The 72,089-nt window shown below is 37.0% G+C and overlaps 1 protein-coding gene and 1 non-coding gene across 2 annotated transcripts; both read left to right on the forward strand.

Moving 5' to 3' along the window:
- The first annotated feature begins 23,885 nt into the window (after positions 1 to 23,885).
- Positions 23,886 to 24,922, forward strand: LOC127105806 (uncharacterized). Its single transcript, XM_051043010.1, has one exon. It carries the CDS (start codon positions 24,004 to 24,006, stop codon positions 24,712 to 24,714), a length of 711 nt encoding a protein of 236 aa, XP_050898967.1. The 5' UTR covers positions 23,886 to 24,003; the 3' UTR covers positions 24,715 to 24,922.
- A 44,826-nt stretch (positions 24,923 to 69,748) lies between these two features.
- On the forward strand, positions 69,749 to 69,855 carry LOC127108897 (small nucleolar RNA R71). Its single transcript, XR_007796397.1, has one exon. It is a non-coding gene; the product is annotated as a small nucleolar RNA R71 (small nucleolar RNA).
- Positions 69,856 to 72,089: the final 2,234 nt, after the last annotated feature.

The following is a 72,089-nucleotide window of genomic DNA, read 5'->3' on the forward strand; positions in this document are numbered from 1 at the left end:
CTCCTTTGGGATGAATAACGCACGGTGGCGACTCTTCTGTCATTCTCTTTCGCCGGTTGTTTTTTTCGCACACTGTATTTTTCAGGTTGCGACAATATTTGATCAAATTTTGAAGAAATTTGCTGAGGAAATCACACAAGATACCCAGATGAATTAGGGTTTCCAAGGCAAACTAGCTTTAAACTCTTGATAAATTCTTGATCAAAATGATAAATGGAGATCATGGGGATAAATATATGATGTCTATAACCATTTTGAACCATCTCTTAATTGATCTCCTTGCACTAAGGGTCTCAAACCCTAATTGTGAGCTTGATGAGGCATGGGTGGATGCACACACTACCTACAAAAGAAACAAAGTCATACATAGACATATTTTTGGCATTTTGGTTAGTAAACAAATAAAAATAAAGTATGATACAATCAAATATGCTTGGTGATCTCTCCCAATGTAAACCCAATGAATGAGGGGTAAGGAGGATGCCAATGTGTGATCCCAAAGCCAATGCACATGATGTGATAACATTAGGGATCTTAAGGTCAAAATTGGGGTCTTACACCTAGTTTGTGTTTTTTCTTTAGCATCCTAGGTTCTTTTTTCCATATTTCATTGCCCCCCCTTGATATAAATTTTTTCTCTATTCATGACCTCCTCTATGCTAGTGGTCGGCTTCTGCGCTAATGATTCATTAAAATGGTTGGCCTTTAGGCCATTTTGGAAAGCCCTACAGACTTCTCTTGATTTGGGTGGGAGAGTTTTATGATCTCTTCATTGAATTGTGCCATATATTCTCTGAGGGATTCGGAGGGTCCTTGGAGGATGTTGAACAAGCTGGTGTTAATCACCTTTTTATGTTTGCTGGCGGAGAAATGTTGCATTATCTTCCTAGTCAGGTCTTAGTAGTCGGTAACTGATAGTCTAAGAAGACTCATATACCAACACAATGCCATATCTTTGAATGTTCCCGCCATAAGTTTGCATTTCAGGGATTCAGAAGCCTCGATTATTACCATTTGAGTGTTAATGGATATTATGTGCTATTGAGGTTCACTTTTACCATCGAAGGACGACAAAGGTGGTGGTTTAAAGTTTTATGGGACTTGATCGCCCCAAATCATCTCTGATAGAGGTTAAGGATCAATGAGATCTTCCTTCTTATTCTCTTCCTCGGTATTTTGTTACTGTTGCAGTGTGTGGACACTTTACTATATAGTTTCATTATGCTGGCACAAGTTCTCCATAATTGATAGGAGTTGTGTCATGTCTGATGGGGTGCGAAATGTTAGACTATGGCACAGATCTAGAAGGGAGGGTTGAATAGATCCCAATTAAAATTTGAGTCGGCGCTACCAATTAAAATTGGTTTTGAAAATTTGTTTTAAGTGCGGAAGCGGCCGAGGAAAAATATAGTCTAAAACGAACCGTTATTGGAAAACCGGATATGCGTTAAGCTAATGGATTAGAGATAAAGTGAAATACGAATCACTACACTATTTGCACAATCAATGATATGTTTCACTTACTAGGATTCCTAGTTCCAATGATCCAAATACCAAATCAAACTAGATACAAACTTAAGACAACTTTGGTTTAGGCAAATTATCAAACACTTGGTGTGCATAAACACTCCAAGTGATATTTGTGTTGACTAAGTAATTCAAATTGATCTAGTACAATATACTATTGTACTTTGGATTCAAAAAACAGAGTTTTAATCTCTTACTCAATTAATATCAATGTTTGGTAAAAGTGCTTAAACTAAAATCACTTAATTTTTAAGCTGAAAAACAATTATGCAGAAAATTAAAGAAGACAGAGATTTGATGAGGCAGTTCCCCCGCCGTCCTCGCTTCGGGGTACGTCTGCCCTCAATTCTAAACTTAGAATTGAGATGATTTAATTAGATATCACCTGTAGAATTTTAACCGTTTATACAAGGATTGCAAAGCAAGTAAACAACAGAACTCTCAAGGTGTTGAATGCTGCTTCCTCTCCTTGTTCCTTGATTCAAGATGAATCAAGACCTTCGATTGTTGTTGATAGACCTCCGATTCCAGCCCCTTTGTTGAAGAACCTTCCGTTCTTCAAACCCTCGGCCCGGCTGATCTCAACCACAACGAATCGAACCCGAATCCTTCCCTTCAATATCACCGAATCCGCTACTAGACTAATGAAGACTTCCTCTTCTCAATCACCTTCGCTCAGCTGAATATTGATGAAGCAATTCGTCCAAAAACCCCCAAACACAAACCGGTCTTGGAGGACAAAACCCTAACGGTTTTATTCAAGAAAGAACCTGCCACAAGCTTCAACCCGAACCGGATTCTCCAATCTCAGCTTCGAACCTTATCACCTTTAACCGATCACGAAGCACATCAAAAAATGGTTGTCTGTAGTTGATGAGTTGTGAAATGTTGAAGATGAAGATGATGAATCTTGGACACCTATTTTACTCTTTCTTGTTTCCTTGAACACTTGAAATCAATTTGACAAATGTTAGTTGATAAAAGTGATTTGACTTCTATTTATAGTAACTAGCTAACCAACCAAAAATAACAGCTTTTCAAACAGTGGAAAATACTCAGAAAACTGAGTTTACGCACGAGCGGTCGACCATAGGTCGGCGTGCGCTGACCCGTGGGAAATGCGTTGACCCCTATGGTCGACTCAAGTGTTCCATGCGCTGACCCGTGGCCAACAGCACTATGCCATGCACCGACCTGTGGTCGACTCAAGCAAGCATGCGCTGACCAGTAACCAACTGGTCTGAGTTATGCGCTGACCCGTTATGCGCCGACCCTTATGGTCGACTCAAGGCCTTCAAATCTGCAAAAATTCGTATTTTGTGATTTTCATGCATTTCGTCATGATCACACTTTGTCCACATATGTTTTATGAATTATAACAGATTTAGATAAGCATAGGAAAGGATATGATAAGTGATGTGTTGCATTTGTTTGTAGACGTGGAATCGACAATGCCGATTCGTCCATGATGGTCATTTGTCATCATCGAAACTTGTGATTGTATGTTGTCTGACAATTTGCCTTTACATACTCCCCCTTTTTTATGATGACAACCTGTGCAAAACCAACGAGACAAACAACATGCAGTATTGACACATTATACACACTCCCCCTTTCTTTTGTAACCTAAGGCTATCTGGAAAAAAAACGACTGTTAGTTGTGGTGAACAATTTTGGCTGCCTGCTTTTGTACACTTTCTCCCCCTTTGACAACATCAAAAAGAGACAAGGAGTGATTATTCAACTTAACATAAAATTCAACAGGGAATAACACAATCAGATAATAATATCACACCAAATATCATTACTGAACGATAATCATTAATTAAAGGAAGATACACATTAAAATTAATGTTGCACAAACAAGCATGACAGAGAAATGAATACATTCAAACAACAAGCAAATTTAGATGCATAAGAAGATTTAAGGTTTTCTGCAGAAAAACAGAGTTTTTGAGCGATGCGTCGACCATTGCCCTGTTACGGTCGACTCATACAGGCAAAATTTCAGTTTTACATTTTTCTGCACATACGTTGACAAGTTTGATGCATAATTAGAATGCCATACAGCAATAAACATCCAAAGAGATACATCATGCGTATATATACAATATCATTATGTAGTATAGCTATTTTAACAATGAAACTTTGCAGATAGAGAGAGAGAAGAGAACAGTATCACCTCGATGCCGGAGTGACTCGGTGAACAATAAACTTGTGCTTGCAACAACATCAACTTGTTAGAAGTACAAGATTATAGTCTTAAATGGAATAAGGTAAAACAACAGATTATAGTGCCCGTTCCGAAATATCGAGAATACCAAGTTCTCGGCGGATATGAAAGAAAGGTTCAGTGGCTAGCGGCTTTGTGAAGATGTCCGCTAGTTGATTTTCAGTATTAACATGTTCAAATACAATGTCACCTTTCTCTACATGATCCCGAAGAAAGTGGTGTCGAATTTCGATATGTTTGGTGCGGGAATGCAACACAGGATTCTTGGTAAGGTTAATGGCACTTGTATTGTCACAGAAGATGGGAATATGTTCAAGTTTGAGGTTAAAATCCAATAGTTGTTGCTTAATCCATAGGATTTGAGCATAACAACTACCGGCGGCAACGTATTTCGCTTCGGCGGTTGACAAAGCAACTGAAATCTGTTTCTTGCTATGCCAACTGACCAAAGAATTTGAAAATAAGTGACAAGTGCCACTGGTGCTTTTCCTATCCGATTTGCAACCGGCAAAATCGGAATCGGAGAAACCTACCAATGAACAATCATTACCTTTGGAATACCATAGTCCATACTTCGGAGTACCGTATAGGTATCGAAGTATTCGTTTGACAGCTTTTAGATGGGATTCCTTGGGACATGATTGATATCTTGCGCACATGCATACGCTAAACATAATATCGGGACGAGAAGCAGTAAGATAGAGAAGTGATCCAATCATACCTCTATACCATTTTACATCTACTTCCTTACCGTCTTCATCTTTGTTCAAGTTTGTACACGTTGGCATGGGGGTGTCAATGGCCTTAGCTTTTGCCATGTCAAATCTCTTGATAAGGTCCAAACAGTACTTTGTCTGGCTCACAAAAGTTCCTTCTTTGAGTTGTTTAATTTGCAAACCGAGAAAGTATGTGAGCTCCCCCATCATACTCATCTCGAATTCGCCCTGCATAAGATCTGAAAACTCTCTCAAAAGATTCATGTTAGTAGACCCAAATATAATATCATCTACATAAATTTGCACTAATATCAAGTGCTTTCCTTGACGTTTAATGAAGAGGGTTGTGTCAACCTTTCCTCTTGAGTAACCTTGATCGAGTAAGAATTTGCTTAGTCTCTCATACCAAGCTCTAGGAGCTTGTTTGAGGCCATACAAAGCCCTTTTCAGTTTATAAACATGATCAGGATACTCATGGGATTCGAAACCCGGAGGTTGTGCGACGTAAACCTCTTCATTTATGTGACTGTTAAGGAACGCACTCTTAACATCCATTTGGAATAGTTTAAAATCTTTCGCACAAGCGAAGGCAAGGAGAAGGCGTATAGCCTCGAGTCGGGCAACCGGCGCATAAGTTTCCTCATAGTCGATGCCTTCCTCTTGGTTATACCCTTGCGCGACTAAACGCGCCTTATTACGGGTTATTACCCCGTTTTCGTCCAGCTTGTTCCTAAACACCCATCGGGTGCCGATTACTCGATGATCTCGCGGAGGAGGGACAAGGCCCCAAACCTCATTTCTGGTGAACTGATTAAGTTCCTTCTGCATTGACAAAAACCAGTGTTCATCGAGTAGGGCTTCTTTAGGGTTTTTAGGTTCCATTTGCGAAACGAAAGCGAAGTGATAACAGAAATTACTTAGCTTAGATCGAGTTGTAACACCCTTTGAGATATCTCCGAGAATGTTGTCAATTGGATGGTCTTTGGAAGACTTCCAAGCTTGAGGGAGATCATCGTTTGAAGGCGGATGAGCTACCTCGGTTTCATCATGGTGTACATCTTTATCCTCCTCAATTTTGACTTTGTCGGGTTGATCAATTCCCGGCTCGCCACCTTTGAGTATGTCTTCGGTAGATGTACCTGCACCATGAAAAACACTACCATTTCCGACGTTTCTCGGATTGGATTCATCAAAAGTGACATGTACAGACTCTTCTACAGCAAGTAATCGTTTGGTGTATATTCTATATGCTTTGCTAGATTGAGAGTATTCGAGGAAGATACCTTCGTCGGCCTTGGAATCGAATTTTCCCAAGTTTTCCTTTCCATTATTTAATACGAAACATTTGCAACCAAAAACATGTAGGTGAGAAACATTTGGCTTTCGCCCTTTTAAAAGCTCATACGGTGTTTTATTTAGAATGGGGCGAATGAGCACCCTATTCAGAACATAACAAGCCGTACTAATGGCGTCGGCCCAAAAATATTTCGGTAAGCCACTTTCGTTGATCATTGTTCTTCCCAATTCTTCCAAAATTCGATTTTTACGCTCCACAACCCCATTTTGGTTAGGAGTACGTGGAGCGGAGAAGTTATGATCAATACCATGGTTAACGCAATATTCTTCAAATAAGTGATCTTCGAACTCACCCCCATGATCGCTTCTAATTGCAACAATGTTTGTATTTAATTTATTTTGGGAAAGCTTAGCAAATCTTTCAAAGGCGGCGAACGTATCGCTCTTGCTTACTAAAAAAATAGTCCAACAAAATCGAGAAAAGTCGTCCACTATTACGAAACCGTAATAGTTTCCTCCTAGACTTTTAATCCTAGATGGCCCAAATAAATCCATGTGGAGAAGCTCGAGAGGTCTCGTTGTTGAAACGATATTTTTGGATTTAAATGAGATCCTCGTTTGCTTCCCTTTTTGACAAGCATCACAAAGGTGATCCTTGGTGAATTTTATTTTGGGGAGACCTAAGACTAGATCTTTTGAGACTACTTTATTTAGTAAGTCAAAATTAACATGTGCTAAACGCCTATGCCATAACCATGAATCTTCACTCATTGTTATTAGGCATTTGTCACTTGTTAACGAAACTCCATTTAAGTCAAGCATATAGACATTATTCACGCGTAGGCCATTAAACATACTCTTCTTATCATCATTATGTACAATTTTGCAACAATCTTTTGAGAACGATACATTGTATCCTTTGTCACATAATTGACTAATGCTAAGTAGATTGTGTTTAAGACCTTCGACAAGCAATACATCAGAAATAGTAGTGGAAGAAGGATTACCTACACTACCTTTACTAAGTATTGCTCCACGGTTGTTGTCACCATAAGTTACATATCCCTTCTTCTTAGCCACGAAGTCAATGAAGAGTGATATGTCTCCTGACATGTGCCTTGAGCATCCACTGTCGAGAACCCATCTTCTCTCGGTAGTCTCGAGGCATTGTACCTATGGCAATATAATTAACAAGAGAAGGTACCCAATGGCTTATTGGGTCCTGAATGGTGAGGAACGAAATGGTTGCATTTGGGCATCCATTGATAAATGCCTTTAGGAACTAAAAATCTCCTAAACCTACATTTAGCAATGGAGTGGCCTTTCTTGCAACAATAAAGACAAGAGAAATTTACATTTTGATTGCCTTTGCTATCTTCATCCTTTATAACATATTTATATTTTTGATATGGATTAACCATACTTTTTCGAAAGTTTGATTTGTCGATAGCAAAGGTAATCTTGGGCTCAAGAGCCTTGTCAAGTTTGGCCTTTAGGTTTCTTACCTCACCTTGCCAAATATAACAAGTATCACACCCAAAGTTAATCATCCTACTTCTAAGGTCCTCACAACTTGTTTTTGTGCTTTCCACTATAGAAGCTTTAAGTGCCTCAAGTTTCCTTTCGGATTGTTGAATTTTATGTTCCAAATGAGAAAAAAAATTCTTATTTGAGGCAAGCCTTTTAAAGGCCTCTTTCGCTTCACAGTGTAAAGTATCAAAAGCATTTTGCAATTCATGATGAGACATACTAGAGGATTTTTCATATTTAGCATGTCGTATCTGTTTCTTTTTGTTCTTTTGATGATCAGAGAGACATAGGTTTGCATTTTCATCTTCATCACTAGAACTTTCATCATCGGAAGAGCCGCTATCACTTTCCCAAGCTATGTATGCTCTCCTTGGCTTTGATGATTTCTTGTGTGATTTGTATGATTCCTTTTCCTTTGTCTTTTTGTTCATTGGACAGTCTGGTTTGTAATGACCCGGCTTTCCACACGTATAGCACGACCCTCTAGTCATTTTACCTTTTGAGTCATCACTTTTAGAGTACCTAGATTGTTTCCGGAAGTTTACCAAGTTCTTCTCGGAGTGTTGGATGTCGTTCTTTCTCACGTAACGATTGTAGCGTTTAACGAACAACCCCATATCTTCGCTCTTGTCCTCTTCTTCTTCGTCGCTTGATGAATAATCACTTTTCTCTTTTGCTTGAGACTTCGAGGAGGAAGTCTTTAGAGCTATTGACTTCTTTTCACTCATCTTTGCTTTGTCCTTCTTATCTTTCTTTTCATGTTGTTCTAGGCTCAAGAGTACTTGTTCGTGCTCTTGTAGTTTGCCAAATAATGTTGTCAAGTCTAATGTGGTAAGATCATTTGCTTCTTTGATGGCGGTCACTTTCGGCTGCCATTCCCTGTTAAGACATCTCAAGATCTTATTAGTAGCAACATCATTGGAAACAGGCCTACCAAGTGAATGTAATCGATTGATGAGATGAGTGAATCTCTTTTGCATGTCAGCAATGGTTTCCCCTTGCTCCATGAAAAAGAGATCAAACTCTTGTGTTAGTGTGTTGATTCTAGCCAACTTAACATCGTTCGTCCCCTCATGGGCAATTTGTAGTGAATCCCACATGGCCTTAGCAGTAGGACAATGGGATACACGATAATATTCATCTACACCTAATGAGGAGATTAGGATATTTTTGGCTTTCCAATCATAATTGTATTTCTTTTCATCATCATCGGTCCATTGTGCTTCGAGCTTAGGCACTAATTCATTGTTCTCATTGGTCATGGTTATTTCAATTGGACCATTGAGAATAACGTTCCATATTTTTCTATCTATGGAATTTATGTGCACCCGCATACAGTCTTTCCAATAACTATAATTTTCACCATTGAAAACGGGAGCTCTATTATAAGCCCCTTTAGGTTCGTTAGCCATTTTCTATCAAAGTTATATTTTGAAGCACGGAGTGAACCGGAGCTCTGATACCACTTGTTAGACTATGGCACAAATCTAGAAGGGAGGGTTGAATAGATCCCAATTAAAATTTGAGTCGGCGCTACCAATTAAAATTGGTTTTGAAAATTTGTTTTAAGTGCGGAAGCGGCCGAGGAAAAATATAGTCTAAAACGAACCGTTATTGGAAAACCGGATATGCGTTAAGCTAATGGATTAGAGATAAAGTGAAATACGAATCACTACACTATTTGCACAATCAATGATATGTTTCACTTACTAGAATTCCTAGTTCCAATGATCCAAATACCAAATCAAACTAGATACAAACTTAAGACAACTTTGGTTTAGGCAAATTATCAAACACTTGGTGTGCATAAACACTCCAAGTGATATTTGTGTTGACTAAGTAATTCAAATTGATCTAGTACAATATACTATTGTACTTTGGATTCAAAAAACAGAGTTTTAATCTCTTACTCAATTCATATCAATGTTTGGTAAAAGTGCTTAAACTAAAATCACTTAATTTTTAAGCTGAAAAACAATTATGCAGAAAATTAAAGAAGACAGAGATTTGATGAGGCAGTTCCCCCGCCGTCCTCGCTTCGGGGTACGTATGCCCTCAATTCTAAACTTAGAATTGAGATGATTTAATTAGATATCACCTGTAGAACTTTAACCGTTTATACAAGGATTGCAAAGCAAGTAAACAACAGAACTCTCAAGGTGTTGAATGCTGCTTCCTCTCCTTGTTCCTTGATTCAAGATGAATCAAGACCTTCGATTGTTGTTGATAGACCTCCGATTCCAGCCCCTTTGTTGAAGAACCTTCCGTTCTTCAAACCCTCGGCCCGGCTGATCTCAACCACAAGGAATCGAACCCGAATCCTTCCCTTCAATATCACCGAATCTGCTACTAGACTGATGAAGACTTCCTCTTCTCAATCACCTTCGCTGAGCTGAATATTGATGAAGCAATTCGTCCAAAAACCCCCAAACACAAATCGGTCTTGGAGGACAAAACCCTAACGGTTTTATTCAAGAAAGAACCTACCACAAGCTTCAACCCGAACCGGATTCTCCAATCTCAGCTTCGAACCTTATCACCTTTAACCGATCACGAACCACATCAAAAAATGGTTGTGTGTAGTTGATGAGTTGTGAAATGTTGAAGATGAAGATGATGAATCTTGGACACCTATTTCACTCTTTCTTGTTTCCTTGAACACTTGAAATCAATTTGACAAATGTTAGTTGATAAAAGTGATTTAACTTCTATTTATAGTAACTAGCTAACCAACCAAAAATAAGAGCTTTTCAAACAGTGGAAAATACTCAGAAAACTGAGTTTACGCACGAGCGGTCGACCATAAGTCGGCGTGCGCTGACCCGTGGGAAATGCGCCGACCCCTATGGTCGACTCAAGTGTTTCATGCGCTGACCCGTGGCCAACAGCACTATACCATGCGCCGACTTGTGGTCGACTCAAGCAAGCATGCGCTGACCAGTAACCAACTGGTCTGAGTTATGCGCTGACCCGTGGGCTATGCGCCGACCCTTATGGTCGACTCAAGGCCTTCAAATCTGCAAAAATTCGTATTTTGTGATTTTCATGCATTTCGTCATGATCACACTTTGTCCACATATGTTTTATGAATTATAACAGATTTCGATAAGCATAGGAAAGGATATGATAAGTGATGTGTTGCATTTGTTTGTAGACGTGGAATCGACAATGCCGATTCATCCATGATGGTCATTTGTCATCATCGAAACTTGTGATTGTATGTTGTTTGATAATTTGCCTTTGCACGAAATTCGATCCTGCTAGGTGATAACACCAGACATTCTATAACTATGGTAAAAATGTATTATTTTTGTGAGGCATGGGAAAGTTTTATCGAGGCCCCGCGGTGGGCGCCAAATGTTCCTAATAAATATTATTTGGATAAATCTCCCTGAGGCAAGTCAGATGAGATTGCAATCATCATGTATGTAGAATGTATCATTTGCGTCTCTTCCTAAGTCTCTTTTTATACCTGTCCACTCATCAATGGTCATTTAAGGGATGTCCCTTCAAATCCCATGTTAAAGTGATATCTGGTAACGTCAATCGTCTTCCATAACTCTCCAATAATGTCTTTTCCATCAATTTATGTAACTCACATGCAATCATGGAGATGTTTTGTAACAGTCGTATGTGACTGTTCATGTTGCCTTCTAATATCTTCAAGAGACCAGATTCGACTTGTTCATCTACCAAAATCATTATGAGATCGAATCTGACATGCTTATATCTTGTAGTAATATTGTTCTTAACTGAAATCCGACTTATTTAAGTTTATGCAGTCAGACTTATTTTCTCCTTCGTATTCGGCCTCGAAATTCGATTTAGAAATTTCGGGATGTGCGATATATATTCATCCCTTTAAAAAAATCCCAAAAGATAGTCTTGTCATGACACTTGCTTTTATATTCTATGTAGAGGATCTCTCATTGTTTAAGAGGTACTCCCTCCATCCCACAATGAGTGACCCATTTGAAATAAAATAGTATCCCAAAATAAATAATCAATTTCAATTTCCAATACATTTTTTCGAATTCTACCATCTAATTAATACTCCATCCGTACCAATTATAAGCAAAAAAACATTCATTTTTCTTGTTACAAATTATAAGCAAAAAAACATCAACTTTATTTCATTTAACCATTTTATTCTAAAAAGTTCATCTTTTCAAAGATAAAAATAAATGTAAAGTGCATTTAATTTGATTTCTCTCTCACAATCAAAATTGTTTTTACATCTTCCCAAAAAAACATATTTCAAAAAAGACACCAAATTTTAAATTTTCTTAATAAGTGTGAAATATTGGATTTTTGTTTATAAATTGGTACGGAGAAGTATCATTTTTATCATTTTCAATAAATACCTATGACACTTTAGTAAAAACATCATTCTCTTTCTTTTATTTTTTTTTAATTTGTGTAAAATAGTCAACTGGATCAGTTATTGTATCACGGAATGAATATTATAATATGAATTATTAATAAATAATTGTCGGCTCTATCTATCTTTAAAATAATATTAATATCAAAAATACATCTCATCACAAAAAAAAATTCAAAGAACATCCAGCCAGCTATATTATTATTATTGAGAGAGGGAGTCGGTTGGCTTTGTAATAAGCAATTCCATCAAGCCACGAATCGAATAAGGATTATTTTCTTTCTTCCTCTTAAAATAGAGTCGTTATTCACACTATTCTATTTATTATATTTACTTTATTTATATTTCATATACTTAATTGTTACGTATGAGTGGATATGGTTCATCCAAAAACAAACGTGGAATAGGAATACAAGTAGTATTAGTCAAATAGAGACAAAAATAAAATCAAAATAAGCAATTTACGGCCACAAATACGTGGATCTAAGATTACGACAACCCACGGTAACGTTCATTTGAAAAAGAAAAAAAACGATATTAAAAATATCACAAAGAATTTGTCAAAACAAAGAAAATATCTCGTGTCAAATCCGAACCTAAAAATAAAAATAAAAAGAATAAAAAAAGACAAGAAAGCAAAACAAAGAATCCAACAACATCGCTCCTCCACCGGTTGGACTAACGACCACTCCAAAAGAAAGAAACCATTCAAAATAAATGTTTTTTACGAAAACAACCACATGATTCCTGCAACATAGGTGGGGCCCATACTCGCTTACTTGAAACTATATTTGAATTTAGTTTAATTGCTATTATCGACATCGAAAAATCTTGCCTCGTTAACCGGCAATAATGACAAGTGGAGCCCACAGACAAAATTGTGCAGATTTTTTAATGTTGTCAATTATTTATTCTTCGGTCGTAATCACATCACTCACTTTCCATAGCGTATTTTTCGGTCATAAATATATAAACTTGTACTATTAATTTCCGTTTTAAATTGAGTGATCGAATTTTAAAATAATTAATTTAAAGAATTTTTTTTAATACTTTCCATTTTTTTAATTTTCATTACCAATTTTTTTTTTAAATCAAAGAAATTTCATTTTTTAATTTTTAATATAATTTTTTTAAATCAAAAAAATTTATTTAAAGAATCCAAACAATACACTCAAAGACGGTCTTAAAGATTTGATAAAAAAAAACATAACACTAAACTAATGCATTATAATAAATAAGTTATCTGATGCCTTAAATTAAGTTTGACCCATAATCTATTTATAATAATATTTACAACATGCTCTCCTATATTATGATTTATATCTATATTATAAAAATAGTAAGAATTTCTATAACACCAACATTCATAAACTACTTTAGTGAAGGCACATTTAAGGGTGTTCGGTCTCCATCTTTTACATTATACTTTCTCATAATCCACTGCATTTCTTCGCACCAGCCCCTGGATTGTGATGAATTTGCAACCAATTAACATATTTATCAGTATCTTTAATCTCCTCACAATCAAACATCACATGCTATAAATTTCTTGCTTGTCACAAAAACAACAAGTGTCGCTTTGAATGATGTTGAATCTCTTCAACCACTCCTTAGTGGCTAGCCTATCTTGGCACGTCATCCACATGATAAACATAACACACGGTCCAACATTATTCCCATACATCAGCCCTCTCCACGGGATAACTTACTTGATCTCTTTCAAGCCATTATACACCTTATTTGTCTTGTACATTGTCACCTGCTGTAACTTATTCCATATGTTGTCCATTTGGATCTCTTATCTTTGGTTAAGAATCGCCTTCAGCATCCAGGAACAAGAGCTTCGAATGGGAACCATCCATATATCACCATGCTTCATATAATAGGTGTGAACCCATTTGATCCAACGAATGTCCCTTTTGCCAATTGGATTCCACAACAACTTGATTAAGCAGACTTTGTTCTACTCCTTGATGGAAATAACATTTTGCCCACCTTAATTTTTTGGAGAACAAACAGTATGCCAAGCAATGAGGAATTTCCTGTACATAACCACACATAAGAAGGACCTGCAAACAATTTCAATGTTTTGGATAATTTTCTTAGGCAATGTTAATGAGCAGACTAAATATAACATCAAAGAGATCACCAAGTTCTCTAAAGACATTGGAGTGTGAGACTTCTTAATTTTGCTGGGAGACTATAACTTATTAAGAGTGTTTTGTTTGTTGTCACGAATTTCTGGATGCAATGATTTCTGTAATACAATTTTTATTTTTATTTTCAATTAATATTATTTATATTATACTATGATTAATATTTTCATTTTATTTATGTAATTATTTTTAATAAAAATAGATAGTTCAACTCATATATAATAATTGAGTTGAATAAAATAAATAAATTAATATATATAAATTAAAAGCTAAAAAATTATTGTTTATAAAATTATATATGAATCAATTAAATAACTTATTTTAATATATATAAAACCAAATTAAATCATATTTATTACTCTTTGTTCTAATATATAATATTTATTTATAAAAAGAAATTGGTTAAGTTCATATACCAAAAGATTGTGATATAATTTTTTTCTTATAAAAATATTTATTTATTTAAAATCATCTTAAAATTATAAATGATTAGTTTTCAATTTTTTATATAATATTAATTTTTTTTAAAAAAAATAAAATTTAATTAATTATTTAAATCATTTTAACTTTATATTTTTTGATTAATATTTATGATAATGACAAATAAACTAAAATTTATTATAAGAAAAAAAGTTACTTTTTATATTATTGAAAAATTAATGTATCTAGATTTAGATACATTATTTTTTAATAAAAAAAGATAATATATTAAGAATAATTTTTTTAAAAAATAATTATATAAAATATTATTATTTATATATTATTTTTAATCTATGTGAATTGTACAAATAATTCACTTATTTTAAAAAGAAAATATCTGAAAATGGGTCCTCTACACTCTCTTGTCTCTATCTCTTTGATGAGAAAGATAGAAAATAAATTCTAAAATGATAAAAGAAAAGGAAAAGGGAGAATGAGGTTATAACAATTAAGAGGATATTTGTTGCAAGATAGATGTATACTATTAATGGTTTTGTTTTTCAAATTACTTTTAAAAAAGAATACATAAACAGGTGAAATTTGCGTAAAATAAACATAATCAACATTCATGTTATATTACTAATGTTTGAGAAATTAGTTTTGGTAGAGTAATTATATTTAATTCATTTTTGAATGAAAATAAAATTACAAGGAGATGAACTCTCAAGCATAAAAGTATACATGGTTAGGTAAGAGGCACCAGAGAGTACTTTCCGACTATAAAAAATAAAACACAAACTCCACAGATTGTTAGATAATATTTTTAAATTAAAAGAATTTAAAGTGAACGGTGAATGAATCATTTTTTAAATAGTATTTTAAGTATTTTCAAATGTCTTAGAATTTATTTTGAGTTTGCACAAAATCGAGAAAAATTCGAATTTAAGAAAGATAAAATTTAAATTTTTTATTGAAGATGATGCACTTTTGTAATGTATTTTTCTGAATTTGAAATAATCAATTTATAAGCCAAATAGTATTATTTTACAAAATTGCGACCCTTTATAAACACACTATTTCAAGGACACATTTTACTAAGTGTTGCAACATTTCGCCTCCTGTAATGGTTTACAAGCGTGGTGTATTTAGTTATTGAAACACTTCACAAAGTGTTCTCTTTTTCCGAATTCAAAAGCAAATTTAAGCAACGATAATTTAAAATAGGAGCAGCGACCGCCGCCATGTGCACCGGCTTGCCGCCACAAGCCACCTGAATGAGCGCCATCATACAACACTACGAGTAGACCTATTGCCCTGATGCGCCATGCCTAACTGCTCTAGTGCTACCTACAAGTCGCCTTTATGCACATACACCCAGACCTGGTCTCGAAGCCACAATCGAGTCGGTAACGACACCAACGAGATTTGTTGAGAAGACAAGTGACATAAGATTTGGGACCCAATATTTGTTCATATGGAACTTTATCCTCTTTGGCTCTTTTGTTAAGTTAAGTAATTTAACTCTTTATAAGGGTTTTTAAAGTGTGTGATATTTTCTATGTGAAATTATTTCCTATGCATTGATTACTCATTTCCTCGCACATTTTTTCTCTTCATTTTGGAACACATTCATGTAATTATTGTTATTAATTACAATAATCATTCACTTGTTCTATTAATGACTGATCGCGTGACTTAGTATGTCTATCGAAATGGTTAACTGCAAGTGCACGGTCGCATCACGTAGTTTTAAAAAGATATCGAACCCAAAGGAACAAAAATCAAACTATCGTTATCTAAAGTTACTATGTAAAGCTAAGGCTAATGATTGCTTTGTTTTTCTTAGATTGATTAAGAGAGACAGAAAAATAAAATTTGACTGGAAGTAATAATATAATTAAAATATTCAATAAAGAGGCATCGGTATGTAAATCATATCATTCTTCGAGAATTCGGTAAACAATTAATATTAAAATAAGGTAAATCACTTTTCAGTAGAAAATATCAAATTAAAAGACTTTGCCTCACACTCTCATGCTATTGGCTCGCGCTATAGTCTTAAGCCAAATTGTTTTGCTCTCGCTCACCCACCTGAATTAAAAGTAATTTTTGAAATTGATAAATCCTAATTAATCCTAAAGTGCTCTCGCTGTGTTTAGGATTAATGCCTAGAAACCACTATCCAGTTAAAATCTCAAACTATCGCTTTGTTGATTTATAACCTTATTGACTTTTCACTCTCGTGCAAAAACCTTTTTAAATTAGAATTGAAAACCAGGGCCAAAAAAAATAACTCATAAAAATTATCGTTAATTATTACCGAATCTCGTCGGAACGACGATCCTTACATACCGATGTCGAAAGGTTTAACTGGACATGATTTTAAACTTAACCATACACATACAATTATTAAACATAAACATAATCAAAATTCAGAATTGGAAATTAAAGCGGAAAGTAAAGAATTAAGCAATTAAAAGAAACCTGATGAATAATAGCAATTGGATTAAACTTTGGAGGATTCTTCGAGTACAAATAATAAATGAAAAATTACAACGATGTCAACACGCTTAATCCAAGAAACTTGTAAACGTAAAAGCAATGGTGCAATAGCCTCCCGATGTGGAAGAACTATCACTTTTTAGACTATTTCTTCTTAAAACTAAAATCAAATTACATGGTAAAAACTTGGATGAACTTTTTTTTCTGATTCATCCTTTTTATATTGGTGAAGTAGGATTGAACTTCCCTAAATTCGCGTGGAAATAGTGGAGAGGAAATAGAGAGCATTCTTGACCATGTTCTGTGCAGTTGCTGAAAAACAGCACTGTGTGTCCGTGGCGAACGCCACAGGACCCTGGAGAACACCATGGTACTTAAACTCTGAAGTGACGTGGCAAGGGACGTGGCGAACGCCACAAGGCCAAAACTTGTATTTTCAGCATTTTCTTCTCTTCTTTCCTTTTTTCTCCATTTCTTCTCTTTTCTTTACTTCTTTCTCACACATGAGTTTTACATCAACAAATACCTGAAACAGGGCACCAACACCGACATAATACAATAAAACATACACAAAATTATATTAAAATATATGCGAATCGAGTAAAATAAATGGTATAGTTTCACGTTATCAATGACAAAACCAATTTCAGAAATAGAGACAAATAATGTTAATACAATTGAGTATATTTCAATTTGAATTTAACCTTAATAAGGACAACACAAAGTTTAATTGGAATTTTAGGTATCAACGCTTTGAACTTATTATCCCTTGTGATTAGACTGATGTTACCTTACACATACTCTTTAATAATTCTACGCCTACATCTGTCGCCTAACATTATTTATGGCCATGTGCTTTTCATGTTTCGTGAATTTTTCGTGAGAGAAACTTCAGTTCTCACTTTGAGACGACACCATCTTAAAATTCACACAGGTGAAGTTCACATTGTATCTATATTGTATTAGATACATATTCTCGATACTAGAATTCATTAAGAGTTTGAAAAAACTCAACCCTCAATATGCAATAGTCAACATTATTATATAATATTGCACAAATATCCAAATCAATGGCTTGTTGTTACCCATTGAATCTTGAGGTTAATGTTTTATTAACATAAGATTGGACTGTCTTCGTTGTTGGAACTCTTATTCAAGAAGTTTCAATCTCACATCTCTTGAGGTAGTTTTTACTAAATCTATGGCTAGTGGCTTAGTAAATAGATGAGCTAAATTATTTCACAGTTGTATATATGTGAGTGAAATAATTTCATCCTTAATCAATTTTCTCACAAAAGAATGTCTTAGTCTTATGTGCCTAGACTTTCCATTATACACTTTGTTAAATACTCTAGCTAAAGTGGCTTGACTATTGCAGTGCATGGACATCTTTGAAACATTGTCTTTTGTCGATAGAATATCCAACAGAAGGTCCGTCATCCATTCAACTTCTTGACTAGTGGAAGCAAGAGCAACGAACTCTGATTACATGGTTGAAAGAATAATATATGTTTGTTTCTTGCTCTTTCATGAAATCACACCTCTAGCAAGTGTAAATATCCATCCAATTGTAGATTTATGATCTCTAACATTCAATATCCAACTCTCGTGGGTATATCCCTCTAATATGGAAGGAAACATACCATAATGAAGGTTAGGACTTTTGGTTTTCAAAAGATAATAAAAAATCCTTGTGATGGCCTTCCAATGTTCACTATTTGGATTGCTAGTAAATCTACTCATTTTACTAACTGCAAATGTTATGTCGGGTTTGGTACATTGCATCAAATACATTAGAAAACCAATTTCACTTGTATATTCTAATTAAGACACAACTATTCCATCATTATTTTTAAGTTTGATACTAAAATCAAATGAGTGTTCACTTACTTAAATCGTAAGTGTTTGAACTTATCCAACATTTTCTCAATATAATGTGTTTGACTAAGTTCATAACCCCCGCTATTTCTCTTTACTTTGACCTCCAAAATAATTTCAACTAGTCCAAGATCTTTCGTCTTGAATGTGAAAGTTAGAAACCTTTTTGTTTCTAAAATTCCATTCATCTCGTTGCCAATAGTCAACATCTCATTAACATATAGACAAAGGAATATTACAATGTTCTCACTCACATTTGTGTACGAGGATTTGTCACAAGAGTTGGGAACATATCAATTTTGAAAGTATGACGTAATCAAATTTTTTGTGTCATTGTTTTGGTATTTGCTTTAATCCATACAAGGACTTAACGAGCTTGCACACCTTTTGTTAATTTTTAGGAAGCACATAACCTTCTGCTTGCTCCATGTAGATTTTTTCTTATCGAGATATCCATTTAGGAATAATGTTTTAACATACATTTGATGAACTATAAGGTCATTCAAAGAAGCTAATGCAAACAATATTCTAATCATCGTCTTTTCTATTGGTGCATATGTGTCAAAATAATCAACACCTTCCTTTTGTTTACAACTTTTTTCTACTAATATAGTCTTTTAGGTGTTTAATGTACCACCACTATGATAGTTATTTCTAAATATCCATTTGCATGCAATGGGTACCGATACCTTAGGTAACTCGACAAGTTCCCAAGTGTGGTTTAACATAATTGAACCATTCCGTCCTAGATAACATCCTTCCAAAAGAAAGAGTCCCTTGAAGCTACTGCTTTTTTTATAGATTTTAGGACCATCATCCACTTGAAGAATAATAGGAATATTTCAAACATAATTCTCACAATTTCTTTCAACTAGATAAAAAGAAATAAGTTGAGAATCAATTTCGTTTGGTCTTAAATCCTTAGCATTTCAGAGTCTCTTACTTATCTTAGGCTCATATTGTGATTCAACAACCTATGAAGGACTTTCAAGTTGTATTTCAACAACCCGTGAAGAATCTTCTTCATGAGATTCTTCATTTGTGGGATTCTCATATTCCTTATCCTTTGTAATAAGGTTTTCAAATAATTTCACATCTCAGGACTCGGCAATTACATTAGACTTCAAATTTAGAAGTCTATACGCTTTACTGCTAGGTGCATATCCTACAAAACCACATTTGATCCCTCGAGGACATAATTTAGTTCTTTTAGGCGTATAAGAAGAATTATAAATTTTATTGATAATATTATCATTAGTACAAAGCTTGATCATTCCCTCAATGAAATATCATTTTCGTACAAATACATCATTACGGGTCAATATTAGTTTGCTTTATTCATATTTAGATTCAATGCTCGACTTTCCTAAAAGATCCCCACTAACAAGGTTTCTATTCATGTCGGGAACATGAAGTACATCAATAAGAGTAACTTTCTTTCTGAAAGTGACGTTAAGTTTCATGGTTCCCATTCCAACGACCCTTGATAGTTCTTCATTTCCCGTTTAAACATCTTATCCATCAATGACTTCAGAATAGGTTTTGAATTTTGCAGGCTATGGGTAACTGACAAAAATATGCAATTTACAAATAAGAGGTTTAGATAATTAATGGAGGACTTACATGTGACATAGCATTTGACCTCAATGGAACACCCTCAGACTAATGACCAAGCCTAATTAGAAAACAAAGACCTCTTACGAGGCCTAAGGAGAAGGATAAATAACACAAAAGGTGATTGGGAAGGAGATCTTATACATGTCCTTTAGGCAGAGCAAACCACTCCTCATTCTTCCAATAAAGAGACTTTTTTCCGACTCACTTATGGTTTTAAAGCATTGATCCCCGTTGAAATAATGTAGTATAGTTACAAGACCTCGTACTGCACACCTAGAGAAACTAACAGAGAAAGGTGAAAATAAGAGTTAGACCTCTTAGAAGTCTGGATGGATTAGGATGTCGTAAGCAAATATATAATAAAGTAGAAAATAATGGTAAATTATAACATAAAGGTCATTTCCAAGATGTTTGCCTCGGGAAACCTTGTATTAAGAAGGGAGGATGTCGGTAGAAAAATGCCTCAAGTGGGAAGCTTGCACCCGACTAGGAAGGGTCATATAGGTTCTTCGTCACTTATGGGAAAAAAGCTTACACTTTGAAAACCATGACCTTAATGACGCAAATTCTCACACCTAAAAATTCATAAATGCGTAATATATTATACAGATAATTCATGGATATGTATTGTAAAGGTATAACATTATTAATGCAAGCTCAGCGTTTAAATATTCCTTTCCCCACATTACACCATTTAGATGACTAATCAAACCCACACAAAGATTTTTAAGGCTAGAGTATATTCCTTGAAAGAACACCACGAGAGCCTAAATGTACCACCAATATGGAAGGCATAAGAGTCTCACTCGAATCGGTTAGCCACCATCAAGATGAACTGTCTCTTTTAACAACCCACTATATCCCGAGTTTTAAACACAGAGAAAAATGTTGATCATATGATCCCTTAACCTGAAACACCTTTTCAATAAGATACACACACCATCACGGGAAAATAGAGATAAAGTATAAATATTATACAAATAAAGACACGAAGAAATTCCATGGCATGTTCTCCAAGTTATAAAAATAAAGATCATGAGTGAAATCAAGGGGAATCAGTTGGAGAAATGACCATCTCCCATTTAACTATTGACTTTTCAATAAAGATTGAGAAAAATAACTTTTCAACAACTCAATCAAAATATTATTGGGTTGTGACCATTATGTCATCAATAATGGCAAACTTTTATGCCACAAAGGTTTAATCATATTTCTCAAAGGCTTCTTATGCTCTTTAAGTTGGGAAGTCACAGTCCCTACTTTCCCCTCGGCCTCAACGAAATTTTTCTTCAAATATTTCCTTGCCCTCAATATTCTTCGTCACCCCTATCCTTGTTGAAACTTCTTTCGTTCGTTCAATTTAATCAATTTCCAACACTTCCTTGGTCCTTTCCAATTCTTTCTTGAAGGAGACCCTTGTGTTACTAGATTGCTTATAACTCATTTTCTAAAAGTTAAACTTTAGCCTAAAACTTTTCTTCTTCAGACTGAAACTCTTGGTCAATGGTAAACACATTCGCAAAAGCCTTTTGATGCCCCAAAGTACCCATTTAAGCCAATAAGCATCGATCCAAAGCAAGTATCAACGCGAAAAGCTTCTATAAGGAGTCATGAACTAAGTTGGCTAGAGCCTTTAAGGCTTTTTCCTCTTCAAAGCCAACACTACTAGAAGGTGGGTATTTTCTCTTGTTAGGTCAAAGGGGAGTTCAAGCCCTCTTAGCGACCACTATTGAAGTCTTTGATGACTCACTCGTCACACCCGCATGACTTCCACCCTCCCCGACCAAGGGAACACTTTGACTTAGAACGTCTTTTACAAAACATCTTAGGTCATCAAATGAGCCCTAAACCTCTTGTAAGTCTTGAACTTTTCCTCAATAGCCATGATTCATGCAAAATGAAAAATAAAGTTAACAATCAACATAAATCGTCCATAATTACAAAGTGTCAAAGGATTGTGAGACACACCTAATAACCATGGGGCATCGTCCCAATTAGAGGCTAAAATAAGAGACTGTGTATCTATATATCGATCTTTCATTTTTTGTTCATTTAACATTTGATCAGTGTAAGTAACCTGATCGAAACCATTGACAAAATATGAATAGAAAGAACACATCTCCTTTACACATGAGAAATATCATTATCTTGAAAACCAACTCTGATTTAGTTTGACTGGGATGTTTTGGTTCTAACATCAAGGAAACAATTGTTCACAAACAACGTCACAACCCTTTCTTCGAAACTGCACATATTTCAATGAGAAATGACATAACGAGGCTCAACCACAACATAACGAAAGTTGAAAATTTTGAGATCTTTACCTATAAAAAAATTCAAACAACTTTGGAGATTGATTAAAGTGAATAAAAACCAAATGAGGTTTTGGAACCTACCCAAGCAACAAAGGATATACATAAGAAGATTTAGAGAGACACCTCTTGGCCTAAAAATTCGCACATCAACTGAAAGTCACCAATGAAGACTTAATAGCTGGGGTAGGGGTGTACATGAGCCGATTTGGGCTGGGTTTGGTCAAACATAATACCAATCCATATATGACACTCTGATTTAGGTGAGGTAAAAGAACCATCTATTACACCAATTGACCGATTTGAACAAATTCACTAATTTTTGAATTGGATTGGGTTGGTAGTGGATTGCCAAAATAATTTTTCTATTAATATTAAATAATTAAATGATGAGTCATCATATTTTTTTTATAAAAATTACTCAACATCTATATATTTTTTTAAAAAATAAATTACTTATTTTTTTTACTATTTTTAGCATTATAAAATAATAAATAATAACGTCAACTAATAAAAATTATCATAAAATACTAGCAACAAACTAAAGTTGCATAAAATAAAATTGTATTAGTATCAAAATAACCAAAGAGTAAAACATTCAAAATTAATTAGAGTCATGATTCACTATAATAGTAAACGTTCAAGAGATTAAAATTGCACCAACTAATCAACCGTAATCAAAATCATTAGAATTATCATAATAAAGTTTGATATCTTGAGCACAAACACATAGGGAGATGATCGACTTTCTTCTAAACCTCATACACCCTACTATCACTATTATGAACAACAACAAAACTTTTTAGATTTATTGAATAAATGATGTATCTGATCATTATTATATATCAGATACATCAATTATCCAATAAACCTAAATATTTTGTTGTTACTTATAATAGTGATCAAAGAATGTATATATTTGATTTCTTTCCCTAATAATTTTTTAAAAATATTTATATTAACTATTGTGTAATTTTATTATAAATAAAAAAATTAAATAGTAGAAGTAAAAGTAAAAATATTTTTAGAACATAGTATATTTATAGTAAATATGATAATTAGTTGTATAACGGAATAGAGAGAAAACAAAATTTGAAAATTTGAAAAAAATTTAAATTGTCAAAGTCAGAGAGATTATTAATGGAGTATCTTATTATGTACAGCATGTATGCAGAATTGTAGATACCGGATGCGATTTTTTCTGCTACACGCACGCGCCTGTCTCTTTCTGCCGTTTAATTATGAATTTAACTAACCAACGTAACCCTATTTTCTATCTAACCTACTTTTTCCAACCATTATATATGCCCTTCACCCTCTCTTTCTCCCTCCACAACAACACTTTCTTTTTCTCTCTCTACACTCTCAGAAAACATCATCACCACCACTGTCCCCCCCAACACAATAACATCATCGTCATCATACCCTTAAAAAAATGGAGGATTGTAAACATGACACGAGGAAGCGAGTTCGTGATGACTCGGATCTTGCCGCCTCGAACGAGTCCAAGCGAGTTATCCGAGTTGACTCGGATTATTATGACGGTGACTCGTCCGAGTTGAGTCTTTCACGTATCAACTCGTTTGAATCGTGTGTTGACTCGGACGGGTCTGAGCCTGAAATCGTTCGGGTTGAATATGAACCTGACTCGTATGAAGTTAACGAGATGACGGATGAGATACTGAACATACTTGACGAGACAGATACTGTGATAGATCGTGAAACAACCGTCACCGCCGTTCAAGGACTTGACTCTGTTATCAAGAGCTTCGAGGATGAGATATTTGCCCCGGGTCAAGATTTGGATCCGAACCAAGCACCCGAGTCCAGCGATTTCAACCCGAACCTAGGATATTTACTGGAAGCCTCGGATGATGAACTTGGTTTGCCACCGACGGTGGTCCAAACCGAGGAAAATGCTTTACCCGAAATCAACGAATCGGGTCGGGTTGGCCCGGACGGTGTTGATTTGAGTGGGTTTTATTGGTTTGAAGAAGATATTCGAAACAATGAACCTTTTGGGTTGATGGGTTATGATAACGTTGGCGATGACAACGACGCTGGCTATGTGACGATTGATGGACTATTTGATTATGGTGAGGCTACCGATCTTTTGTGGCGGTCGGAGTCGTTGCAAGCTATATAGGACTTTCCGGCGCGGCGACATTTTGCGACTCTTCGCCGGAATGTTTGGTTAATGGTTTTTTAGATAGCACATATGACGTAGGAGGGTAGTTGTGAAAATTTCGAATTATGAAATTTGTTGAATAGGCCCCTGACTTGTTCGATAATTTTTTTTTGTTCTAAAAATGTTTATTTTATGATGTGAATGTGACTCTAGACATGTTTTTTTTTCCCTACTCTTTATTACTTTAAAAAAAGAAAACGACTTATGGTGATAAGTCGTTTGTTCTAGATTCAAACTTTATTGTTGGAAATTATGTTTATAGTTGTTAAAACAATTTTAAGTTTTTTGGAAAAATCAATTAAATATGAAAATCCATTTAGTTTGGGACTTAAGAATTATCTAATTTTTATGCGCAATGAACACGTTATTTATTTATTTTGACTATAAAAAAATGGAGTTATTTATTTTTAAAATGGAATATAAGATTAACGGAAATAAATTGTGGGTTTATTTTTGTTTTTTAATTTGATTTTTTATGTAGATCTACTTAAAAACAATTAAGATGTAAATCTTATATAAAATACACTCAATTTATACCGGTACTCATAGCTGTCATTTATCACAACATACTTCAAAAGATTTATTAATAACAAAAACTCAATTTATACCGGTACTCATAGCTGTCATTTATCACAACATACTTCAATAAAATTATTAATAACAAAAACTCGGTGACTAAATCAAATTTTTAAGGAAAGAATCTTCTCTAAATAATAGAGGAATTTTTAATGCAGGTTGGCATCATAATCCGTATTTATGGGTATCCATCCGAATCCGTCCCAAAGTTGATGGGAAATCCGTTTTAAATGAATTTAGGTTTGGATTTTTTTTATTATAGAATATAAGGACGAATCGGATAATGGATCGTCCCGAATATCTTATTATGTATATTATTATTTATTTTTGATAATTTAGAATATTAAATAATTGATTAATATTTTGATATTTTAATTTATATTAATTATTTTAAATATTTGAGACATATGTACGAAATTTTTTTAGATTGTTTTATTTTATTATTTGTAACGTAATTCGATTTTTTTAAAAGAATATTTTTATTAAAAAATTGATTTTACCTAATGGATGGTGGCAGAGCGGGGATATCTGAACCCAACCCGAATCCATTTGGGACGGGTTTGAGTTTTAATTCTCCATCCCAATTCGAGTTTGGGTTTGAGGGAGGTAAAAATCGTCTCCGACCCGCCCCGTTGTCATGTCTAAGTTTAGCCATCATATAAATTTATTTAATGCTTCATATTTTTGAAAATCCATCTTTTTTATTTATTAATAAATGTGAAATATTTTAGAAAAACATATTCAGAATTTTTTTAAATATTTAATGCATCTCATTCAAGTACCATTTATATTAAAATAGTATTAGAGATACATCTTTGAAATGTATCAGGACAATTATTTCATGCTATAAATTTTTTACATGTGTTTATATGAAGTATAATGTACTTAATTCTAGATGGATAGAAATTGTCATACAAAAATAGAATAGCAATATATATATATCAAAAATATCGTACAATCGAGATCAATAATGTAGTAAGACCGTCAAAATAAAGTACAAACCATAATACTACAACAAAATAATAAAAAACTTTTATTGTGTGTCTGACAACCTCTCATCTACCTCCTTTACCTCGTTTACCTCCTTGGCCATCAACCCCCCGTCCTTTGATGATGTCTCCGGTACGACAATGTCTCACGTGTCTCTGTCATGATGACATCTACGACTCGCCTGACATTAGATCCCTCAGGGAAGACATCATAAATATGATCTAGCTGAGCCTGCTCCTCCTCTAATATCTCCTGATGAGTTCGTATCGGAGGATCTTTTGGAGCAACATGCACCACGTATGAATGTGACACCCTAAAGAACCATTTGATGTACTCGTCTACATAACTCCAGTTGCACTCAACTATGGTAGCCCATGCCTCCTTCGGTACCAGATGACTCTCGTAATCATGAAACATCTCCTTTATCTGATTACGTGTCAAGGCAGGAGGATCGGAGACAATAAGGTGTCTGGGAATGGTCAGAACATAACTGAACTACTGCATGATACGTTCAGGCAGATGAGGAGCAGTGAGACGCGACCTGCCAACCATCCAGAGTATCGCACTATCTCGTCAAATATGAAATGCAAATAAAAAACAATCAAAAACCAATAATTATTACCGCCAGTAGTGTCACGCTGCCAGTGATATGCTTTGTCTTCTACATACAACCCTCTCTCAACTTCGAATACATGTAGATCAAGCAAGTTGCCCCCAATTGTACTCATGGATCTGCTTAAGATCCATGAAGTACTGTAGGTAGATGACGGGAATATAAGTGGCACTCTTGTCCACAAAAATAGTAGTGCCAGTCAAAAAAAGAAGGTATGCTCTCAAAGCATGTGATATGTGGACCACCACCTGCTCATGATCACCATCAACTTGCTCTGCTCTCTTGATCTCATCCACAATAATATTTTTCATGATTTAATTGATTTTGTGAATATTTTTAATTGTTTAAAAATACTTTTAAGTTTCCAAAAATTCTGAAATTTTTTCTCCAAGGTCCTTTGACCTTGTTTGACCTATGATAAATCTCATGGTCATTTCTTTGGTGTTTTGATGAGGTTTTAGGAAATTGACCAACCATAATTTAATTTAATGCATATTTTTATTATTTTTAATTGTTTAAATGTCAAACAAATTGTGTAGAGTCATTTTAATTGACTTTGTGAGTTTGCCTTGTGTTGTTGGACCTTGGTCAAGGTTGATTTGACTTTGCTAGGTTAAGATCATTGGATTTAGGGGATTGATGGAATGTACATTCCATCTCCCAAAATGAATGAATGATCTTAATTTGGTAAAAGTCCTCCTTTGTCCAATTTGAGTTTTGATTCATTCCCTTCCCTCTTCATCTAATTCCCCTTCTTTATGCATTCATTTCATTTGACCTATGATATCTCTATATCCTAAGGCTAGTTGATTGCAAAATCAACATAAGTATGGATGAGATTAGGCCACTTCTTTTGCATATTCTTTTTGTGTGAGGTATGTTTCATGAGCATAGACCATTATATTATGTCTCTAACATGCATTAACACCAAAATTCTATTGTCCGACCTCAAATAGTTGTGACTTCTGTTGGTGTAAGCCCTAGAGACCAATACTTTTGGTACTTGTATCGAATTATTTATTAATAATAAAAGGCATTTTCTTTATTATGGTTGATTAATAAAGTCCCTGGAATAGATAGTCTGTTTAATGTATTAAGTGTGACTTAATCATGAGAGCACATTAAACATAAGGACATTATTCTTAAAGTATCCGTAGTCGAGCTTTAGTGTGAAGTGGGATAACATTAAAGCATTAAGACTATTATGTTTGTAGACTGATGATCACATCTCATGGATCATGGATAAAGAGTTATCAAGTCTTAAACATAGGTATGAATATTATGAGTAATACTTATACTGGATTGACCCGCTATGAGAATACTATATAGAAAGTTATGCAAAGTGTCATAAGTTATTCTCATGGTGATAATAGTGTATACCACTCTTCGACCTGAAACCACTATGGATCCTAGATGTAGAGTCGAGTGCTTTATTGCTGATCCAACTTTGTCCGTAACTGGATAACCATAAAGACAGTTGATGGGTACTCCACAAAGCATGCTGAGGGACATGAGTGTCCTAGATGGAATTTGCCCATCCTGCGTAACAGGATAAATATCTATGGGACCAATATTGAACTGGACAAGGGTGACACGGTCTATACCTTGTGTTCAATATAGACATAAGGGCAAAGGGGTAATTATACACATAATTATCATCACATGAGGTTTTGTCAGATCACATGACATTTTCGTGACTTGGGTAGCAGTGATGTGTTGCTAGATACCGCTCACTGTTTATTATGTTAAATATGTGATTTAATATAATTGCCAACGTCGCGAAAACCTACAGGGTCACACACACAAAGGACGGATTGATGAGAAATAGAGTAACTAAGGAACACCGTAAGGTACGGTGCACTTAAGTGGGAGATGAAATATGGTAAGGTACCAAATACTTAAGTGATTTGGGCATATTATGAGATATAGGCCAAAATACACTTAAGTGGGCTTTTTAGCTTGAAGCCCACACAAGTGGTTCTATAAATAGAACCCCTTGGGTAGAAGCATTGTCACTCCACTCAGACTGAAATTCAAGTAGAGACTTGGAATTTCTTTTTCCCTCTCTCTCTCACTCAAAGCCTTCATTCGTACCAGCTAGCACTGAGATTGAAGGAACCCGTTCGTGTGGACTGATTAGAGACGTTGTCATCGTTCAGCGTTCGTGATCGCCCCGTGGATCTGTATCAAAGGTTTTGATCATTATCAGAGATCTGCACCAAAGGTTTGAATCGCCACAATAGGTAACGATTCTATCACTGATCATGCCCATTCGTAAGGATCATTAAAGGAGAAAATTTTAAATTCCACTGCGCCTTGGATGGCTATTCTCCTTCAGTGGTATCAGAGCCACTTACGAAACCATGAATTTGATATCTGTTTTTGTTCTGTATTAATATGATTAAAGACAGAATGAATCAAAGATTAAATTGAGATCGATCAAGTTACATATATGTGATATATGTAATCCTGATGCAAAATACATTATATATGATATAGTGTTCTCGTTTCGTTCATTCAAACACTCAATGATTGTTTTCCTTTGAGCGATCAATGGTCATTTGCTTCTTGATCTGACGTTAGTATGGTGAAGCAATGACGTGTTGATCAATCATACTGAATCAACAATCGAGATATGTTTGACGGTCTGAAATTGGTGCATCAGGGTTAGTGACAGCACAAGGGTTGTGTTGACAGAGAGTTATGCGATTGGGGTTTGACTGCACAAGAGTTGTGCTTTCTAAACACTTTTTGGAACAATGTTAACCGGTTAACGCATATGGTTAACCGGTTAACGCAATGCAAAATAAAAATTTTAAGGTTTTCAAATAGTGTTAACCGGTTAACGCTTTTGGTTAACCGGTTAACGCAAGACGAAATTCAATTTTTTGAGTTTTTCAAACAGTGTTAACCGGTTAACATATTTGGTTAACCGGTTAACGCAAGGCAGAAAAGAATTTTTTGAACAGATTTCAAACAGTGTTAACCGGTTAACGCATATGGTTAACCGGTTAACACAAGGCAAAATTCACCCGTTCGGCTAACTCAGTGCTTTAAAGGTATCAAGTGTTGATGCGAAAAGCGACATTGATTTTAAATAAGTTGTTCATTAAAATGTGGTGATCGGTCGTCGAGATTTAATTTGATTTTAATTAATTAAAGGAATAATAATAATAAAGTGTTTATTATTGTCTTATGGTGATCGGTTATGGCCTTAGTTTTCCTTTATTCTGCTTTGGGTTTTAAAATACTACTTGCGTGTCGTGCCTCTCTCTTTATCTCCCAAATGTAACTTCTTTTCTCATCTCACTCCCTCGTATGTAAAACGAGTTTCTTTTATGTAATGTAATGATATGAAGAAAGCAAAGAAGTCAGTGCCAAAGGAGGACAACCTTGAAGATCTTGCTTGGAGAAGCTTAGATCGTTGTAGGTTAGCTTAGGTTCTCTCATTGACTTGGGAGAACAATTGCGCTAGGGGCCATAACTGTTTTATTATGTATGTATGTATGTTGATGCATGCGAATGTATGTTGATGCATGTGAGAGGCAATTTATGTGATAAATAAGCCGGTGAGATCAGAATAATTGCAATTCCCTCAAATTAAATATTAAGTTTATGCTTTCCAAGTTTTAACACTCATCAAGACTAGTAATGGATAATGTAGGTTTCGCCTACGCGAGGTGCATGATCTATATATTAGTAAGGTGCGATGGGATAATTGTAATATCCAATTGTTAAAACAATGGGTCAAACTTAACTAAACAAATTATGAGAATATTATATATGTTTGCTTTCCAAGTTTTAGCACTCATCAAGACTGGTATCGAATAATATAGGTTTCGCCTACGCGAGGTGCATGTTTTGTATTAGTCAAGGTGCGATGGGATAATTGTAATATCCAACTGCTAAAACGATGAGTCAAACTTAATTATAATTTTCTTATATATGTTTAGAAGCAAGACTTGGGAATGATCCATATGATGGATTGGAATAAGGAGTTATTCACCCAACTGAAATTTCGAGAGTTGTATGAGATACAATTGGAAGGAGTTCCTACCTAAATAACCTAGTTTTGTGTAATCCGCCTACGCGGACTTAGAACGAAGTGAAATATGGATCTCGACCCACTAGAAAATCTTCCAACGGGATTTTCCGAATCAAGTGATGAGGGTCATTTGTTTTGAGTAAAACAGTGGGAGCATATTTAATTAAAGGCCTAATTAAATATGTCAATGATACTTATATTTTCATTAATCCTTATGTAGATTACCATGACAACAAACACCTCTAACAACATCCTGCGATCAATCTTTGATAAGGAAAAATTGTCTGGGATAAATTTTCTGGATTGGCACCGAAACCTGAGGATTGTCCTCAAACATGATAAAAAGTTGTATGTCTTGGAGACACCTGTTCCTGAAGAGGAACCTCCTAGTTCTGCACCTAAGGCAGAAAAAGATGCTTATAAGAAGCATGTCGATGATGCCAATGAAACTGCTTGTCTCATGCTAGCTACCATGAACTCAGAATTGCAAAAGCAACATGAGAACATGTCAGCGTTCGATATGATCGAACACCTGAAGCTGCTCTATCAAGAGCAAGCAAGGCATGAGAGGTTTGAAGTTTCAAAAGCCCTTTTCCAAAGCAAGTTAGCCGAGGGAGCCCCTGTAGGTCCCCATGTACTCAAGATGATTGGGTATGTGGAAAACCTTGAGAGATTGGGTTTTCCCCTCGAAAAGGAACTTGCGACTGATTTGATCTTGCAATCGTTGCCAGATAGTTTCAGTCAATTTGTCCTAAATTTCAATATGATTGATATGGACAAATCTCTTCCTGAACTGCTCTCCATGTTAAGAACTGTCGAGCAGAATCTGAAGTCAAAAGGGAAGTCCATTCTGATGATCGAAAATGGAAAGAGACAGAACAAAAGGCCCACTAAGCAGGGTGATAAAGGGAAGGGCAAGGAAGTTGCCAAACCCAAACCCACCGTTGCTGCTTTGAAGCCTAGTGGAGGAATAACAAAAGAAGGCACTTGCTTCCATTGCGGTAAGACCAGACACTGGAAGAGGAACTGCCCAAAGTACCTGGAAGATAAGAAGAATGGAGTAGAGACTTCAACTTCAGGTATTTTTGTTATTAATTTATCTACTTCTGCATCATGGGTATTAGATATTGGATGCGGTTCTCACATTTATACAAATGTGCAGGGGCTGAAAAGAAGTAGAGATTTGGCAAAAGGTGAAGTTGACCTACGAGTTGGCTATGGAGCAAAGGTTGCTGCTTTAGCCGTAGGAACTTATGTATTGACTTTACCTAGTGGTTTAATAATTCAGTTAGAGAACTGTTATTATATACCTGCAATTAGTAGGAATATTATTTCCGTTTCTTGTTTGGACAAGTTTGGTTTTTCATTCATAATAAAGAACAATTGTTGCTCAATTTATTTGAATGCTATATTCTATACTACTGCACAAATGAACAAGGGACTATATGTCCTTGATCTTGAAATGCCTATTTATAACATTAATACTAAAAGGATGAAACCTAATGAGTTAAATCCAACTTACCTTTGGCATTGTCGATTAGGCCACATAAATGAGAAACGCATTTCCAAACTCCATAAAGATGGACTGTTGGACTCTTTTGATTATGAATCATATGAGACATGCAGATCTTGTTTAATTGGAAAGATGACAAAGTCTCCATTCACAAGAAAAAGGTGAAAGAGCTAATGATCTTTTGGCCCTCATACATACTGATGTATGTGGACCACAGAACATACCAGCCAGAGGAGGTTTTCAGTACTTCATCATATTTACTGATGACTTCAGTAGATATGGATATGTGTATTTAATGAAACACAAATCAGAGTCCTTTGAAAAGTTCAAGGAATTCAAGAATGAAGTACAAAACCAACTAGGTAAGAATATTAAAACTCTTCGATCAGATCGAGGTGGTGAGTATTTAAGCCTAGGGTTTGATGACCATCTAAAAGAGTGTGGGATCCTATCCCAGCTTACTCCTCTCGGAACACCCCAAGGGAATGGTGTATCTGAGAGAAGAAATCGAACCCTGTTTGACATGGTCCGATCCATGATGAGTCACACCAATCTTCCAAACTCCTTTTGAGGACATACACTATTGACATCAGCTTACACACTTAACCGTGTTCCATCCAAAAGGTTGAAAAGACACCATATGAGATATGGAGTGGTAAGAAACCACATATGTCTTACATGAAGATTTGGGGTTGCGAAGTTTATGTGAAACGACAAATTTCAACTAAGCTTGAGCCAAAATCTGACAAATGCTTATTTGTGAGGTATCCTAAAGAAACAAGAGGGTATCACTTCTACAATCCTTCTGAGGGCAAAGTGTTTGTCGCTCAAACTGGAGTTTTCGTAGAAAAGGATTTTATTTCCAAAGGAACCAGTGGGAGGAAAGTAGAACTTGAAGAAATTCAAGAATCACAAAGCATCAACACACCTATGGAGGAATTAGAGCAGGAAACACAAGTAGTTGTGTAAGAGCAACCCGCTCAAGTAGAACAAGACCAGCGTAGGTCAGGCAGGATACGTCACCTACCTGAGATATATGGATATCTGATCAAGGTGATGTATTACTCATGGATCAAGATGAGCCCGTGACCTACTCATGGAATCTTCGTTTTGATGAAACAGTAAAACAGTATGGATTCATCAAGTACGAAGATGAGCCTTGTGTCTACAAGAAGGTTAGTGGGAGCATGATCGTATTCCTGGTATTATATGTAGATGACATATTACTCATTGGAAACGATATCTCTACCCTGCAACAAGTGTTTTGCTTAAATGGTGGCGTTGTGAGCTTGAAAAGTTCAAAGCAAGATACAGTTGCTAATTCTACAACCGAGGCCGAGTATATTGCTGCCTTAAGTGCAGCAAAGGAAGCTGTTTGGATCAGGAAGTTCATTAGTGAACTTGGCATAGTACATAGCGCTGTGGATCCCATTGGTCTCTATTGTGATAACAATGGTGCTATCACACAAGCTAAGGAGCCTAGATCTCACCAACGATCCAAACACATACTTAGGCGTTATCATCTCATTCGAGAGATAATAGATAGAGGAGATGTGAAAATATGTAAAGTACCTACACTTGACAATATTGTTGTCCCACTGACAAAGCCTCTTGCGCAGCAGAAGCATGAGGGCCATACTAGATCAATGGGCATAAGGGGTATGTCTGATTGGCTCTAGTGCTAGTGGGAGATTGTTGGTGTAAGCCCTAGAGGCCAATACTTTTGGTACTTGTATCGAATTATTTATTAATAATAAAAGACATTTTCTTTATTATGGTTGATTAATAAAGTCCCTGGAATAGATAGTCCGTTTAATGTATTAAGTGTGACTTAATCATGAGAGCACATTAAACATAAGGACATTATTCTTAAAGTATCTGTAGTCGAGCTTTAGTGTGAAGTGGGATAACATTAAAGCATTAAGACTATTATGTTTGTAGACTCATGATCACATCTCATGGATCATGGATAAAGAGTTATCAAGTCTTAAACATAGGTATGAATATTAGGAGTAATACTTATACTGGATTGACCCGCTATGAGAATACTATATAGAAAGTTATGCAAAGTGTCATAAGTTATTCTCATGGTGATAATAGTGTATACCACTCTTCGACCTGAAACCACTATGGATCCTAGGTGTAGAGTCGAGTGCTTTATTGCTGATCCAACGTTGTCCGTAACTGGATAACCATAAAGACAGTTGATGGGTACTCCACAAAGCATGCTGAGGGACATGAGTGTCCTAGATGGAATTTGCCCATCCTGCGTAACAGGATAAATGTCTATGGGCCCGATATTGAACTGGACAAGGGTGACATGGTCTATACCTTGTGTTCAATATAGACATAAGGGCAAAGGGGTAATTATACACATAGTTATTATCACAGGAGGTTTTGTCAGATCACATGACATTTTTGTGACTTGGGTAGCAGTGATGTGTTGCTAGATACCGCTCACTGTTTATTATGTTAAATATGTGATTTAATATAATTGCCAACGTCGCGAAAACCTACAGGGTCACACACACAAAGGACGGATTGATGAGAAATAGAGTAACTAAGGAACACCGTAAGGTACGGTGCACTTAAGTGGGAGATGAAATATGGTAAGGTACCAAATACTTAAGTGATTTAGGCATATTATGAGATATGGGCCAAAATACACTTAAGTGGACTTTTTAGCTTGAAGCCCACACAAGTGGTTCTATAAATAGAACCCCTTGGGTAGAAGCATTGTCACTCCACTCAGACTGAAATTCAAGTAGAGACTTGGAATTTCTTTTTCCCTCTCTCTCTCTCACTCAAAGCCTTCATTCGTACCAGCTAGCACTAAGATTGAAGGAACCCGTTCGTGTGGACTGAGTAGAGACGTTGTCATCATTCAACGTTCGTGATCGCCCCGTGGATCTGTATCAAAGGTTTTGATCATTATCAGAGATCTGCACCAAAGGTTTGAATCGCCACAAGAGGTAACGATTCTATCACTGATCATGCCCATTTGTAAGGATCATTAAAGGAGAAAATTTTAAATTCCGTTGCGCCTTGGATGGATATTCTCCTTCAACTTATACATAAGTCCAATTACGATTGCTTAACATAGCCCTAAATTTTTGACACAAAAAGGCATAGCATGCTAGTTAGTGAGATTGTAAGTCTCCCCTCTTTCAATGTATTGTATGGAAACTTGGCCTTTTTCCCTTCCTTTGGAAGATGTCTTGGTTCAAAGATCCATACTTGTGATAAGTGGGTTGAGTGTTCTCCAAAGAATGACTTAAAATAAAAAGTAAAAGCAAAAGCAATACTAACTTCTAACTCATTAACAACTAACCTTTAATTTCAAGTCATTTACCTTAATCCAATTTAATTTCAAGCTTTATTCATTTGCCATTATTCATTGATCAGTGCATTTTGGATGCACGTTCTTCCATGTTTGTACATAAGCATTTCTTCGGTTTGCTTTGATTATTTTTATGTTTTAATGTGTTTTTATAATTTATGTTATTTTTGCACTTATTTAATTCTCGTATTTAATTTTCAGCATTAGAAGCTTTCGCGAGAAAAATCATATCTTGAGCTAGGAGTATCGGATTGAGACGTGCTACCAGTCGATGGAAAGCTAAGAAAAAGATCTACAACTTTTGTTCAGAAGTCGAGAGCTGAATCAGACTGTAGCAGGGCCAGAAATTTCGTTGAAGCTGCTGCATTATTTTTATATTTTATTTGGGTTAGTTGTATTGAGCCCGGATTGTACATTTGACCCGGTTGAGTTGTGAAACGGGTTTGAGTGTTTTTACCTAGGTTAGGCAGCCAAAAACGAGGTGACGTTTTGCTGTTCATGTACGATTTTTTGAGAGCTAGCAAGATGACTATGGAGAACTAATCCCTTTTGAATCAACCTGCTGTAATTCAGAATTCGCTTTGAGGTTTTTATTAATTTCAATTTGTTTCCTTTGAATTCTTCTTATAATTACAATTATTTGCTTAATCTAATTATTGCTATAGGACAGAATCCTTAAATTCGATTGATGAATGATGATCCCGTATCAATTTCGTGTTAACATAGCTTTTTTTTTTAACGAACGATCAAGTTGCGTCTGCTTAATTCGCAATAGTTTTTAATCTGTTTGCTTAATTCGGAATTTGGGAATATTACTCGCATAATTTCCTTTACGCTTGTTAATGTTAATTGTAATCGAATAGGAGCAAACCCGTTAGGGATTTGGAATTTTATAAGAATCAATGATAAGTCGGAAGATGATGCAGTAGGTTGGTTCGTGTCAGCTTATTTTATAATCACTTTTAAAAATCACTTTTTCGAATCTAAACCAACCAACCCCCCCCCCCCTCTTTTGTTCTATCGGTAGATTAATTAAACAAGAGTCCTTGAGAACGATATTTGAGTCAATTTGTCGTTAAACTACATTTTTGAAAAACTACTCGTTTTGATCCGCGTGCGACAATGAATCAAATTTGTGCCGTTACCGGGGATTCTTGATTATATTAATCGTTTTTATAGTCATAGGTGTTGTTTTTTTGTTTGTTTTTTTTTAGCATTTTTTGCCTTAACTTTCTTGCGTTCGGGTCTTTTTGCGGTTTAGGAAAAAAATTCTGTTTTTAAGAAAATCATCTCAGATTATTCCAATTTTTTGTCGATTTATTAGGAAAAAATCAAGGATCAAAAGCCTTTATTTAGAAACTAAATAATGGACGACACCTTAAAAAAATCGAAATTCCCTATTTTTCTATTTTTTATGATTTATTTTCTGTTTTAGTAGTTTTAGAAAATTCCGCAAAAATTCTCAAATTCTTAATTGACGTTATTAGATTAATTTTCGTATTTTCGTATTTTTTTTATTTTATTTTAATCGTTTTTTCGTATTTCAATTGTTTTTACTTAATAGGGATATTGTCGGTATTTTCCTATTTGTTGCTCCATTGCTGAGTTAGTTGTGTTTTCTCATTATTTGTTAATTTTTTTTCTTTTCTATTAAGTTTAACATGTCTGACCAAAGAACTCTGAGAGAACTTGTTGTCCCTGATGTTGATTATAATGCTTTGTGTATTGAATATCCTATTGTTGCCAATTCCTTGATTGGGAACATGTCACTTAACTCCCAACAGTTCATAACAAGGGATAATTTTGTGGTCCAAGCAAAAGGTGTGAATGAGATTCAGGTTTTTTCTTCCAACAAGGCTCTAGAAACCAGAATTGATGAACTTACCTCTTTAGTGAAACAATTGATGCTACCCATTCCACCATCACCACCATACAACCCTCCACAAGTAACCACCTCTTCACCTTCTGAACCTTCACTAGAGGAACTTGTCAAACAAATGGCCGCCAACAATCTCCAATTCCAACAAAGGACCGATTCTAGCATTCATACCTTGAACACGCAAATGAGACAACTTGCTACTCAAATAAATAACATGCAAGCCCAAGGGTCGAACCAGCTTCCAGCCCAAACAGTTGCCAATCCAAAGGATTCTAATGCTAATGTAAGTGCGATTTCGTTGAGATCTGGTAAGGTTACAGAAACAGCCCCAGAAAAAAATAAAAACATTGTTAGTGTAACACTTGAAAATAAACCTGAACCTTCTATTGTTGTTGAGGTTGAAAAAAAGTATGTATCATCAATCCCTTTCCCACAAGGAGTACTGGAAAATAAGAAGATTGACGAGGAAGAGCATTCTGTTTTTCAAATAGAGTTGGTTTCTGAAGTTGTTGATAAAGTTTATTCTAATTTGTTTTCAGTTGATTTTCCAACTTTATCTGGTTTTGATGATATTTACTCATGTGATGATTGTACTAACACTAACCTTTATGCTGTTTGTGCTGAGATTGATGCTGCCTTGCAAGGTGACAGTGTAAATGAAGTTGTTTATGTAGCTGAAGCTCTTGACATTGTGGCTGCCCCAAACATACCATCCATTGAGCAATCACATTGTTTAGAACCTAAACCATTTCCTGAGGATTTATATTATTCATCAAAGCTTCAACTTAAGCAGAAACATAAGAAGGGAATTAGATGGACCTTGGCTGACACTCATGATATTAGCCCATCCATATGTATGTATAAGATCTCATTTAAAGATGAAACAAAAGTAGTGAGGCAACCCCGTAATCCTTTAATTCTTGATGTTATGAAAAAGGAGATCACTTTCACGCGCCCATTCAACACTTTTACTTATCAAAGATTCTTCTTTGATCCTGGAATACAAGGCGAATACACTAATCAAAATTTCAAGGTCAACGGACACTACCCAAAGCTACTACATGAGAACCCGACTTTGGAAGAAGATACTGCAAAAGAACTCTCTTTGGGAAAGGTTGCTTATGCAATCACTTATCCGCCTTGACTCCTCGGGTGTGTTCTTTCCTTTCTCCCACTCTTATTTTATATTTATGGTATTTCATTAAGGACAATGTATGTTTTAAGTGTGGGGGAGGGAACCATTTATTTCGTTTGTTTTCCTTGTTTTTGTTAGTGTTTTGTTTGTTCCAGTCATAAAAGTTTTCAGTCATAAAAAAATAAAAAAATGCATCTTCTTGAAAGTTTTAGGCTATAGGTTACTTTGAGTCGAGTTTGCGGAGACTTGGGAAAAATTCACAAGATCGGTATTGTTTTAACACCGTAAGTCTCCTGCATATGGAAATTGAGTTGAATTTTTATTATGTTTTAGCCTTACATTTTCATCCTCTGACAACTCTTGAGTAGTTTATTTCAGCAGTCAGCACCATCTCACACACACTTTACGCAGAGAAGCCGATGAATATAAGTGAGTGTTCCGAAAGAAAAAAAAAAGAGAAAAAAAAAGGAATGAACCTTCTAAGTTTGATGACCCTCAACCGGTCACTTAACCCAACGGTTGTGGAACCTTAAAAAAAAGTTGGAAATAAGACTCTTTTGTAGTTGGTTCAGCGGTTTCTGGTGCTGAACTTGGTATGGCGGATTACGGTCCGATCCCCCGCAACTACAATTGAGTAAGCAAAGGGTTATGCCACTTAAGTACCAGAATCCCGTGCAGAAAAGGATCAGAGTCACTAACCGGTCGCCTTGCTATGAGTGTGTGGAGATAACAGGTTTAATGTGATTGCGCCTGAATGAAAAATAGCCAAAGAAGGATGAGTAAGTTAGGCTTTAATATAATAACATTATTCGAGTTGATTTGTGTATTCAGGAGGTTTATGTCTGCATAACTGTGGATTAGTGTTCTTACAATGTCCTTAGTGTGCAAGATTAGTACCTATCGAAGCAAACTTAGCCGAAGATGACTTGTAGCCTAGAATGAGTAACCGTTGATGTGTCTGTGTTTTGTTTTGTTTTTCATTTTGCTCGGAGTGCAAAAGTTCAAGTGTGGGGGAATTTGATCAGTGCATTTTGGATGCACGTTCTTCCATGTTTATACTTAAGCATTTTTTCGGTTTGCTTTGATTATTTTTATGTTTTAATGTGTTTTCATAATTTATGTTATTTTTGCACTTATTTAATTTTCGCATTTAATTTTCAGCATTAGCAGCTTTCGCGAGAAAAATCATATCTTGAGCTAGGAGTATCGGATTGAGACGTGCTACCAGTCGATGGAAAGCTAAGAAAAAGATATACAACTTTTATTCAGAAGTCAAGAGCTGAATCAGAATATAGCAGGGCCAGAAATTTCGTTGAAGCTGCTGCATTATTTTTATATTTTGTTTGGGTTAGTTGTATTGGGCCGGGTCGTACATTTGACCCGGTTGAGTTGTGAAACGGGTTTGGGTGTTTTTACCTAGGTTAGGCAGCCAAAAACGGGGTGATGTTTTTCTGTTCATGTACGATTTTTTGAGAGTTAGCAAGATGACTATGGAGAACTAATCCCTTTTGAATCAACTTGCTGTAATTCAGAATCCGCTTTGAGGTTTTTGTTAATTCCAATTTACTCCCTTTGAATTCTTCTTATAATTCCAATTATTTACTTAATATAATTGTTGCTATAGGACAGAATCCTTAAATTCAATTGATGAATGATGATCCCGAATCAATTTCGTGTTAACATAGCTTTTATTTTATCACGAACGATCAAGTTGCGTCTGCTTAATTCGTAATAGTTTTTAATCCGTTTCCTTAATTCGGAATTTGGGAATATTACTCGCATAATTTCCTTTACGCTTGTTAATGGTAATTGTAATCGAATAGGAGCAGACCCGTTAGGGATTTGGAATTTTATAAGAATCAATGATAAGTCGGAAGATGATGCAGTAGGTTGGTTCGTGTCAGATTATTTTATAATCACTTTTAAAAATCACTTTTTCGAATCTAAACCAACCAACCAACCCCCCCCCCCCCCTTTTGTTCTATCGGTAGATTAATTAAACAAGAATCATTGAGAACGATATTTGAGTCAATTTGTCGTTAAACTACATTTTTGAAAAACTACTCGTTTTGAAAAACTAACCTTTAATTTCGAGTCATTTACCTTAATCCAATTTAATTTCAAGCTTTATTCATTTGCCATTATTCATACCATTCTAATTGTTTATATTAATGTCATTTTCACTTTGTCCACTTGGACCATATTGTGTGATATATATTGTTTGTGAATATTTTGTTTGCTTGTGTGGTCTTTGACCATTAATGTATATAATAAGAACAAAAACCCTAAAAAATATCTTGTGTGAACTGTTGGTTTGATTTGAGACAATTGGACTTAGAATTTAGGCAACATTTCCTATGCAAAGGACTTGGTCAATGCCAACTTTTATGAAACTAAGTGCTTGCAATTTGAAACTTCATTTGATACATCATTGAAGATCCCTTTGAGTTCATCTGCAACATGGTCATTGTGAAGTTGTTACTTTGAACGTGTGACTTGTGAAATTCATCTGTTACATGGGAAAACTTAAAGAAGATCATGGAGTGGCTAAGCTTGGATGTGGCTATCTTTATTTGATGCCTTGCTCTTCAAGTTGTTATATTGTGCATTATTTGATTGCTTGATTCTAGTGTCCAAGGGAATTTGGGTTTCTATATGACACTTTTGTCTATTGGATTGCAGCTCATTGCTCAGATCTTTTCAACTCTTAACTTTTAAATTTGTGCTTAGGATTAGTCTCTTCATCTCCTCCCCACTTCTTTAATTTCAAAATCTCTCCCTCCTTTTAAAAATCTTCTTTGCTTATGTCTGTTTTTCTAAACTTTGACCCTATTGCAAACTAGAAACTTTGGCCTTATGCCATTGCATTTTTAAACTTCTTTTCTTAAATAAATATGTAAATAAACTTAACTATACTTGACTTAAAATTTTCAAAAGCCAAAAAGAACTAACTCATTCAAACCGTTTTTAGGCCTTTGTGCCTTTCAAACTTAATTTTTGTTAAAATCAATGCATGCACTTTGAAATTTATACCATGAACTACGAGGTTTTGATCCCACGTTTTATGTTGGTACGTAGGCACAAGTACGAAGGTCTTGTCAAACACAAAAATATAATTAATGAATTCTTTTCTCACCCCTCCCCCATTCTATTTCTTTGTAAACATCATTTTTTACAAAATACATATGCACACAAAAAAGGGCTCCCTAGGAGTACCTAGGACACTTTGGGTGCTAACACCTTCCCTATGTGTAACCAACCCCCTAACCTATAATCCCTGGCATTTTATTAGTTTTGATTTGAAAACTTATTATTTATGGGTTTTGTTCGTACTTTTCCCTTTTCCCTTGGAAATAATAAAAGTGCGGTGGCGACTCTGGTTTTATTGATGTCTTGCTTATCCATAGCTTGATGATCATGAATTTACCGCTACAAGTTATTAGTTGATTAGAAGTTAGTATCGCTTTTGCTTTATATTGTTTAAGTCATTCTTTGGAGAACACTCAACTCACTTATCACAAGCATAGATCCTTCAACCAAGACATCTTCCAAAGGAAGGAAAAAAGGCCAAGTTTCCATACAATACCATGAAAGAGAGGAGACTTACAATCTCACTAACTAGAATGCTATGCCTTTTGTGTCACAAATTTAGCGCTAAGTTAAGCAATCGTAATTGGACTTATGTAGAAGTCACAACTATTTGAGGTCGGACAATAGAATTGTGGTGTTAATGCATGTTAGAGACATAGTATAATGGACTATGCTCATGAAACATACCACACACAAAAAGAATATGCAAAGTGGTGGACCTAATCTCATTCATACTTATGTTAATCTTGCAATCAACTAGCCTTAGGATATACAAATATCATAGGTCCATGACATGGATGAATAAAGAAGGGGAATGAGATGAAGAGGGAGGGGAAATGGATTCAACACAAATGGGTCAAAGGAGGACTTTTACCAAATTAAGATCATTCATTCATTTTGGGAGATGGAATGTACATTCCATCAATCCCCTAAATCCAATGATCTTAACCTACCAAAGTCAAATCAACCTTGACCAAGGTCCAACAACACAAGGCAAACTCACAAAGTCAATTAAAATGGCTCTACACAATTTGTTTGACATTTAAACAATTAAAAATATGCATTAAATTAAATTATGGTTGGTCAATTTCCTAAAACCTCATTAAAACACCAAAGAAATGGCCATGAGATTTATCATAGGTCAAACAAGGTCAAAGGACCTTGGAGAAAAAACTTCATCATTTTTGGAAACTTAAAAGTATTTTTAAACAATTAAAAATATTCACAAAATCAATTAAATTATGAAAAATATTAATAATGATCCAAAAAATAATTTTAATTCAGAAAATGAAAGAGGATTTTATTTTAAAAAATTTGGTGAAACTCTCATATTTTTTGGATCAATATTAAATTTAATATGAATTAATAAAAATAACACAAATAAAACGAAAATCAATTAATCAGAAAAAACGTGGACCACTTGATCTCCCTCATTAATTGAGGTGGCAGATCAAGTGGATCCAAACGCGTGTTCCACCATGTACACGAGCCAGCGCGCCACAAACGTGGTATTTAAAACTAACGCTCATGATTAAAACAAAATGGAATGATCATGTGGCTCTTGACCATGCCACTTCATCACCGGAGAAAAACGCCGGTCATCTTCTCAGGCGACCTTGGCCGGACTGGTCCACTCATCATCATCACAAAAGTTGAAAAGAAGGACATGATTTTAAAGTAGAAATGGCACTGATCACGAATCTGACCTCAATTCATCCTAACTCCAAGTATATTGACAGATACATGGAGTTGAAATTTAAGGTACATGAATTGAGTTGCTTCGATTTGACCTCAAAGCAACTCAATCTTCTTGCCTAAATTGGTAGGACTTCAGACAACCAAGGATCCAAGAGAATTGATGAGAATTAAGAGAGAATAGAAGAGAAGAAAAATTCTGGAAGATACCTTCAATGCTGTGCAGAATTCGATTGCTCTTGCTTTGATTCTTGCTTGATCTCACTCAGGAAGCTTGCAGAAGTGGATTAGGATTGAACAAAGTCTATGGATCCCTGGAGTTTTGAATCTCAAAACAGTGAGATTCAAACTCAATTTTCAAAGAAAATTCTCAGGTTTCTCCTTTGAAATGCAAAGGTTTGGGGGTATTGGAGCAAAGTTGGCGCGAAGGGGTCCTTAATTCTGATGTTATAGGTCTCTATTTATAGCTGTAGCAAGTGATATTTGCACCTTCAAATTTAACTTTCCAAATTTGGCAATGGATGATGCATGCTTGCATGGGCGTGTACAGGCCCATGAAGTCACTCAATTAGGTTCATAATCAAGTGTGAATGAGTCTGAATGCAACTTGGAATGTAAGGCAAATGTGTGCAGCTGTTTGAAGCTTGATTCTTGCCAAACGATGATGCCATTTTCAAGCCATGTGCAGACCGCTCAAACCTTGTCCAAAATGGATAAAATTGGACTCTTCTGAAAGGTTAGATCAAGAGGAAGAACTCTTATGTTGAACACTTTTCCATTTGAATCTTGTATCATGATGAATTTTGAGGTGGAAGTTTGGAAATTTTAACATACCAAAAATGTTTCTAAGTGTCACGCCATATGTTCACTTATTCCACCTTGGCTAACTTTTTATGTTAGCTTCAAATGAGAAAAGTGTCTTCACCAATGTTGTATCTCTTTTAACATACTTAAAAATGGTCACAAATTTAACATACTTCATTTTTGAAGTTGAGGAAAATCACTTGTTCAATGGTAATGGTCCAAAATGACCTATAATGTATCCTCATATCACATGCTCATAAAAGTTGAATTAGCTCTTCCTCAAAAAATCAAAGTTGAAGTAGACACCTTGAATTTAATTTTTCAACTTGGAAATCTTTCATCTTATAAAAATTGAGCAAGTTATGGCCTTGGGAAGCTGACCTCCAAATTAGGGTTTAGACAAAATGACCTATAGTCTTTCACCCTAAAAAATGACTTTCCAAGAAAAACTAGCTCTAGACTTCAACCTAAAAGTTGTTTAGAATGTCATTTAGTGTAACTTTTATCTTGGAATAATTTTCATATGATAAAAATAGTAAGAGATAGGGTCTAGGGGACCCCAATTTGATTAGATGAATTCCTCTAGTCAACCACCATCAACCAACTTGCTAACTTGCAATTCTCTTGACTTTTGATACTAATGGGAGATCATGTATGAATAAGATGATGACATTTGAAGTGTCCCTTGAAATATTTGGTCCATTGTTGATGAAGCTTGGTGAAAAAGTTACACAAGATACCCAGATGAACTAGGATTTCCACTGCAAACCAATTCCAAACTCTTGATGAATTCTTCATCAAAATATCATGTAAAGATAATAGGGACTCATATATGATGCCTAGAGCCATTGTGGATCATTTCTTGATTGAGCTCTTAGCAATGAGGGTTTTAAACCCTAGATGTGAACTTGATAGATCAAAGGTGACCATGTGCCTTACCTATAAAAGAGTTAGACAAATGCAAAGACATATTTTTGGTATTTTAGTTAGTAAAGATGATAAAATATAAAGTATGATACAATCACATGGTTCTTGGTGATCTCTCCCAATACAAACCCAATGAATGAGGGGTAAGGAGGATGCCAAGGTATGATCTCAATGTTAATGCTTATGATGAGATGGCATGAGGGATCTTAGGGTCAAAATCGGGGTCTTACAACTGCCCCTATTTAAGGACATTCTAACTGAGGAGGTGAAGGTTAAAATCTTTGTACCGACTCAGTAAAATGGGCTTAAATAACAACATATAGAAACAAATTTTGGTCCTTGAGAGACCTCATGATGCATATGAATGAAATGTTAAATAAATCTCTGTGGGGAAATGTTGCCACAAAGGAAAAGAATTCAGAGAGACCGAAGATCTGCAGGAGCGTAATGCATTCCGTAAGGAAAACTCACTGGGGTGACAGAGACTCTGGGGGATAAAGGGTTATACGTAGGCCAGGCTACGACTTGAAAACTACTGGGGGACTAGAGGAATTCCATAAAAATGGAAAGACTCAGTTGGGAAGAAGGAACATTTGCAGGGGAAACGGGTAGATCAGAACAAGGCTAAAATACTCGAACCATGCAGGAACTGCGATTTCATTAAGGAAATACGCACTCAACTCGACTAGGGAAGAAACAATCTTCAACACAGGAAGAGCGGAAATATATTATCCACTACCAGTTACTGGGTATGGAGATGATAAAAATCTGACAGGGAGGACATCCTTTACCGGTTAGGGTAAACATATCAAGGATGACTCGCTGAGGGCCACCAGGAGATGTACTCATTACCGGTTACTGGGTAAGAATAGACTTGTTGGGGAAAAGCTAAAAATAGGATTTACAACGACCGATTACTGGGCAGAAGACCAAAAAGGAGAGAATATTCGTCACTGGTTAAAGTGAACATATCAAGGATAGACTCAAAGGAAAGAAAGTATGTCATCGGTTAAGATGAACATATCAAGGATAGAATTGCCTAGGAATGTCAAGGAGGACATCCATCATCGATTAGGATGAAAATATCAAGGGTAAACCGCCTGAACAAAAAGTAGGAATTACATCTATCGAATGCTAGATAGAATACCATCAAAGAGAATATTTGTCACCGGTTAGGATGAACATATCAAGGATAGACTCCGAGGGGAAGAATAGGGATTACATCTATCAGTTACTGGATAGAAGACCACAAAGAGGATATTCGTCACCGGTTAAAGTGAACATATCAAGGATAAACTTTGCAAGGGGAGAAAAAGCAGGATTTACAACTACCGGTTACTGGGAAGAAGACCGCAAGGAAAAGGAAACTCGTCATCAATTATTATGAACATATCAAGGATTAACTCTCTGGGAAACAAATAGGGATTACAACTACCTTTTTACTGGGTAGAATACCAAAGAAGAGAATACCCATCACCGGTTAGGATGAACATATCAAGGATAAACTCAAAGCAGGGGAAGAAAATATTCGTCACCGGTTAGGATGAACATATCAAGGATATACTTCCTGGGAAACGTGAAAACGAATCTGCTGGGGAGAAAAAGGGGTTACTCTTACCGGGTATTGGGTAAGAAGTAACAAACTGCAAACTAAGAAGAATACTACAATTTACCGGGTAATAGACTCTTAGGGGACCACAAGCATCTATCTAGGTAAGATCTAGAAAGAAACGGTTAATCAAGACTCAATCCAATGGGGATATAACTCAAGGGGAGTGGTTTCATCCAGATAATCAACTAGGGAGGAAGTTGAAATAATAATCATCCACGAGGAAATAACTCAGTGGGGAAAGGAGAAAGGTTAAAGTCTTTTTGCTTAGGGGGCTGACACTCTACAGTTGAAGGAGGACAGACACACCAAACCTGGATGGGGATAAAGTACCACCATACCAGAGAATAAGTATCATAAGAATGAATCAACAGGTGTAATGATGCAATAATGAAATTATATGAGTATATATGTATATGTATATGTATATGTATATGTATATGTATATATGATGACTATGCTGACAAAACGATCACATATGATACAAAAATGTTGCAGATTTGAATCATTGATACAGATCTTAGTCAATCCGCAAAAGAGAGAAACAACTGCTGGAGAAAAGAGATCAACATCTCAAAGGTTCAACCCAAGCTGGGGAAGAAGGGAGGAGATCCGTTGAGGAAACTGCTACCAACTCTGTGGGAAATTTTAGGTCAACACCATATCAAATGGGAGACAACCCTACAGGGGAACAGACACAAATAGCTGCTCATAAACCAGGAGGAACTCTGACTGGGAGCGAATCTGATGGTGACTGGCGGGGAAACAAAGTTCTGTCGAAACCATGCAAACTGCCACAATGAAATGCCTACACTCAGCTGGAGAACAAACACAAACTCAGTTGGGGATAATGGCAAACTAATCGACTGGGGAGATCAACAAACACCGGATGCTGAACACGCTGCCGGGGATGAGAGAGGAAACACACTAACTGCTTGGGGAGAACCAATAATGCTCCATATTTAGGGCTCACTGCTTTCAAACCATTGTTGATATTCTTTTTAATGCAATCGGTTGCTTAAAGTTACTGCTTTTATATGTTTAAGAAAATATTCTTTTAATTAAAATTTTAATTTCAAAAATGATCATAATAAAATTTAAAACTATTTGGCTGAATTAAATAAGAGTAGTAACAATTGGATAAAAGCTCAACTTTATTTAATAGAATGGTAGTCTGTAAATGATAAGACTCCATGGATTTTTACAAAAGTTGAAAATGGTAATTTACATGGAAAAGGGCTACACTAAATACAATGATCACTAATCCTTCTACCAACTCTTGATATCCACTATGCTCTTAGCCGCTACCGGGGATCAGAATCCGACGATGTGCTCAAGAAAGTCTTCAAAACTGAAGATCAGCAGGGTGCAGTTACTTGCCATAATCCCTAATTTTTGCATAAATTGCCCCAAGGTGGGGTACTCAATTTATCGGGATAATTCTTTCTATTTTATGTCTCTAATTTTTTCCTGGATCGCCCTTCTTGGTTTTCAATCAACCGAGACGCTCATTTTTGCCTAAGCCGCCCTTTCGGGTTTTCAACTTAGCGAGTTGTTCTTAGCTTTTTTAGGCGAAGTATTTCTTGACTACATCTGCGTTCACAGGGCGAGTGAACTCCTCACCATCCATAGTTGTAAGAATCAAAGCACCTCCTGAAAAGGTTCTCTTAACAACATATGTGCCTTCGCAATTAGGAGTCCATTTTCCCCTAGAATCTGGTTTAAAGGATAGAATCTTCTTGAGCACAAGGTCACCTTCTCTGAACACTCAAGGTCTGACCTTCTTATCAAAAGCTTTCTTCATTCTCTGCTGGTATAACTGACCATGACACACGGCAGTCAACCTCCTATCTTCAATCAAATTCAGTTGATCATACCTGGTCTGACACCATTCAGCTTCTGCCAACTTGGCTTCCATCAAAACACGCAGTGATGGGATCTCAACCTCTACGAGGAGCATAACTTCCATGCCATATACAAGTGAGAAAGGGGTTGCCCCTGTTGAAGTGCAGATGGATGTTCGATACCCGTGCAAAGCAAATGGGAGCATCTCATGCCAATCCTTATACATCACAACCATTTTTTGAATGATCTTCTTGATGTTCTTGTTTGCAGCTTCAACAACCCCATTCATCTTAGGTTTGTAGGGAGACGAATTATGATGTGCAATCTTTAAGTCTTTACAAGGAGCTTCCACCATATTATTGTTCAAGCTTGATCCATTATCAATAAGGGTCTTACTTGGCACACCATAACGGCATATAATCTGATTCTTAATAAACCTTACAACAACTTGCTTGGTTACTTTTGCATACGATGCCGCTTCAACCCATTTTATGAAGTAGTCAATAGCCACCAAAATGAAACAATGTGCGTTCGAAGATTTGGGCTCAATCATGCCAATCATATCAATTTACCACATGGAGAAGGGCCATTGAGAGGAAATGACATTCAACAATGTCGGAGGAACATGAATCTTATCCGCATAGATTTGACACTTGTGGCATTTCTTCACAAACTTGCAACTGTCAGATTCCATTGTCAGCCAATAGTAACCTGCTCGCAACATCTTCTTTGCCATTGCATGTCCATTAGAATGAGTACCAAAGGAACCTTCATGGACTTCAGCAATCAATAAGTGTGCTTTGTGTCTATCCACGCATCTAAGCATATCCATATAGAAGTTTCTCTTGTACAATACATCACCATTCAGGTAGAAATTATCGGCTATCTTCTCAAAGTCTTCTTATCTTTCAAAGATGCCCCAGACGGGTAAATCTGACTTTGGAGGAAACACTTGATATCATAATACCATGGCTTTTCGTCTTTGATCTCTTCAACAGCAAACACATGAGCTGGCCTATCAAGACGCATCACAGTCAAATTGGGAACTTCATTCCAATATTTCACTACGATCATTAAAGCCAATTTTGCAAGAGCATCTGCTATCTAGTTTTCATCTCGAGGGATATGGTGAAACTCAACCTTTGTAAAGAAAGTTGAAATCCTCATTTCATAATCTCTATATGGTATCAAACCGGGTTGATTCGACTCCCATTCACCTTTGATCTGATTCACAACCAAAGCTAAATCTCCATAGACGTCCAAATACTTGATTCTGAGGTCAATGGCCTCTTCGAGCCCCATAATGCAAGCTTCATACTCAGCCATATTGTTTGTACACTTGAAAGTCAATCTAGTTGTAAATGGAAAATGAGTGCCTTGAGGAGTAATGATTACTGCCTCAATGCCATTACCATACTGATTAACAACTCCATCAAATACCATGCCCCAACGGGAACCAGGTTCTGGCCCTTCTTCAAGCAATGGTTCATCACAATCTTTCATTTTCAAGTATAAGATCTCTTCATCAGGAAAATCATACTACACTGACTGATAATCTTCAATAGGTTGGTGAGCCAAATGGTCAGCCAAGACACTACCTTTGATCGCTTTCTAAGATCGGTATTCGATACCATACTCTGATAACAACATCTTCCAACGGGCAATCCTCCCAGTTAAAGCAGGCTTCTCAAAAATATACTTAATTGATTCCATTTTGGATATCAACCAAGTGGTATGATGCAACATATATTGACGCAGACGCTTAGCAGCCTAAGCCAATGCGAAACAAGTCTTCTCAAGCATAGAATACCGAATCTCAGAGTCGGTGAACTTCTTACTCAGGTAGTAAATTACATATTCTTTATTTCCAGTATCATTTGGCTGACCAAGAACACAACCCATGCTCTCTTCAAGCACGGTTAAATACATGATCAACTGTCTTCCTTCAAGAGGAAGAGACAGAATCAGAGGCTCAAGCAGATATTCCTTGATACTGTTAAAAGCTTTTTGGTAGTCTTCGATCCAACCACAAGACTGATCTTTCCGAAGAAGCTTAAATATAGGAGCACATGTGGCAGTCATGTGTGAAATGAATCTTGAGATATAATTCAAGCGGCCGAGAAAACCTCTGACTTGCTTCTCAATTTTGGGTGCAGGCATCTCTTGTATTGCTTTGACCTTGGCAGGATCAACTTCAATACCCTTCTCGCTGACAATAAAGCCCAACAACTTACCAGAACGAACACCAAAAGTACACTTATTGGGATTCAAGCGGAGTTTATACTTCCTCAAACGCTGGAATAACTTCAAGAAATGCTTAACATGTTCCTCTTCATCAATAGATTTAGCAATTATATCATCAACATATACTTCGATCTCTTTATGCATCATATCATGAAAAAGAGTAGTCATTGCTCTTTGGTAAGTTGCACCAGCATTCTTTAAACCGAAAGGCATCACTCTATAATAGAATGTTCCCCAAGGCGTAATGAATGTGGTCTTCTCCATATCTTTGGGTGCCATTTTAATCTGATTATATCCGGAAAATCCGTCCATAAACAAAAAGACTTTGAACTTATCTGTATTGTCCACCAACATATCAATGTGTGGCAGAGGGAAATCGTCTTTCGGACTGGCTTTATTCAGATCTCTATAGTCAACACACATACAGACTTTTCCATCCTTCTTCAGTACAGGCACAATATTGGCCACCCATTGCGGATACTCAGCGGTCAAAAGGAAACCACCATCAATCTTCTTCTGCACTTCTTCTTTGATCTTCACTGTCATATCAGGATGAGTCCTCCTAAATTTCTGCTTGACTGGCGGGCATTCTGGCTTCAACGGCAATCTATGCTCCACAATCTCAGAATCCAAACCAGGCATGTCTCGATAGGACCAAGCAAACACATCTGAGTACTATCGGAGAAGATCAATCAACCCCTTATTAACTTCAGGACATAGTCGAGACCCAATCTTGAATTCCTTCACATCATCCTCGGAACCCAAGTTAACTAACTCAATCTGCTCTTCGAATGACTGAATTACTTTTCCTTCATGCTCAAGAAGACAAGACAATTCATCACTTACTTCTTCATCACCTTCCTCCTCGGCCTCAAACACAAGGAATTCAAAATTTGGAGAAGGAGAAGGATCATTGTATTCAATGGGGTCAGAAACCAACTTGCATAATGATTTGATATTTTGATTTTAGAGAAGTGAATAGTGACCAAATATTATGTAGATGGACAATTTATATTATTTATTTATGTTTTTTGTGATTACCATTTTTCAGAATAAAGCAAAAAGCAAAAATAAAACATCATAGATATGGATGAATAGAATTATATTTTATTAATGATCAAATTTGAAATGCCAAAACAATGTTCACTTCTCGCTTAGGCATAGGAGAAGGATTTTCAAAAACGAATAAAAGCAATTACTTTGATCGATGCATAATAACAGGAATATCAACAGCAATCCAATTATTGCAAGCTTTTCCATGCGTCACAAAATTGGTGCAATCTTCATCTTCATCATCCTCTAGCACAACAGTTAAGTGTTGTTCATTACCATGAATGAACCCTCCTCTACGAAAACTGTGTTGCGCATCCTCAAATCTAACCACTGATGAACCTCGTTGGAAACCCAAACCGGCTCTGCTCTTTTTATCGGAGACCTCTACCATATGTCCCCACTGATCAGACTGGCCATCTTCAATAATTCTTTGTGCATCTTTAAATGAGGACATGGGTGCCCCAAATATCTTTTCCTCAGCAATAGACAAGGCTTAGAATGGAGTTCCAATCTCATCCTCAGCTTCTACATAAGAGAAAGATGTCAGGTGGGTGACCAACAACGCCTTCTCCCTGCCAACAATAACAAGCTTCCCATTCTTGAAAATTTTCAGCTTTTGATGCAACGTTGAAGTAACGGCTCCTTCCTCATGAATCCATGGCCTTCCCAGTAAGCAGCTATAGGTCGGGTGGATATCCAGTACCTGAAAAGTAATTTAGAAGTCACTCAGACCTATCTTTACTGGAAGGTCCACTTCGCCAATCATAATTTTGCGAGAACCGTCAAAAGCCTTGACGGTCATGCCATTATACCTCATCGGGGCTCCTTGGTATGACAACCTTGGTAGAGTCGACTTCGGAAGCACATTCAACGAAGACCCAGTGTCTACTAACACATTTGACAGAGCGTCATCTTTACAGTTCATCGAAATATGTAGTGCCAAGTTATGATTTCTATCCTCCTCGGGGAGTTCTTCATCACAGAAACTGAGATTGTTGCAGGAAGTGATGTTAGCTACAATATGATCAAACTGATCCACCGTAACACCATGTTCCACATAAGCTTGCTCTAGAACTTTCTATAGTTCTTCTCTCTGTGCTTCTGAGTTCATTAACAAAGACAGTACTGAAATCTTTGAGGGAGTTTGGAGCAACTGCTCCACCATATTGAACTCGCCCTTCTTAATCAATCTGAGCACCTCATCATCATCGTTAGGCTTCAAGCCGTTGGACTCACCAGACTGACACGTTAGAGCGCTAACAGACTCTACCACTGGTACATCAACTTTCTTATTAACATATATATCTTCCACATTCTTCGGGAACACCGACCCAAAGACACGACCACCACGGGTCACCTTGGTAACATCATCTATGCTCACAACAGAACTGGTCATAGGCAAAGGAACCTCTTGACCATTCTCCAACATGGTAGCATTGTAATGATACGGGACAACTTTATTGGACGCATACGGGGCGAGGCCCTCTAACCGTATAACCAATGGCGACACCGATCTGTTACTGATGCTGTTACTGCTGCTGCTGTCATACTGAATTGCCACTCTTTCAAGAGTTTTGAACACAGGGACTATAACATTCACATCGTCACCTAAGTGACGGGATTGGAAGATTTGAATCATACCTTCATTCATCAACCGCTGGATGTCCCTCTTTACAATAACACAACCTCTAGGATTGACACTACATATTGCACAACCATCATAATCATGATCATAATCTCTAACCAAGCAGATATCCTTATGCATCCTCACTAAAGACCTTTTTATGAAGCGCACGTCATATATTTTGAATTCCCCGGGACAGCCGTCCACCATATTAATAGATGAATTTCCATGGGCAGGTAGTGGGTTAACTTTGACGTTCGGTGCGCGGTCCTCAAAGGACACCATTCCACTCTTAACCAGCGTTTGAACTTCAAACTTTAAGGGGTAGAAATTCTCAATATCATGACCGGGGAGCTCCTTGGTGAAAAGCACATCGGAGTTCCGATTTGTACCACCGTGGAAGTGGTTCAGGAATTTGCGGAGGATTTCTTGGTTGCAACAGGTTCTTGAGAACCAACGATGGGTACAATTCTACGTATGTTATAGGAATCGGGTCGAAAGAGACCTTCTTCCTCTCAAAATTTTGTTGTTGTTGAAGATGATTGTTGGTATTGTTGTTGTTGTAGGTGTTTGTTCATTGTTGTGGTTGTTGTTGTTGACGTTGTTGTTGTGGAATTGCTGTTGAATGATTGTTTGAAAATACCTGAATGATAGATGATACTTGATGATGGTGTTGACGTTGTGGTTGAATTCTTATTATGTGAGGCCTCCTTTGCCTCCCAACAGACACTGCATTAGCTTCACTCTCCTTCTTCTTGCTAAAACTATTACCATACCTCTTGTTGGACGACGCTTCCTCCTTAGATAACCGTCCCTCTCGGACACCTTCTTCTAGCCTCATCCCCATGTTTACCGTTTCGGAAAAATCACTGGGGGCACTGGCAATCATCCGCTCATAATAAAATGAGCTCAGGGTCTTGAGAAAAATCTTAGTCATCTCCTTTTCTTCCAAAGGAGGAGTAATCTGTGCGGCAAGCTCTCTCCATCTTTGAGCAAACTCCTTGAACGTCTCTTTGTCCTTCTGAGACAACGACCTCAACTGGTCTCTATCTGGTGCCATATCAACATTGTACTTGTACTGTTTGACAAATGCTTCGCCTAAATCATTGAACGTGCGGATGCTCGCACTATCCAACCCCATGTACCACCTCAAAGCAGCACCGATCAGACTGTCTTGAAAATAACGGATCAATAACTGATCATTATCAGTTTGAGTAGACATCTTTCTTGTGTACATCACAAGATGACTTAGTGGACAGGTATTCCCCTTGTATTTTTAAAGTCATGCACTTTGAACTTCACCGGGATTTTCACATTTGGAACCAAACAAAGTTCCGCAACACTCTTACCAAACAGATCTTTACCCCTCAAAGTTTTCAACTCCTTACCCAGCTCAAGGAATTTGTCCTTCATTTCATCCATCTTCTCATACACATCAGGGCCCTCAGACGGCTCAGAATGATAGATGGTGTATTCAACATGGGGTAGAGTATGCACAACTGGCGCCGACACAGACATGACCGGGCTAGATGTCGGCATGGAAGCAAATGTAGATGCAAAACCTTCAGGTACGAAGTTAGGCGGAATTCCCCACGGGAATCCAGCAAGCATGTTGGGTGCAAAATGAGCAGCAGTTGCAAGAATGGTAGAGGTAGCCACCTCTGAAATAATAGTCCTCTAAGGAGGAGGAGTTGCAGGCGTTGGAGAAGACTAGCTCTGAGCGGCTAGCAATGACTCCATCATGGCAATCAGACGGGCAATCTCGCCCTTCAAATCTATGTTCTCTTGCTCTAGATGCTCCATAATCTTTGAGTGATTGGCGCGGGTATTGTATCGATGAGTCAGCTTGGCTGAAGCACAGAAGAAATATCAATAAGACATATGGCAAAAGAGAAACCTGCTATGCAAATGATGCATGAAATGAAATGCTTGAATATTTTTTTTTCAAGAAACTTACTATATTATTTGCAGCAATTTGATATGACCATAAAAATCTCCTTTATTTATATAATTGGAAGGATTACGCTAAGTACAATTTCAGAAACCAAATGAAAATACAAGAGAAAAGGAGACTAGTCATCCTAAGGATCCCTAACAACGATGTCAGAAGCTCTGGCTATAGGCATGTACTTTCTTCGGATGCGTCGATTCTTGGTCTCAAAAGAAGTCTTCATCTGAGTCTTCTCGAGGACTAGTCGATCAACAATCTTCTTCCAAGCGAAGGAAGGCTGAGGCATATGATATGTCTCATGACTGTATATAAAATATAGTCTATCGGGTACTTGACTGCAAGTGCACAGTCCAGTCGTTTTAGTTTTAAAAGATATCGAACCCACAAGGACCGATGGTCAAACTAATGCTACCGACGTTACTATGTTTAGCTAAGGAAATGATTTTTAGAAGTTTGGTTGAAGAAAATTAAATCTAAGGGAAGTTAAGTTTTAAGAAAGTATTAATAGAAGGATATCAGTATGCAACACATTAATCATCAGGGATTCGATAAGTCACCGGTGTATAATTTAAGTACCAAATACCTTTCAGTAGAAAATACTTATTTAAAAGGCTTTATCTCACACTTTCGTGATTGTTGATTCAGACTATACCTTTAAGTCAGAATATACGCTCTCGCTGTCCCATTTGAAGTTAAAAATACTTTTTGAAAATAAATAAGTTCTAATTGCTTTTAAAGTGCTCTCGCTGTTTTTAAAATCAATGCCTAGTTTTTACTATCCAGTTTGACCCTCACGCTCTCGCGATTGTTGGTTCTCACCTTAGTTAATTTCCCACTCTCGTGGCAAAATCGTATTAAATAGCTTCTCACTTTTATGACAAAGTTAATTAAATTTAAATTAAAAACCACAGCCAAAAAGATTGTTTGAGGAAAGAAGTTTTACACCGATTATTATTAAATCTTGTCTAATTAAATTGTTACATACCGATACCGGTAGTTTAGCCGGACATGTTAAACAACGCAGACACAGACGAACATAAACAGATCAACAATAAAACAGACATGGTTAAAATAATAATAAAGCAATAACAATTGAATAAAAACCTGGAAATTGTATTAATAGAATACGCCGAATCTTGAAGTACTTGAGCAGTCCTCCATAGGTCGGTAGGATTCTGCCTCTTCTTAATAATAGCTTAAACTAAATTAAATAAATTGTAGTAGTTCCCCAATGCAGGAAACTACTACTTTGGCTAAATGAAAGGCGGAAAGGAAAAGGGGAAAGTCAAAGCTCTGAACGGTAAAAAAAAATTAATGTTGTTGAAGAAAAGTAAAAGACAAAATAGAATTGTTGTGGAAAAAAATGCCGAGAGAAAAAGGTCTTCAAAGATGGCTTCCAAGAGAGAAATTAAGCGTCCCCGTAGCTTTCCAACTTCCGTCTTTTTATATCCCTCATTAGGTCTTGGCAATTGAGAGAAACAAGGATGACTTGGTTGAGTGAGGAAATCACAGGCAAGTGGCTGAACAACGAGAATTTAGGCCTGTTGGATCACTCTTGTTGACTGTTTCAAGGCGCTGATTTTGGCCGCGTGACGTTCGTGATGGGCCTATGACGGTTGTCACAGGCTGGGTGTGTCGGTCGTGATATGCTTTGTGACGGTTGTCACATCCACAAAGTTTGTATTCTCTGTTTTTTTGTTTTTCTGCTGCTTTCTCTTCTATTTCTTCTTCTTTTCTTTCCTTTTCTATACTTTGCTCATTTAAGCATGGGGATTGAAATACCTGCAAAAATAACTCGAACACTTGCGGAATAATCGAAATATAAATGAAAGTGTAACGATTTTTTAGTGTAAATCAAGGCAAATATACGATGTATTTTCGCGTTATCAAACTCCCCTAAACTTGAATCTTTGCTTGTCCTCAAGAAAATAAAATTTGAAAACACTAGTTAAACGCGAATACATTTCCAATTCGTACGTGGTTGCTAGGTACTTTGTTAAGATGAGAGATACTCAAGTAAAACACTAAATATACAGCGATGACACAAACAATAAGCATTGACGTAGATCTCTCCTTTGTACAAGCCAGTTCGAATCATGCTATTATAGCTCAACCTAGTGCTTCTCGTTCCTATTTCACCCGGTTTCATTCTAGCGCAATCACATTAAGCCCTTTGCCTTCACACGCACTTAGTGAAGTAGCCGGTTAGTGACTTTGATCCTTTTTTTAGCACGGGGTTTGGTACACTAGTGTGGTACCCATTTATATATCCCATTTGAAGGTTTTGGGGGATCGAACCGTAGTTCGCCCTGCAGAGTCCAGTACCAGGTGCCTCTGAGCCAACCAGCCGGGTTTTTCTGTTCCTTCCTTTTGTATCTTGCAACCGTTTGTATGGTGCATTTTTCAATTTCTCTGGAAGAAGTATGAATGATTTTTTTAATTCGTAGGCATCAATCACTTATATTCACAGGCTCATCACATGGTTTGTGCTTAAGATGGTGTTGACTGCTAGTACAAACTACTAGGGGTTAATCTAGAATGTAGACTTTAGGTATTGGTATAATGGGTATTCAAACTGATCTCGTAAAAGTGAGAGATCTAAGGTGTCAGGACGGTATCAATCTTGTTAGATTTTTCTCAGTTTCCTAACAGAACCTCTCTAAGGCAACCTATATACTCGTAGGGTATGCATTTAACTTAAAAACAAAATTTTTGTTATGGCAAATTAGATATGAATGAACGATTAGATAAAGACAATTTTTTTTTGTTATGGCTAAAAATAGAAATAAGTAAAGGAAAGATAAGGATTTCCTCCCACATTTAAACAAAGCATTGTCCTCAATGCGACAATATAAAGAAAGAGGGAAGAAACACGAAGATCATTACTCGTCGTTACGACGTTGGCCTCTGCGCACTCTGGCACTTGCTCGTGCACGCCCACTTCTTCCTCGCTGGGTAGGATCCAACCCCACATGCTGAGTGTACTCCTGGATGGCATCAACGCGATGTGTCAGGGCATTCATTTCTTCGAAAAGCTCCGTCATCCCCTGGTCGTGCCAGTTTGCATAGTCGTGTTGATCCCTCTGTATCTGCTGGATCGTTTGCATCATTTCTGTCTGGCGTTCCTCCATCCTCTAGTTGTATCGCAACATCTCAGCGTAGATGTCTTCCATGGTGGCGGGTCATCGCTCATTTCTTCGCTGGCCTCGGGAAGATGTCTCCGCAACATACTCAGGAGGTGGTTATGGCATTTCTCCGTCAAGTTCCTCTTCGACTTCATCTGCTCAATTATTAGGATCTCCTTCATTTGGCTCAGGGGCGTTCAGATCAAAAATCCAATTCGCCATATTCTGCGGATCTGTACGGTTCTTATTGGGCATGATGATGCTTCGGACTATCTTGTTTCTAACCACATGATGGTATTTCCCGCCGTCTCTGGCCTTGATGAGGTGTGAGGAACGACAATAGTCAATGTTGAGGAACTCGGCTGGCAAGGCGTGTAAGTCGGCGAGCATATGTCCCAGATTCAGGCCTAGTATTATAGAGGTGATGATTCCTCAACATGGATAGGGTCATCTAAATACTCATATATAGGCGGTGTCTCGGAAGGTGAAGGTGGATCAATTGGGTGTTCATCTAAATCATAAAGCCAGTTATTTCGGTTATGAACACTTGTTCTCTCATGGTTAGGTAGGGTAAACAGCTGGACAACTTCATTATTAATTAGGTAATCAAAAGTATCTGACCCAAGGTTTCCTATGATTCTACGGTCAAAGCAAAATTCAATGTCCATGGGTCGGATGTGCCCAAACGGTACATGCTCGTAAAGTGGGCGTCTAAGTCCAATGGCATCACCTATCATGGTTACTAGGCCGCCTATAATGATTGGGGTGTGATTGTTCTTTGCAAGGTGAATGAATCTCAACATCATAAATGTCACAACATTGACATGTCGACCTTGGTCGACATAGAGTAAGATGAAAAGTTCATCTCGTGACATTATGGTGTTGTTCGCTTCCTTTCCAAATAGGGTGTGGGCTAGTATTTTATGGAAGTAGCGGATAGCAGGGTTGTGTATCAATTGGGAGTGCATCTCGTTTGGATTAGGGTGGTAGTCTCCCGTTAAACTACCCCAAAAGTAATCTAGGTCGACGTCATCGATTAATTCCTCCTGGCGGGTAGTGAAAACAAATGGGCCACTAGGAAATCCTAGGAGGTCAGCAAGGTCTCTATGGTTATAAGTGAAGTTCATACTAAACAGCCTAAAGAAAATCAACCCTTTGTTGAGTCCGTAACCATGCTCGGGGTTGTAAACTAGGGAGCTAAGGAATTCTAGGGTGAGTTCACGGTAAGTGACAAACATTCTCTTAATAGCAGCATTCTCCCATCCTAGCTGGTTAAACATTTACAAGATGATATCTCGGATACCTAACCTATCCATGGTAGATCCATAATAATATATGGATAAAACCATATCCTTCTAAGCTAAATAATCATAGCGCCTTCTATGAACTCTGTCTCTGAAAACTATATCTATTGGTTTCATGATGAAAGTTAGTGACTAACTAGTTATAAATTCGCGTGTTAATCAGTATCCAATGTTTCTAAGTTAGTAACTAGAAGCAACAAGTATTACTGCATAGAATCAAGGAAAGGGAGCAAAAATACAGATGAAAGTCAAAGAAGGAAATACTTAAAAACAAAGATAACAAATTAAAGAAAAGGCGGGTTGCCTCTCACTAAGCACTTTGTTTAATGTCGTAAGTTCGACAGTAACATTGCGATGTACTAGTTTTGGGGTTGAGCAGGCAGCTCTATAAGTCTTAGACTATTTGAATAGTCTATGTTGTCAATATTATGATAATTTTTCAATCGCTGCCCGTTTACCATAAATGGTTCACTATTCCGACCTTTGATTTCTATCGCACCGCTTTTAAGGACTTTTGTGATTTCGAAAGGGCCTGACCACCTAGATTTAAGTTTTCCCGGAAAAAGCTTAAGTCTCGAATTAAATAGTAGTACTATGTTGCCGACATTAAACTCTTTCCTAGATATACGTTTGTCGTGCCATTTTTTGGTTCGTTCTTTGTATATCCTGGCACTCTCATAGGCGTCTAATCGAAGTTCTTCCAATTCGTGAATGTCCAAAATTCGTTTCTCACCTGCGGAAGTATAATTTATATTTAGGGTCTTAATTGCCCAGTAAGCTTTGTGTTCTAATTCCACAGGGAGATGACATGATTTACCGTAGACTAATTTAAAGGGTGTGCTCCCTATTGGGGTTTTGTAAGTTGTCCTATAGGCCCACGGAGCTTCGTTTAGTTTAGATGACCAGTCTTTTCTGGATATTCCGACAGTCTTTTCTAGAATCTGTTTGATTTCTCTATTCGAGACCTCGACTTGCCCACTAGTTTGTGGGTAATAAGGTGTTGCCACACGGTGTCGGACTCCATACTTCAGAAGAAGTTTTCCAAAGATATTCGATATGAAATGGGAGCCACCGTCACTAACGACTAATTTTGGCACACCGAATCTAGGAAAGATTATGTTCTTGAACAACTTAATCACTACTCGTGTGTCATTTGTCGGAGAAGCTACAACCTTGATCCATTTTGGAACATAATCGATAGCAATGAGTATGTACTTATTACCAAAAGAAGATGGGAATGGTCCCATGAAGTCAATCCCCCATACATCAAAGACTTTCACTTCTAAGATGCCTATTTGTGGCATTTCATCGCGTCTTGAAACGTTAACAGTGCGTTGGCACCGGTCGCAATTTATAACCGCATTATGGACATCTTTCCATAGAGTAAGCCAAAAGAGGCCCGATTGTAAGATCTTAGCGCAAGTTTTTGATGTGCTTGCGTGCCCACCATAGGGGGCGGAATGGCAATGAGAGATTATGTCGTCTGTCTCATCCTCAAGAACACATCGACGGAAAATACCATTGGTACCTCTTTTGAAAAGCAGAGGTTCATCCCAGTAGTATTGTTTTAGATCATGAAAGAATTTCTTCTTTTGTTGGTAAGATAGGTCTGGTGGAAGTACTCCAACAGCTAGGTAGTTGACAAAATCAGCATACCTTGGCAGAGTTGCATTCGCATGAATTTCTTCCACGGATTCTTCTATTTCGGTATCATTTATTGTTAGTTTAGACATGTCACTTTCAATTTGGGCTATAAGTTGTTCGTAAGGGAAATCATCATTAATTGGAATTTATCCAGGTTTATTCCCTTCGATTCGTGATAAGTGGTCTGCTACTATGTTTTCAGTACCCTTCTTATCTTTTATCTCTAAGTCAAATTCTTGTAAGAGTAGGATCCATCTTAAGAGTCTTGGTTTGGCATCCTTCTTACTTAGCAGATATCTAATAACGGCATGGTCAGTATAGGTAATGATTTTCGCCCCTACTAAGTAGGAGCGAAATTTGTCTAAGGCGAACACAACGGCTAGAAGTTCCTTTTCAGTGGTGGCGTAGCTCGTTTGGACTGGATCTAGTTTTCTACTCGCGTAGTAGATAGCATGAAGTTTTTTATCCTTTCTTTGTCCTAGTACTGCGCCTACGGCATAATCACTCGCATCACACATGATTTCGAAAGGTAATCTCCAGTCAGGTGGTTGCATGATAGGTGCGGTGATTAAAGATGTTTTTAATTGCTTAAACACTGTTAAACATTTTTCATCAAAGATAAAGTTAGCGTCTTTCATTAATAAACCCGTAAGTGGCTTGGTAATTTTCGAGAAATCTTTGATAAAACGTCAGTAGAAACCGACGTGTCCTAAAAAGCTTTGTATTTCTCGTACGGTTTTTGGAGGTTGGAGATTCTCTATGATTTTGATCTTAACTTTGTCTACTTCAATTCCTTTATCAGATACTACGTGTCCTAACACGATTCCTTGTTGGACCATGAAATGGCATTTCTCCCAGTTCAAAACGAGATTCACCTTTACGCATCTTTCAAGTACCATTTCAAGATTTGATAGACATCCTTCGAAGCTCTACCCACAAACAGAAAAGTCGTCCATAAAGACTTCCATAATGTCGTCTATAAAATCAGCGAAGATTGACATCATGCATCTTTGGAATGTTGCGGGAGAGTTGCATAATCCAAATGGCATTCGTCGGTAAGCGAATGTACCATAAGGGCACGTGAAGGTTGTCTTCTCTTGGTCGTCAGGATGGATTAGAATTTGAAAGAATCCTGAATAACCGTCTAGATAGCAGAAGTGGGAATGCTTAGCCAATCGTTCAAGCATTTGGTCAATGAAAGGCAGAGGAAAATGATCCTTCCGAGTGGCTTTGTTTAGTTTTCTATAATCGATGCATATTCTACTTCCGGTCACAACTCTTTGTGTTATAGATTCGCCCTTCTCATTCTTAACAACTATAACACCCCTTTCTTGGGTACTGCATGAACGGGGCTAACCCATTGACTATCAGAGATCGGGTATATGATTCCAGCATCTAGTAACTTCTTTACTTCATCCTTGACTACAGTACTTAAGATTGGGTTGATCCTTCTCAAGTGTTATCTAGAGGTTTTATAATCTTCCTCTAGCATAATGTGATGCATACAGATAGAAGGACTTATTCCTTTTAGGTCGGAGATGTTGTAGCCTAACGCAGTTGGATATTTTCTTAAGATATCTAGCAACTTTTCAGTTTCCATTTGTCCCAAGTCAACATTGACTATTACTGGTCTTTTGAGTTCAGTGTCTAGGAATTCGTATCTTAGGTTCTTTGTAGTGTTTTTAATTCCAAGTCTGGTTTGTTCGGGCATGGCATGTGGTTGGGTGTAAGTCCCAAGCATTCGCTTAGACTGTCATTTTGGTATGGTTCACGCCAATTATCATCTTCAAAGATTTGAGGGATTTGGATTTTCATTATATCGGAATATGTGGTTTCTTGAATCTCCATCTCTCTTATGCACTCGTCTATGACATCAAGTAGATAACAAGTATCGTCTATAGTTGGCGCTTGTAAGAATTGTGTCAAGATGAATTCAACCTTTTCTTCTCCAACTTCGAATGTTAACTTACCTCTTTTCGCATCTATTATGGCTCCGGCAGTGGCTAGGAATGGCCTTCCTAATATAATAGGTGTACTGACATCTTCTTTGATGTCCATGATTATGAAGTTTGTAGGAATGTAGAATTTTCCTACACGTACTAGGACATTCTCTAGTATACCGACAAAATATTTGATTGAGCGGTTAGCTAATTGAACAAACATCTTGGTTAGTCTTAGTTCTCCCATGTTGAGCCTTTTACAGATGGTTAAGGGAATTACACTAATGTTGGCTCCTAGGTTGCATAGAGCTTTGTCTATGACGAATTTTCTAATGACACAGGGTATGGAGAAACTACCTGGGTCTTTTAGTTTGGGACGCATGTTATTTTGGATTATTGCGCTACACTCAGCAGTAAGTATAACTGTTTCATTATCCTCGATCTTTTTCTTATTGGATAGGATCTCCTTAAGAAACTTGGCATATGAGGGCATTTGTGTGATGGCTTCTGTAAAGCAAATTGTAATGTTTACTTGCTTCAGAAGTTCAACAAATTTCCTAAATTGCCCTGGAGTTTTAGAATTTGCAAGTCTTTGAGGATACGGAATGGGTGGTCTAAAAGGTGGTGGAGGCACATAAGGTTTTTCTTTCTCTTCGGCCTCTCGGGTATTATCTTCCTTCTCCTTCGGTTCACTTACCTCCTCATTTGTGGTTTTGTCTGGTTTTTGGTACATGGCAGGATTTTGGAGTCTTGGATCTACGGGTCTGTCTATTTCTTTTCCACTCCTCAGTATAACGGCATTTGCATGTCCTTTTGGATTAGGTTGCGACTGTCCAGGAAATGTGCCAGCGGGAGCGGTAGTAGATGCTTGTTGTTGAGCCACTTGTGAAATCTGTGTTTCAAGCATTTTGTTGTGGGTGGCCAAGGTGTCTACTTTGCTCGCTAATTGTTTAAGTTGCTCGCTAGTATGTATGTTTTGGTTCAAGAAGTCTTTGTTTGTCTGAGCTTGGGTATCTATGAAGCTTTCCATCATTATTTAAAGGTTGGACTTCCTATGCATGTTAGGAGCATTATTAGCTGGCTTTTGATATTCAGGCGGAACAACGGGTGCTTATCCAGGTGCATACAGGGTGTTGTTATTCTTATATGAAAAGTTAGGATGACTTCTCCAACCTGGGTTGTAGGTATTCGAATAAGGATTTCCTTGTGCGTAATTCACTTGATCAGTTGGGACTCTTGCTAATATCTGACATTCTGGTGCAGTGTGTCCAGGGGTTCCATATAACTCACAGTTTGGAGTCACGGCAGCCATGGTGGTTGCGGGTGGTATGGTCAAGTTGTCTAACTTTTGAACAAGGGCGTCTACTTTTGCATGGACGTGGTCAAGGCTACTGATTTCGTACATTCCACTTTTTGTTTGGGACTTTTCTACTGGAGTTCTTTCACCTCCCCATTGGAAATGGTTTTGGGCCATGTTTTCAATGAGTTGATAGACTTCGTTGTATGGCTTGTCCATAAGTGCACCACCTGCGACAGCGTCTACTGTCAGTCTTGTGTTATGCAGAAGCCCATTGTAAAATGTGTGAATGATCACCCAGTCTTCGAGACCGTGTGTAGAACCTCAAATTTGCACCTCCCATTTGTATATACATTTCATTTTTAGGTCATTAACATTGCATTGTCATTGCATAAGTCCATTACATGTCATCAGTCAAGACTAGTCAGGAGATTCAACTGTGCAAGGCAACAAGAGCATTTCTCATGAGATCAAAGCCCTAGGGTGATTACAATGAGTTCACATGACCCAAGGATCATTTTGAAGTGGCTTGGCCAAGTGTTGAAGGCTCAGAACTCATCAGTGCATGATCAAATCATCTGAGGCCCATGAAAGTCAACAGAAGTCAACTGCAAAGTCAACTGTGGATTTGGAGGTGGGAAGAGCTTAGAGATGCTTCATTCATGTTCAAACAAGTCTCATTTGACATTTCAAACATCAACATTGAAGAATTTGAAGTCAGATCAAGACTTTCCAAAAATAGCAGATGACCTGTAATTTGAACTTTCCAAAAATGGAAAGATTTTGGACCAACTTCAACTCAAGATTACATCATCAAGAAAGCTTCAAATGAAATTTTGTCCAACATTAAAGTTGAATATCTTTCTCTCCCATTTCTAAAAAGTCCAAGATCATGAATTTCTCATGTGTGGTTGAGGAGATATGGTCCAATCATGGCAAAGTGTGCTTGGAAATTCAAATGGACATAACTTTTGAACCAAAGCTCCAAAACGAGTGGTTCTTTTTGCATTTTGATCCTTATAACTTGTAGTTTCCAAGCATACCGTCACATGACATGAATTTCATTTGCATGATATTTGGCTTACTCATGAAGATTTTTGAAGGAAATTGCATAAACTCATTTTGGATGATCATGGGCATAAAAAACCATTTCAAATGTGTGCATGGACATTGATTAAATGGATTTGGGCCAGAAATTGGTACTGTTCACGTGCTACTTCATGCATGGGAGTGAAAAACTCATTTTGCACTTACACCTTCAAAGTGGCTAATCACATTTGCATTAGGCTTAAACTTGATTTAAACATCATTAGCATGGAGTATATAAGGTTAATCTTAACTGCCTTGGCCAGGAACACAGATTTCAGATCTGAATTTCAAGATTCACAAAATTTTTCTCTCAAACTTTTTTTTCAATTTCTTCACACATGAACACTTTCTATTGATTGATTCATCCTCCTGAAGCATTTCTGAGCAAATTTGGACGTGGAATCAAGGCAAATCGTGTCATATTGAGCTAGATTCAAAGCTTGAAACATCCATGGCATTTGCAAATTAAGCTGGATTCTTGTGCAATTGAGCTTCAAATTCATCATCAACTACCTCATTAAGCATTGTGGAGAAGAATTGAGCCATTACAAGCCTTACATCACGTGATTCCAAGTTCTGTTCATCAAGAAGGTTAGTTTTCGAGTTTGATTATTTTGCAAATTATTAGGATATTCATGTAGATCCTTGAATGGTGATGATGCTGGTGTAAATTTTGAGTGAAATAGAGCAATATCCATGAAGATACATGCGTTTCAAGTTTTGATGACAATTTTTCTTTGCTTCGATCTGAGCTTGTTATGATGATTCGTGTTTAAATGTTGCTTGATCCTTGATCTCCTTCGAAAGACCTACACATTGATATAATTGATTTTAATTTCTGGAGAAAATTTTCTGGAATTGTATGAACACGTGCACTGTTCATCTTCTTCTTCATGAAGAAGATGAAGTTCGGGCTATGGCAACGGTTTCTGGCTTTTGGCAACGTTTCCCTGCGTGTTTCCATGTTGTACTAGGGTTTGGCTGGGATTGGTCCACGCAGGCAATTATTTGGCTCATCCATTGGCTCACAGCGCTTTGACTGGCGCCACGCAAGCTTTGACTTGACACATAATTTAATGAAACGGTGCGTTTTGCACCTGGCGCGCTCAATTTCAAAATTGGCTGAGGTTCGATACCTGCCGAAGGCGCTTCATTCAAATTGCCATGCTATTTATTTCTTTCCCTCCACAAATGCCATGCTATGTCCATTTTAATTTTCAAATTCTTTCCAAACTTCCAAAAATCATTATAAATTGAAAAATGCATCAATATGACTCCAATTTTTTGCTATGTGTTCCTTATCCTGTCTACTTTTTATGATCATAAATTGCAAAGTTATGCCTGGCTTAAAAAATGATTTGTCCTAGGGTGATTGAACATGTATCCATTCATGATATTGCTTTGTTCATTTGATCATAAAATGCTTGTTTCTTATCTAATGATTCTGAAACTTTGTGTGTGGATTCTTGACATGTTGATGAACATTTTGGCTTTGGTTTGACATTTTTCCCATGTGTCAAATCTGTTTTATGATTGAGTTAACTTGGTGTGACAATTTGTGTCACACATGTGATTGTTTGGATTGTTCAAAGTGATTGCCATGCCAAATGATATCCAATGCTCCTGATTTTTTGTATGATGATCATGTTATATGTCTTGTGTACTCATGAATTTTTCCAAGATTATTTGAGTCATTTTGGATTTGATGTGCATTTTTCTTCTTGATGTCTCAAATGTGACTAGCTTTTGCATACCTTGCCATGTTTTGCTCATGAAATGAATATGCTTAATGATTTTGATGTTAGACATTTTGAGACTTATTCTTAATTGGATTTGAGGTTCTGTTTTGACTTTTTTCTCCATCTTTGACCCTAGGCTTTGACCTAGTGGTTTGTGGCTTACATGTGGGTTTTGATTTCAGGTTTAAACATCCAAGTCCATAGTTGATGATACTTCTTCATTTGAGCATTGATGTTTGCTCTTGATTACTAACACTTGTGTGTTTTGTAGGTTGATGTTAACTCATTTTGAGTTTGCCTTGTGGCTTGTACATTGTGAACATTGTCTGTCTGTTTGTTATTGCCTGTTGATTGTTTGTCTGTACAGTTGAACTGATTGGTTTAGATTTTCCACAGGTACCTAAGTTGCTTAGAGTTCATTTGAACTTGCTTTGCTTTGCTTGGTTGCTTAACCACTGAGGTATAATTCTTCTGACTTCATGTAGTCTGGAAGACCTGTCCTGTTATGTGGGTAGGCACTTGTCTGAAGCCCTCCTTAAGAGGCAATGCTTGTGTTTGTTTAATTTTGTGCCAAGCAGGTAAAGACCTCTTAAGAGGCAATTGGCAGATAAAAGGGATGTGCAATCCATCCCCTGCTATTCAGTTGTGTCATTCACTTTGCTCACACACCTTGTGTTGATGCATTGTGGATAATAACCCAAGATCATGTTGTGTCAGTCACTTGTGGAGAAGAGTTCCTACATTCTGAACTCCCACACTTTCATTTGTCTGAAGCTCTCCCAGGCCAGGGATAAGAGCTGTGAGGTCTTACCCTCACTTCCTATTTCATCTGCTTCACCCTAACTCTCAATGTTAGGGTTAAGAGCTAAAAACACCCCATTCCAGTTGGCTTGTTTTTACAGCCCAGCCTTGTGTGAGCCCAATTGTTTGCATATAGTGTGTGTGCTTGCTTTATTATGCTTGTATGTGTTTGACTGTGCTGTTTAGGATAGCTTGCTCCCTGTGCAAGTTAGATAGAAACCTTAACATAGGGATCGTATGCATGACAACTTCTAGGCTCGAGTCATAGTCTCCCTAGTAGCTTGTTATCTCCCTTTGTCTCTGGTTAGGTTAGAAGTTCTTTCCCTGTTAAGGGGAACTACGTCGCCCTGATCCTCATACCAGATGAGGTACGTAGGCAGGAGATGAGTTGATCTCTCCGGGCGTCCTTTTTCTTTTTCAACCCTTTTGTTTGCGTTTGGAGTCTGACGTAAGTCCAACGATTGGCAGTTGGTTTCCTGTGTCTTGTCTGCTTGTTGGAGTCTGACATAAGTCCAGCGATTGGCAGTTGGTTTCCTGTGTGTGTTTGTTGGTTCGGAGTCTGATGTAAGTCCAGCGATTGGCATTCGGTTTCTAGGTTTGCCTGTTTGTGTGGAGTCTGACGTAAGTCCAGCGATTGGCAGTCAGTTTCCTGTCTGTGTTTTGTTTGGCGTGTGTTAGCCGAGCTACGAGTGCTCTGATTCTTCCTCTGGTTAGAGAAGATACGTATGCATAGGATGCAACATCCTAGCGAGCACGTTTCCCCTGTCCCCGAACTACGTCGACTCTGATGTTTGTGTCTAACAAACTACGTAGGACCAGGATGCGACATCCTGTCGAGTTACCTTCTTCCGTCTGTTTTCTGTGTTTGTTTCTAGTGTGTGAGCAGTTTCTAGCAACCTTATCCTTTCTTTTGTGCGTGGATCCTGTCGAGTACGACGGATGCGTAGGGGTGCTAATACCTTCCCTTCGCATAACCGACTCCCGATCCCATCTTTCTCTGGTCGCGAGACCATGTCTTTTCCAGGTTTACTTCGAGCGTTTCCTTTCCCTCTTTTGGGATAAATAACGCACGGTGGCGGCTCTGTTGTTTTGTTTTCCCGCCGGTTTTTCGCGTAATGCGACACCGTGATATGGACATATCCTCATCATGTCTTTGTATCTCTCTCATGCGTCGTAGAGAGATTCTACATCTTTTTGTCGAAATCCATTGATTTGAGCTCTCAGCATAACAGTTTTGCTTGGCGGAAAATATCGGGATAAGAAAACATTCTTCAGTTCTTCCCATGTTGTAACTGAGTTGGATGGCAAGGTGATGTATTACTCATGGATCAAGATGAGCCTGTGACCTACCAAGAGGCCATAACTGGTCCCGAGTCTGAGAAGTGGCTAGAAGCCATGAAATCTGAAATGGATTCCATGTACACAAACCAAGTTTGGACCTTGGTAGAGCCTCCTGTAGGATTTAACCCTATAGGATGCAAGTGGGTCTTCAAAAAGAAGACTGACATGGATGGCAAGGTACATACCTATAAGGAAAGGCTGGTTGCAAAAGGATATAAACAAATTCATGGGGTTGACTATGATGAAACCTTTTCACCAGTTGCAATGCTTAAATATGTTCGGATTTTACTTGCTATCGCTGCATATCACGATTATGAAATATGGCAGATGGATGTCAAAACTGCTTTCCTTAATGGGAATCTTCTTGAGGATGTGTACATGACACAGCTTGAAGGATTTGACATGCCAGAAGAAGCCCAAAAGATATGTAAGTTACAAAGATCAATTTATGGATTGAAGCAAGCTTCCAGAAGCTGGAATCTTCGTTTTGATGAAACGGTAAAACAATATGGATTCATCAAGAACGAAGATGAGCCTTGTGTCTACAAGAAGGTTAGTGGGAGCATGATCGATTTCCTGGTATTATGTGTAGATGACATATTACTCATTGGAAACGATGTCCCTACCCTACAACAAGTAAAGTCTTGGCTGGGGAAATGATTTTCTATGAAGGACCTAGGTGAAGCAGCCTATATATTAGGAATCAGAATCTATAGAGATAGATCACAAAAGCTGCTTGGCCTAAGTCAGAGTACGTACATAGACAAAGTGTTGAGACGCTTTAATATGCATGATTCCAAGAAAGGATTCATACTTATGCAACATGGCCTGTGTCTATCAAAAACACAATCCCCTTCAACTAAGGAAGAAAGGGATCGCATGAATAAGATTCCATATGCATCTACAATAGAATCTATCATGTATGCCATGTTATGTACTCGACCAGATGTCTCGTATGCTTTAAGTGCAACGAGTAGGTACCAATCTGATCCTGGTGATGCTCATTGGGTAGCTGTCAAGAATATCCTTAAGTATTTGAGAAGGACTAAGGACTCATTCTTGATATATGGAGGTCGGGAAGAGTTGGCTGTAATTGGATACACCGATGCTAGCTTATAGACAGATAAGGATGACTTTAGATCGCAATCTGGTTATGTGTTTTGCTTAAACACTGGCGCTGTGAGCTGGAAAAGTTCAAAGCAAGATACAGTTGCTGATTCTACAACCGAGGCCAAGTATATTTCTACCTTAAGTGTAGCAAAGGAAGTTGTTTGGATCAAAAAGTTCATTAGTGAACTTGGCATAGTTCCTAGCATTGTGGATCCCATTGGTCTCTATTGTGATAACAATGGTGCTATCCCACAAGCTAAGGAGCCTAGATCTCACCAATGATCCAAACACATACTTAGGCGTTATCACCTCATTCGAGAGATAATAGATAGAGGAGATGTGAAAATATGCAGAGTACCTACACTTGACAATATTGCTGATCCACTGACAAAGCCTCTTGCGCAGCAGAAGCATGATGGCCATACTAGATCTATAAGCATTAGGGGTATGCCTGATTGGCTCTAGTGCTAGTGGGAGATTGTTGGTGTAAGCCCTAGAGGCCAATACTTTTGGTACTTGTATCGAATTATTTACTAATAATAAAAGGATTTTTCTTTATTATGTTTGTTTAATAAAGTCCATAGAATAGCTAGTCCGTTTAATGTATCGAGTTTGACTTAATCATGAGATCACATTAAACATAAGGACACTATTCTTAAAGTATCCGTAGTCAAGCTTTATTGTGAAGTGGGATAACATTAAAGCATGAAGACTATTATGTTTATAGACTGATGATCACATCTAATGGATCATGGATAAAGAGTTAACAAGTCTTAAACATAGGTATGAATATTAAGAGTAATATTTCTACTGGATTGATCCGCTATGAGAATACTATATAGAATGTTATGCAAAGTGTCATAAGTTATTCTCATGGTGATAATGGTGTATACCGCCCTTCGACCTGAAACCATTATGGACCCTAGATGTAGAGTTGAGTGCCTTATTGCTGATCAAACGTTGTCCGTAATTGGATGACCATAAAGACAGTTGATGGGTACTCCACGAAG

The sequence above is a fragment of the Lathyrus oleraceus genome, chromosome 7 (genome assembly GCF_024323335.1).
Source record: "Lathyrus oleraceus cultivar Zhongwan6 chromosome 7, CAAS_Psat_ZW6_1.0, whole genome shotgun sequence".
In the NCBI taxonomy this organism is placed as follows: domain Eukaryota; kingdom Viridiplantae; phylum Streptophyta; class Magnoliopsida; order Fabales; family Fabaceae; genus Lathyrus; species Lathyrus oleraceus.

What these genes read in the sequence shown, in the direction of transcription:
- LOC127105806 (XM_051043010.1), top strand. Translation starts at nt 24,004, where the DNA reads ATGGAGGATTGTAAACATGACACGAGGAAGCGAGTTCGTGATGACTCG.